The sequence below is a fragment of the Mytilus trossulus genome, chromosome 3 (genome assembly GCF_036588685.1).
Source record: "Mytilus trossulus isolate FHL-02 chromosome 3, PNRI_Mtr1.1.1.hap1, whole genome shotgun sequence".
NCBI lineage: Eukaryota > Metazoa > Mollusca > Bivalvia > Mytilida > Mytilidae > Mytilus > Mytilus trossulus.
The window spans coordinates 33,045,829-33,115,431 of NC_086375.1; the positions used below are offsets into that span (position 1 = coordinate 33,045,829).

A 69,603-nucleotide genomic window follows, 5' to 3' on the forward strand; every position below is an offset into this window, starting at 1 on the left:
CTTTTATGACTTTATTGTAGAGTAATTATTTATAAAAGGGGATAACATGAATTATAAAAAAAAATACCACACATTACAACTGAACACATCAAAAACAGCAACAGACCCTTTCGAGAAAACAGACATATATAAGCAAATACGACCAACAACGTATAACACAGGGTTCAGATAGCCCGACTCATATACTACACACTGATATTCTTAAACCCGTTTTACGTTGGGACAAATCACCCTCTTTTACCTTGCTAGACCATTTATCTTAAAACGAAAATATACAATAGGATAAAGGCACATTATTTCGAAACCGATTCAGAGCATGTGCTAGGTACTGGATGCTAGATAAGGAAATTAGATACCACCGCTCAAAATGCTTTTGCTTTAAATAATTCGTTGTGTATGTTTTTGTATACATGTTGATGGTATGACTCATGTCTACATAAATGTATAGGGTTGATATCTTCAACATATAGTTAAACCATACACATATACATATGCATGCCAGGATTTTTTTCAGAGGTTGTCTTGCTGTAATTCTTGACTTTTTTGCCGTTTTTGACATATGCAACTTTGATAGATAATCATCGATAGCTTTGAAAACTATAAATACTAGTAGCTTTTATGAATTCTGTATCATATAACAAACTACATCTTCTGACATCTGACTCGGACTTCTCTTGAACTGAATTTTAATGTACGTATTGTTATGCGTTTACTTTTCTACATTGGTTAGAGGTATAGGGGGAGGGTTGAGATCTCACAATCATGTTTAACCCCGCCGCATTTTTGCGCCTGTCCCAAGTCAGGAGCCTCTGGTCCTTGTTAGTCTTGTTTTATTTTAATTTTAGTTTCTTGTGTACAATTTGGAAATTAGTATGGCGTTCATTAATTATCACTGAACTAGTATATATTTGTTTAGGGGCCAGCTGAAGGACGCTTCCGGGTGCGGGAATTTCTCGCTACATTGAAGACCTGTTGGTGACCTTCTGCTGTTGTTTTTTTATTTGGTCGGGTTGTTGTCTCTTTGACACATTCCCCATTTCCATTCTCAATTTTATTTGATATACTGTGAAACCTGTTTAAACCGAACCTCTTACGGACTTAAGATTTTGTTCGGTTTAATCAGGTTCACAACCACGCATGCATTTGGTATGACTATGCTTAAAAACATGTTTGGTTTATTCAGGTTTTCGGTTTATGCAGGATTTTTTACATCCAGGTTTCACTGTATTATAGACACCTGTCTAAATTAGAGGAACTTAAGGTGTCTTTTATATTTATTTTTTGTCGATGGTTGTTGTTATATTGACCGTATGTAAGGAGTATCTGGTCAATTAGACACCTACCATTTAATATGAATAAAAAGAGATATGAAATATATAGAGTACATCTCATTTTTTTCAATTTAAAGAACACATTCAATGGCTAGAATTAAATCACTTGGAAATTATAGTTAATTTTTTTCAAGTTAAAAAAACATACATTGAAAATTTGTTTTAGTTACATTAAAATGTTTACTGTTTTGCTTGTGACTGTGTATCGAGTGTTTATATTTTTCGACTAGTATTTGTCAGACGACCCAAAATCGAAACACTTTATTGCATAAATATAAATATTTCATTTCTATTGAACACACACGTTTAGGTTTTCACAGCAAGCTGTTTATTAACAGAAAAATGAAAAGTAAATTTATTTAACTGTTTAAAGGCCCTTTATGAAACATGCGCCCATAGTATACTTATCCTTATGATATATCCGATCTACATGTTCATTTAATGCCATTTAAAATGTAAACATGACATTTATTTGTCAATTATCAATGCAGACATATAATTTACATTTTGATCAACAAAAAAACCTGTATTAAAATTGTCATTTACATATTATCGCATTTTGAAACGTATGTTTAAGATTATTTAGATACGGTATATGGAACACTGGGATTATATTTTTCACGATAAAACCAATCGATGTGCTTCAAAAATGACATTTGATTGATGAATTGATTGATTGTTGTTTAACGTGACGTCTGCACGGAACAGCATGTATCGCCACGAGAGTCTGCAATTTGACCGTCATCAATAATTTAGAATTCTATATAACTATGAAGAAATAAGTTTTTGATTACTGTAAGTGTCTCAGCAGATCGATCAGCTTGTTAGTAAGTTAACAAAATGTACTGCATGTGAGATGACAAAATGACACACAAGACATTGTTTAATATCAGCGACTTTGCAAATGACGTTTTGTCACTCAGCAACGTTTTTAATCAATATATACTCCACAAGTCAAATAATAATTAATGACATAATAAGAAAACTAATACTATTAAAAGTACTTTTAAAGTTTTATTTTCCGACAAATTTATTTGGATTAAACAGATCGTACTGAAGTCCTTTTCCCATTGACCCGGAAGATGATCCTGAATTTGTTCCACTCATGAACTGAGATGGGTTCATCATATTTGATTGAGACATCATCTGTTGATTCAGCTTATTTGGGTCAAAACTTCCTGTCGATCCACCACTGGAACTTCCACTCTGAGAGCTACTGCTTGACGATCCACCAGATCCGCCTGAACTTCCACTTTGAGAACTACTGCTTGATGAACCCCCAGATCCGCCTGAACTTCCACTTTGAGAGCTACTGCTTGATGAACCACCTGACGCTCCTGAACTCATCTGTAAACTTCCAGAACCCATTTGCGAACCCCCTGAACCCATCTGTGAACTACCAGATCCACCACCTGAACTCATTTGTGATCCTCCAGAGCCCATCTGTGAACTACCAGAACCCATCTGTGAACCACCTGAACTCGTTTGTGATCCACTGCTAGAACTTCCACTGGAGCCGCCATTCATAAACATCGACGGATCTATCTTATTTTTTTCTGGACTATTAAGTGCATTTGGATCAAACCCTCCTGACCCACCACTTGAACCACTACTCATAGAACTACCGCCACTGCCCATGGAGCTACTACCGCCACTGCCCATAGAACTACTACCACCACTACCAATAGAACTGCTAACGCCACTGCCCATAGAACTACTACCGCCACTACCCATAGAACTACTACCACCACTGCCAATAGAACTACCACCACTTCCCATAGAACTGCCAGTTGGTTTACTGTTGGCGATTTGTTTCAGATTCTGTTGTAACATTTGATTGTTCAAAGCTGAAGGATTGAATCCACCACTCATAGAACTGCTACCACTGCCCATGGAGCTACTACCGCCACTGCCCATAGAACTACTACCACCACTACCGCCACTGCCCATAGAACTACTACCGCCACTACTAATAGAACTACTACCACCACTGCCAATAGAACTACCACCACTTCCCATAGAACTGCCTGTTGGTTTACTGTTGGCGATTTGTTTCAGATTCTGTTGTAACATTTGATTGTTCAAAGCTGAAGGATCGAATCCACCACTACCCGAAGACTTTCCACCTCCACTACTACCCGAAGACATTCCACCTCCACCAGAACTTTGTGATTGTGCTCCCCCACTTCCAGCACTTTGCTGTTGCTGAGGCATCTGACTGTTCATGGCATTTGGATTAAATGTTCCTGTTGATCCGCCAGAACCTTGTGGTTGTGATCCACCAGAACTTTGTGATTGTGCCCCTCCACTTCCAGCACTTTGCTGTTGCTGAGGCATCTGACTGTTCAGGGCATTCGGATTAAATATTCCTGTTGAACCACTTCCTGACGACTGTTGTGATCCACCAGAACTTTGCGGTTGTGCTCCACCGCCACTAGCACTTTGCTGTTGCTGAGGAATATTACTGTTTAGGGCATTTGGGTCGAATGTTCCAGTTGCAGAACTACCAGACTTCTGTCCGTTCATGGTCTGTGGGGACTTTTGTTGTGATGTCATTGTATTTACAGCATTCGGGTCAAAAGTTGCACTTCCTCCACTTGACTGTTGTCCTGATGAACTACCAGATGACTGTTGTGAACTACTTGATAATGCCTGACTTGTTTGTTGTGATTGCTGTTTAAATAAAGCATTTGGATCAAAAGTACCCATAGATCCACTACTTGACCCTCCTGATTGTCCAGAACCACCAGTAGATGCTACACTTCCGGAACCACCAGACGATGCTACACTTCCGGTACCCTTCAGGTACGATTGTACCGACTGCGACTGTTGTTGATACAGAGCATTTGGGTCGAAATTTCCGAGATTAGTTGCTCGCCTTGCATTTTCTGAAAGAAAGATATCATTGAATATGTTGACTTGTAATAAAGGGAACGGTTACTTACTTCACTTATATTTACAATAGTCTTACAGAGTCTGAAAGGCACAGATTTTATAGTGTTACATAATCTGAAAACAAGTTTAATTCTATATAATATGAATCCCCCCCTCCCAAAAAACCCCCCGATCCATTACATCATTGTGGGTATCTAGCACCCATAAAGTGTTTATACCACATATATCATAAACCATAGTTCCAAATACACGTAGTTAAAAAAGCCGGTGTCTCGGTTTAGTGGAATGGTAACTACACCTGTGAGAAACTATATGTAAAACAACATCGGTTGTCTTTGTTTGGTTGGGTTTTTATCTCATTGACATTTACACTTATCCATCGTCTAAACTAGTAGACAATACAAGAAGCATTGGCTAATGGATCTCAAAGACATGACAAATTGACAAATCAGTGCTATTTTGTTTTGTCGAAGGCAAAAAAGTACAAAAACTTACCTCTATAAACTGGAGATCCATGAACGCAACATACTACCAGCAGTACAACTGTAGCCGTCTTCATGACGATAAAAGAGGGTGAACAATTTAAAATTTGGTCTTAAATTATATTGACGAAACACCTGTCATCCCACAGAACCTTAATCTTGGACGTATGACTTTAAACTAAAGATAACTGATAGATGACCTTTCAGGACATGAAGATATAATTTGGTTTACACAGCAACAATTTGATTCCAATTTTTCTTTTTACATTCATCAAAATCCAGTACAGATATTTATTTCAAAATCATGACTCGGAAAGGAATGACGTATTGTTTTCACATTTGTCTATTGTTGAAAACCGTAAGTTGCATCTCTCGTTGCTTTTTGTGACTCGCGTGTTTTTTTAACTTGCTTTCTCTTTCACATTTATTTTTTTGTAAATACGACCATATCTTATTGATATAAAAAAGACTAGTTGTAAAAAGATTGAAGACAACTATTTTTAATTTCATTGACAAAGGAGGAGCGAAAGATACCAGAGGGACAGTCAAACTCAAAGATCGAAAATAAACTGACAATGCCATGGCTTAAAAAGAAAAGACAAACAGACAAGTGTTTAAAAAACCCACTTTTATTAGATTAATTGTTTACTGAAAAGCTATAAAAGGAATAAGGGTTATACGTAGAGGAGGGAGCAACTCAACTACATCAAACATACATTTTATGCAGAATCGCAAAGAAAAACCACACAGTACAACAGAGCACATCAACCACCAGCACCCGACTCCCTCATTGAAATCAGATACTAATATACAAACCAAGACAAACACACGCATGTTATAGAATTGGCACAAGTACATTATATATGTGATTAGGTTAAAGCAGATTAACGGGTGCAAAAAACACCCTTTCACTTTCTATACCATCTGACATAAAATCAAAACACACAAATTAAAACCGTCACAATGCAGCTACCATCAGGATGTTCAGTAGCATGAACAAGAAAATAAAACACGGCACATAATTTGGAATTCTGGGTCAAAATGTACTCGCTACTACAGGCAATTAAGGTAGCTGCAGCTTTTGATATCTACTGAAGATACCAACTTGGGAGAGAATCTTACTTCTGAAATCAATCCATTAATTCAATATCCTTCAACTTCATACTTTATTTTGACTTTTATCGCTTTTGATTCGAGCGTCACTGAAGAGTCCTTTGCAGATAAAATACGCGCTGCATGGTGTGCTTAATCATAAACTTGTTTAGTGTGTCAATCGAAGCAGGTGAATATGTTCCTATACATCTGTGGTTTACAATGGCCACTTGAACGCGAGTCTTGTTTAGTCCCTATGTTTAATTCATTATGGTCTAATTTATGAATATTAGATATAAAATGTAGATATTGATCAATAATTAGACAAAATTTAGTATTTAGCTTTTTAATGACATACGATTGAACGATATCACTTAAATGTCCTTTTCCCGATAAACTTTCCGGGATCAATGAAGCTAAAACTGGAACTATTTCCACCAGAACTGAATGGATTGGTAAACTGTTGAGGAGTAAAATTTCCACCGGAAGTAGATGAACTGTTCCTAGATGAACCAGCACCACCGGTACCCCCGGTCCCTTTAAAGAACTGTGAAGGATCGATGAAACTTGGCATGAAGTTTGGGTTGGTGTTGTTGCCATTCTGTTGAAATGAAGGATTCATGAATTGCTGTGGTTGAAAATTGGTTCCACTGGATGTAAAGTTTGGATTTATAAACTGGTTTGGTGAAAGTTGTGGATTAGTGTTGGAAGTCTGTCTTTTTTCTGTAAATAAAACATGAAATACGTTGTTAGTTATTTTATTGGACCCTTTTTCCCTCTGATTATTTATAGCGATGTAAGGCATACAAAGTCGAAATCAACTGATTGACTATTATTATATCGCCTCTGTGCAGTCTTGTGCATGTATACGAATCTACAACCAGTGTATGCGAATCTACAACCAGTGTTTATTGTTGTCAGTATAAATTTGAAAGTGTTGTATATCCGTACTTGAGTTTTTATACACCACACATACAAAAGAAACATTTATCCATAGTATATAGCTAGAGTCTCAGAAAAGCTCTAAAATATATGAAATTACGTCTCTACAAAATCAATAGAAAGTAGGAGTAAAAAAAAAATCCACCTACCTACAGATGGTCTGCCAATAACCACAGAAACCAAAAGAAGGAACATTACATAAGACGACATCTTCCAAGTCTATCCAGGAACAATAGTAAAAACATGAAAATACTAGTATCTTAACAAGTTGTAAAATAATCTTTGCATCTGTCAAAACTGCTGCCCCAATGGTCTATAATATCATTCATTTATATTTCACCTGTTGGGTCATGCATTTAAAAAAAAACTAAGTTAAATTGGTTATCTAGGGCGACATTTTCTTTTTAATTTTAGAACAGAAAAGAAGGGTTTTGAGTTATATAATCATAGATCCATAATACACAATCGCTTAATAAACTAGCGTTATTGGCTTTGCTCATCGTTGACGGCCGTACTATGACCTACAGTTGTTAATGTCTGTGTCATTTGGTCTCATGTGGAGAGTTGTCTCATTAGCAATCATACAACATCTTCTTTTTTTATAGACAAGCTTTCATCGTTGTTTTTTTTTAATCATACACCGGACTGTTCAAAATGTAAAGATTATCCTTAAAACCAGTGGGCAGTAGTGCGGACCTTATTCCTTTTTTTCTCTCTCGATAAAGCTACACATTCTGACACATAGGCCGGGTAATAAGTGTAACTTTATCGACTTTTAGGTCGACATTCAGCAGAACCGGTGCTTGACAGTTACATTTTGGTTCATGATTGCCTGTTCAAATTGCTCTCCTTAGTCATAAGAATTGAGATCAGATTTCTGGTTCGCCGTAAAAAAAAACCAACCTGAATCATCCACTCTGATCCAAAAAAAAATCTCGCTTGATTATATTATCTTCTTTGAAAGAAATTCGCACACACCAAATCGAGAATATTAGTTACACAGTGTTAAATTGTTCCTATACATTTCGTGTTAGGACAATTGGACACTGTGTAATGAATTTATCCTGATTTTGTTATATTATCTATACTATTAAACGAGAAGACCTCATTTTGGGTGTCGCTTCTCTTCTTTCCACAATAAATTAATCATCATGCCTCTGTGTCCTATGGGTACAGTGCATAATCGCATTTGTCATCCATTCATATGATTATTCAGATTGTGTTATTTTGGGTGAAAAACGAGAAAAAAGACGTCCGGATATGTTTCCGTCATTGGGCGAAATTTTAAGTCAGATTATACTTCCGGTTTCCGTTTTTCTGTATACTTTTATTTAATAGAAAGGGTCTGAATAATATATCTATGACCGCTGTGGATCAATTATTAAACTGAGAATTGACTGTAAAACGAACGTCTGGAACGGGTGTTTTTTAAGATCAGATTGTCCATTTCGGGATCCGGGATTTCTCTTTCGGGATATCGAGATATCTAATTTGTATAATAAATTCAGAACGTAGGGATTTCATTTTTTTAAGCCCGGGATATTGGGATCAGGACCCCTCCGCAGTGGCGGATCCAGAAATTTTCATATGCAGGTGCCCGTTGACTGCCTAAGAGGGGCTGGCTCCGGTCATGCTTCAGTGATTCCCTATATAAACAACCAATTATTTTCCAGAAAAAGGGGGGTGGGCCCCCTAAATCCGCCTCTGCCCCGACCCCCTTTAATGAATGTTCATAATATACAGATAAGCGCTAAAATTATTCATCTGTCATTAAAATTAATAGAGAACAAACAAAAAAAAATATTTTTTTGTGGAAAAAGGAGGAGCCGGGCTAGAAAATAATTATCCTGTACCAAATTACCTATGACTTTTGATACCTTTTCTGAAATTCTCAAGACACTAAATGTTTTACAAAAAAAAGAAGATGTGGTATGAATGCCAATGAGACAGCTCTCCACAAGAGACCAAAATGACACCGAAATTAACATGTAAAGGTCACCTTACGGCCTTCGACAATAAGCAAAAGCTGATACTGCATAGTCTGATATAAAAGGCCCCGAAATGACAATGTAAAACAATTCAAATGAGAAAACTAACAGCCTTTTTTATGTACAAAAAAAAGAACGAAAAACAAATATCACTGAACCACTGAATTACAGGCTCCTGACTGGAATGTGCATAATACATGTGCACTAAATGTATGTTCATAATGAAATTAATAGAAAACAAAAAATGGGAATTTTGGAAATAAAGGAGGAGGGTTAAAAAAACATTTTCCTGTCCCCAAGTACCTATGACTTTTGATACTTTTCCTGAAATTCTCAAGTCATTAAATCTTTTACAAAATTCTTCCTACAACACTTTACATCCTTTCAAATACGCTCTGAATGCCCGCGATTTCGCGGGTGTGTTCTAGTATCTATAATACTAAAAAGACGAGGTCCAATTTGTCAGCCGTCATCACGTAAAATCGACGAATCAAAGAATTCGACTTTATACACAACTAATATAGTACAAAGGTGTAGATTAAAAATTACATCACTCCAGGTCCTTTTGTTTTCCACGTAATTAATATTGCCAATAATTAAGAAGTTCCGGGTCGAGTCCGATACCGATACCAATAGTATATTCACCTGTTACCTATTACCTTATCTGTACGTTCCCCGCATCTGACAGGCGCACCATCAAACGGTGTATTCAGGATTAATATGCCATATACACGGGTAATTGATAAGTTCCAGTTCGACGGGTTCAAACAGAAAGATTTGAAAGCAGAGAAAACTGTGTATCTTAAAATCGGCATGACTTTATCAGATGACAATACTAATACTAAAATAAGGCTTGCGCATAGTTATAGACTTTAATTCAGTCACGGACCCGCGATATCACGGGTGTGCTCTAGTATCATTATATTCAAATTCAATATTAGGACAATATCAGCCAATCAAATTGCGAGAAATTACACTAAATCAGGATAAATTGTCATATTCAATTTTAAATTTAATACTGTAAAAGAAGATTGATTGATTGATTGTTGGTTGCTTAACGTCCAGTGGCTGTAAAAGAAGATATCTATAGAATGTATAAATGGTATATATATGTATATACACTGTCATACAACAAATGACTTCTAAATACATAATAATTATTTGAATAATTGTAGGAGAATTTTAACCCAAATTACACCTTATTTATATTCAATTGTAATGAAACCTTTAATGTATAAACCTTTTATACTTTTAAATACTTCGTTTTAGGTAAAGAAAAATCATAATTGATCCAAAGTGCAATTTGAGTCATATTTAACATGCAATAGAAATTTTAAACTGACAACCTTTATACTCCACGTGATGAAAGTAGTGCATAATTGATGATGTTCTCGAACTTATTGATAACTCAAAATTTGTTGACTAGGTTGAACTAATCTATCCGATCGCACTCGATAAAGGATACAAAAGATACAGCAAAGTCAGCCTCCTATCTTGACCTAAATGTAAAAATTGTCAAGAGGGTCGGAGGAAAACAACGACAAATGAGATGATTTTAGCTTCCAACTGGTGTACTGTTATTTGTCTTTCTACCTTTTATTTGCCATGGCGTTGTCAGTTTATTTTGATTGATGAATTTGAATGTCCTTTTGCTAACTGTCACATCGCTTTTCCGTATAAAGAGTATACAATTTTACTAGATGAAGTACAGCTTCAAAGTGTTTCTGTTAGATACATTGCTAGAGATCAGGTTTCTGTGTGACGTAATTGCTTCCCTTTTTAGTAGATGCTTAGACAGTTTTGTTAGTGATTGAGCTTAGTAAGTACTTCTTTAGCTCATTTGGTTAAAGCACTGCCTTGTTACAACGACGTCACGGTGGAAAGAAAGTTGATTTTGTGTTTAGAATCATGCTCTCCGATTACACGTGTATGCCTACGCCTTGGCAATAAAAACGACAAATACAAACAGCAGTATACAAAACAGAACATATTTATCTGAAGACAAAGCAACAAAAACAACGCCCCGGAAGGGTAAGCAAAGGTCCTGCTCCACTTGTTTCACCCGTCGTGTTACTCCTATAACATAGATCAACAGTAGGCACCACATAATAGTGGATTGGTAATTGACTTGTGGATAGTTGTCTCATTGGCAATCATACCACATCTTCGTTTTTATATCTTATCGAGACATTGCCACTTTTATAAACCAGCGTTCAAGTAAATTTTCTAACTCTGAAGTTTTGCCAAATATGAAATTTTAAAATTAAAACACATTTTCCAAGACAATAAGATAGACTGGTTGATAACGGTATAAACAACAGGCATTCAAAAATAAAAAATAAACATAAAAGAACAACAATCATAACTAAAGCAAGAGTTGCAAAATACAATTAAAAAATACAAGCGGTGACGTCACGTGCTCCTAACGGATAAACATATCTTGCTTTACACGTGAAACCCATTGTGTTGCTCATGAAAGTACCCCTGCAAGGATATATTTACTAGTAATTTTGTTAAGATTTAGATGTTATGATTTTTTTTCTGGGTTCGTGACATACTATGTAAGTATAAGTGTTAAAGTGCACTTTGCCACTGGACACTAAGCAACCAACAAACAATCATATTACAGAACACGAAAAATACAATATTAAATAAACCAAACAAAGGTTTTATTATTTTATAATTTATATGAACAAAAGATACCAAAAAATCCTTCTTTGTGAACTTTTGTGAAAAAAAAGTGTCTCAATATTTTGGCCCTACCTCTCCTAATATTTGTAGATGTATAAACACAGCTTCGAAGGTATGTCTTTCTACTTTTATCACCGCGTTTCCACAGTCCTTATCAGTTGGAAATGATTACCCTTTACGGTCACCTATATTTAAGTGAACTTTTGTTTAAGGTTTTAATTCGAATTATAAAACTTTCAGGTTGTTTCCAGTTTCTTTATCATGCTTATATGAGAATGCAGATTATCAGCAATAATTTAGTTCCACCATGTTTCTATTGTAATCAATGCAGCGAAATGGTACCTTTACATGTATACGCTCTTGTTCCATTTCTAAATCGATTTTAGGTTTTGACTCTTTCCCAAGTGTGGTTTTATGCAGAAAATAGTTTATAAGGTCTACCTTTTAACATGTCCTGTAGTTTGGTGGTAGTCTTTAGTTCGTGTCTGACACACTCGTAAATTGTTTTGTTATAAATCGATTAATTTGTTCCATATCGGGACCATTTATAGCCGACTTTATATATTGTTTGCATTTTTCTCTTTGATGAAGGCCGCATGGTTGCTTATAATTGCCTACACCAACTTCATTTGATCTTTGATGGATAGTTGTCTCATCAGTTATCATATCACATCTTCTTATTTTTATATGACTGCTTTATTTAAAATACAATAATGACTGAAGGAACTAGACAACAGAATTAAAAATATTTAGAAATTAGTTACAGTATACAGTAGTCCTATAATATAAGACTCTGGAGGTTCATATCATTTACATTCAACGTTTTTTATCGGATTTTTTTTTTTACTATCAATGTTGAACCCCAGAGTCTTATAAAATTTGTAACTTTTTCTCGTAGCAAAAATTTAAATTAATAATCCACTGCCAAAACAAATAAAATTATTAGGAACAACCTAAATATGAATGAAAGTAACTTCTTACCGCATAAATAGTTTGAAATAATGTTACTAATCCATCACTTTTATCCTCAGTTGGCAAACAATTTTCTTCTCGCCATTTTATTTCAAATATTTGCGCCGATTCATAAATTTATGGATTTCGTGAATGAAACGAATTTGACGATATTATCTATAATCAGTATAGTACAACGTACGAAAACACGACCAATTACTGTAATAGTGTCATGCAATTGATCTATACATTAAAGGCGGTGAGAGAATACAATTGGGGTTTACAGAATAGAGAACAATTGGCCAAAACATAAGTAATAGAAAATATGGGTTCTATTTTTTTTTTAAACTTGATGAAATGCCCGCCCCAAGAAAAAAAAAGTATAAGTACATTGTTTACAGTTGAAAGGAATAATGTCCAAAATACAGTCATAATGTATCAACAGATTAGTTAAAAATATGTTTAAACATAAATTGTAGGTATAACTTATCATTAATAGTTCGTACCCAATAATTCTTGTAGGCTAGTCAGTCAATCGTCGGTGAAATCTAGTATGTTGTGAGAGCTGGTGATACATGTCCTTCAAAATACTAGTTCATACAACAGTGAGCGAGCCAATTCTCATTCACCGAAAGTTCTCTTGTCCAATTGTAAAGCATCAGCCGCAATAAATTTCTAGTTGTAAGAGCGGGGCGATAAATTTATTTCAGAATACGAGTTCATTCACCGGGGTGAGCGAGCCAATTCTCATTCACCAAACGTTATCGTGCATGTATCAATAGAAATAAATAATAGCTGGCGAAGCAACATTTGCATTGCAAAAATCGAGTTGTTACAAAGAATATAAGCAAGTTGTTAGAGAAGACAGTTGAGAAAAAATCGTCAATTTTAATCTCTCGGTGTTTGTAGAAACTCTTCAACACTAAATTTGCTCCTTTCTTGACAAGTACAGTTTTTTGAACACTCTGCACAACATTTACAGGCAGGACACCGGCACTGCTGCAAATCGCATCCTTCGCATTTCTTAGTATCTAATTTGTCTTCTTTGAAGTTGTCTACGGTCAATGAATTTACAATTTGACGTCTGATACAAGTGCTGGTGTTTTTTTATGATATCACGTATACATTTGCCGGTGGTTTTGAGCGACAAAGTAAAGTTATCATATAAAACAAAACTGAATCCATCTCTGCCATCCCTTGCGCATCTGCCAGCTTCTTGCCAATAGGACAACACTGATTTCGGACATCCTATATGAATAACAAGGTCTATGTCCCTGATGTCCAGTCCCATACCTAATGCGACAGTAGCAATTAAGCATCGGATTCTGCTATCTTCCCGTTTAAACTCTTTCAGGATGCGTTCTTTAGAGTCTTCCGATGTACTCTTATGGAACATTTCCACAAGCAGGTTACTTGCCTTTTTATCCTGATTTGCATAAGCATGTAATTGAAGGTTGTCTTTTAAACACAAGAATAAATCGGACACCCTATCAATTGACCTACAGTAAACCACGATTTTCTTGGAATTTACTCCGTTTTCCCTGATATAATCAATAAGCCATTTTAGTGAAATTTCAAAATCATTACTGTCGCTTTTCCTTATTTCAATGAAGATGTTTGGTCTATCCGGTGACTTGAAAATAATATCTGTGTCAGCATCTGTCAACTGCAACGTTTCCATGATGTCATCCTTAACTTTCTGTGTGGAGGTTGCTGTCAGTGCCATTACGGGTGCACTGAAAAAACTTCTAAGTTCATGCAATGATTGATAGTCTGTCCGAAAATCTTCCCCCCATTCAGAAATGCAGTGTGCTTCGTCCACACATATCATACACAAACGAGACTGCCAAATACTTCCAAGGAAGACCTTCTTCCAGAATGGTTTCAGTACAGATTCGGGTGAAGAGAATATTAAATTATATTCTCCATTAGAAATGCCCCTTATAACGTCTGTTTGCATGTCTGAGCGAGATGTAATTTTTGCACACTTGATGTTCCAATTTTCCAGGGTTGACATCTGATCGTCTATCAAAGACGATAACGGGGAAATAATAAGAGTTATAGGATTTTTGTCCATTTGTAAAATGACTGGCAACACCATGCACATTGTCTTTCCAAAACCTGTTGGAAGCAGACACACAACATTCCTCTTCTGTAAGGCTGCTACAGCCACCTCAATCTGCTCTTCTTTCAGCTCAAAATTTATATTGTAACTAGATTTAATCTCATTGAAGTTTGTGCGTACACTTTCGGCATCCATCTCGACTTTTTAGCGCGCTTTTTCACGTCACATGATTCTAGTACATGTACCACCATGGCCACGTGTTCTAACTGTGATCGAGAATTTGAAAAACGACATGACAATAAAGGATACTTTAGGTTTTCTTTGGAAAAGCCAACAACCTCTGGTGGGGTAGCAAGAGAAGAGTTGTCAGCATTAACGGGTGTTCCGTTTACTCCTGTATCTAACAAACGTCAAGGTCAATTTTTGTGTCCATCATGCTGGTCAAACCTTAATGACACTGTACGATATAAATCATCTTTACATGAACTTTGGGGAAATACTCAGGCCAATTCCTACATTGGAGGGAAGCGTGGCTCAGATGGAATAAAACAGTCTTCCACAGTAAAGAAACCAAGATTTACAAGTACCCCGTTGAAGGTATTTTTTTTATCCTTATATATATATGAAATTATCTCTCTCTCTATCTCTCTCTCTCTCTCTCTCTCTCTCTCTCTCTCTCTCTCTCTCTCTCTCTCTCCAATGAAATGTGTTTTATATTACAGCCGATTGCATTAAGTGTGTAGGTAAAGGTAATGGTATACTACCCTCTTTTCGAAGTAGATAGTCCTACAGACAAATAAACCGGTTATCTGTCGGACTAGTCTACTCTTAAAGGATGGTAGTTGACATACTAATTATCCAAATAATGACTTCACGTTTAAGGTAGAAAGCAAGAAACAAATATTACCTTTACCTACACACCTAATGTAATCGGCTGTAAAAGAATAAAAATTCATCTGAACTGATTTGTCTTTTTGCGTAAGATTTCTCAATGCCCAAAACTTTTTCTTTCTAGGCCAAAAAAGCCGGGAAATCATTGTTCCAGAAAAAAGCCACGAGGAGCTCAAAATGGGATTCCATAATAGGATTTGTGCGTGCGAGGCAGTATGGTAGAGCCATAAAAGGATTGTACGAGTCGACTAAGGGGGCGAAAAGACAATTTATGCGGTTTGTCAGTGGAGTTGTGCGTAAAGAAATAAAGAATGTTTTAAAACCTAAAACAACTTTCCCACTTTGTATGAAGGCAGATATTCCATCTATAACAGATTTCAGCTGGACCCAGACCTTGTCCGACTTTGAGAAATCAGCACCAATTACATACAACGTATTTAGAAGTGCTATAACACGGAAGTCTGAAGAAGCTACGTTGTGCAAAGGAAAAACAGTCAACTTAAAGCCAAAAATAGGAACAGCAGTTGCATATCTCCTTCATGCTAAGGCTCCAATAAAGGATTCCTTTATTCCTACGCTAGTATCTATCCAGTTTTGGCGGGGAAATCTCAAGCGAGATACTATCAAACAAATGTCAAAAATGGGGATCTGTAAGGGGTATGGGGCAACCCTTGCCGCTATAGATAATATCAGACGCGAGTTTGATTCGGCTGCAACATCTTGCAAAAGAGAAATTGAAGAACAGCTCACAAATGTCAATGACATATCAAACATGACCGTCATGGAGGAAGACATGGACGTGTCGAATGCTGTAGCAGTTACGGTGCCAAACATCGAAGACGAAATTAATGAACCATCTGACTCGGATGATACAATCTCTTATGAGTATAGAGAACCAAATGAGGATGGATCTGAAGAAAGTGAGAGCGATATTACAGAGGTTGAGGATAATGATGAAGATTCTAAAGAGGATGAAAATGATGATATTGCCGAAGCATCAGATAACGAATCCATACATGATGTGTCAATTCGATCAGAAACCAATCCTAAGTTGCAACCAGGTTTCTCAATGTGTTGGGATAACGTTGGTAAAAAAGTAACATCACGACACCCAACCCTTACTTCAACCAACAAGTATATCAATATGGCACTTGGCTACATGGCTGTAAATCGTGTTACGACTACAAATCTACCATGGCAGTTTGACGATACAGTAAAAAAAGCCATAGAATTGCCGCAAGAAATTTTCTTTCCCAGTCAAACAGATTTTAAAAACGTCAAAAACAGAATGGAAATTATTGTTGGTCGTATCATAGGTCGTCATTTAAAATGGTTTAGTGATAATATTAGCGATTGCATTATACCACACGTTGTTCATGGCCATTCTGCAGAGTCTGCTCATAGAAGTGTGCTCGTAAACTTGGGCGTGTTTGATGTTAACCCATCTTCAACACAAGGTGCCATAACTATATATGAAAATCTGCAACGATATGTTCCATCAATAGCCGGAAACCCTTACACGACAGCTGTTTTTGGTGATGGGCTTAGTTGCGAGAGGGGAAATGATGCCCACAGGGCGAGGGCTAACGGTCTTAATCCCTGGGATAGATTGGAAGGATGCGAACCTTCAGCACAAGAATTCCACAAGGAAATGCTGCTCCTTCAGGATTATTATGATTTATTGTTTAAAGGATCTAGTGCAGCAGATAGAGGCACGTTAGTCCATTTGAAAAAATTATTTAACTTCAGAACAGTAAAATCCGACGTTTCCGATAATTTTACTCATGCCTGGGAATTGATGTGTCTAGCCACGGAGGGTTTTGTTTGCTTATTAACAATGCAAATTACGGAAATGGAAGATGCAGATAGTGAGCCTGCAAATATTGAGACCACGCTTGTTAATGATGACTTTGAACAACGTAATCAGTACTTTACGGATGTATGCAGCACTGTCGTTCAAAGATTATGGCATACACTGAACACCAATGCTCTCACAGTGGACGATGGGACTGGACCACCCGTATTTTGTTGTGGAGAAGATTTGGACGACGACACAATTGCATGCTCTGCAGGAACAAACTGTACACATGGAGAAGTTTTCCATTACATGTGTGCAGATATCGATCCGAACAACCTACCCGAAAACTGGCACTGCACTGATGAATGTAGAAACCGTACTAATTTGTACGCGTTTTGCCATTGCAGACAAAACTTGGGAAATGACGAGCCGATGATAGATTGTACGGCTGGATCTGCTTGTACAAACAGAGAATGGTATCATATGAAATGTGTCCATATCAATCCTGAAAATGTTCCAAAACGCGACTGGTTTTGTCATGATGCCTGTAAAACAGCTAAGAGAGGCAAGAGAAAGCGAGGAAAGAAAAGTGTTGACAAACCAGAACAAGTTTCGGATCATATTTATAACTATAGTCGTTCAATGGCCTGGCTGGGTTTGAATTTATTGTGTAGACGAGATGCAGTACGGGAAGCAGATGGCAATGCAATGATTACACATTGGAAATTAGATCTTGTTCATTTCTTTGCCTCAAAACATCCAAAATATCTTATTCTGGCGCATAGGTTACTGGCATCAGTACATGGCTGGCTACCGGAGAAGTTACGGGAGGATATCATCCACAATCGGACAGTGAATTACGGTGGTGGCATAGGGCGGAATTTGCCGATGGATTTCATGAATGAGATATTGAATAGACTGTTTAAAGAATTGCTGAGTTGTGCAAAAGGGCAGTACACTAATGCAACCATACAACGTTGTAGTCAGATAATTGGGCCACTTGGAGAGGCTTTAGATACCGTGTTCGATTCACAAGTGGTGGAAAACGAATTGTACAGACATAGACGTAGGAGTGGTAACCGCGATGAAAATGTCAAACAATTAATTTCATTCCTACAAAATGATAAGTTGTTTGCATTTACAGTTGGTCGCAATCATAAGGCGTTTCCTGATTTTCAGTTCAGCGAAAATCCCCGCAATCCTGGACAGTTTCAGCCGAAAATGATTCAACTATCAAAAAAACTTGACAAAAGGAGACGAGTTATTTTAAATGATGATTAACAGCTAATTTTCAGTTGATAATATTTTTTTCAACGGTCAATTTTGACGAGGTGTATTATTTTACATTGTTACAGTTTATTGATTAAAGGCGGGAAACTTTATCACGTGGTATAGGAACATCGTGTACAAAAATGTCCCTCAGCAATTTACAGAAGCAATTGGATCGTTTTGAAGATGAAGTTTTCTTTGATCGTGTTCAAAGAAGGAAAGCTTTTCTGTTAACAGACAGTAAAGGTCGTTACTTAAAAGATGTTGTTCAGCCGCTGGAACGTATAGTGGATATTGTGTATAAGGGCGGGGCGAAAATTGATGATGCGGTTTTATACCAGGATCTAAGACAGAAAATTACAGGTCTAGACAACCCATTGATTTTAATTTGGCTGGGAACTTGTGAGTTAACAAGAAAGACCGGAAGATACATTTCCATCAATACAGAAATTTCAGTACCCGATGTGCTAAATAAACTAGGTAACTTGAAAGAAAAAATTCTAGCTGTGAACTCATCGGCTGAAATTATATTTTTAAAGTGTCCAGCTTATTCGATTAAGCATTATAATAAATATCATCACCATCCCGACAGTGAGTCGTTTCACGACGATGACTCCATTTTACAAGACAAAATTCAAGATTTAAACGACAAAATAGTTGATTTGAACACAAACTTTCCGGGACCTAATTTTTCATTGGATCTGTTAAAAAATACAAAAGTAAATAAAGGACGGCGTTCAAAATATGTCTTTATGTTTAAAGACTTGTATAAAGATGGAATACATCCATGTCCAACACTTGCAATGGTTTGGTTGAGAAAAATTCAAAAGATAGTCTGTACATTGTGTTTTTAGTTTTCAAGGGAAATATTTCTAATAACATTTCATACGGGTGAATGAGGATTGGCTCGCTCACCCCCGTTGTATGAACTCGTATTTTGAAATAAATTTATCGCCTCTCTTACAACTAGAAATTCACTGCTGCTGATGCTTAACAATGTAACAAGAGAACTTTTTGGTGAATGAGAATTGGCTCGCTCACCCCCGTTGTATGAACTCGTATTTTGAAATAAATGTATCGCCTCTCTTACAACTAGAAATTTATTTCTGCTGATGCTTAACAATATGACAAGAGAACTTTTTGGTGAATGAGAATTGGCTCGCTCATCCCCGTTGTATGAACTCGTATTTTGAAATAAATTTATCGCCTCTCTTACAACTAGAAATTTACTGCTGCTGATGCTTAACAATGTGACAAGAGAACTTTTTGGTGAATGAGAATTGGCTCGCTCACCCCCGTTTTATGAACTCGTATTTTGAAAGACATGTATCGCCTCGTACGCTCTCTCAACTAGAAATTCATTTGTGCTGATTCTTAATTTGGAGAAGAGAATTTTTGAATGAAAATTGGCTTGCTCAACCCATGCACTCGTATTCTGATTGACATTTGTCGGCTCGGCCGCTCTCACAGTAAGCAATTCATATCTGTAAATGGTGAACAACTTGGACAAAAAACTTTTGGTGAATGAGGATTGGCTCGCTCATCGTGAACTCTTGAAACGAATTTATATAGCTGTCATGACCCAACTGGATCTTAATTTCAATTTAATTAGAATAAAGAAAAGAGAAAAATCGGATTTCATAATTAAGGTTGGTATCTTTTAAATCATTTCTATTCAGGCGTTCTCCTTTTAAGATGTTTAATGGAATCAGATTTCGATTCGTTGTTTGTTTCTGTTACACATTCTTTGCATTTGTTTTGGTACGATTTGTTTATTTGTTTTTGTCGTTGGATTGTCTCCACATAAAAAAAAAACATTGAATATTTAAACTTTTCATGCAATTTTACCATTGTTTAGTTGCGATGTCTTATTGAAGGGATTAAACTATGAAATTAGCCGTAATCAAAAGGAGATGTGGTATGGAAGCCAATGAGACAAAAGCCGACCAAAGCTTTACTCTGCAAGCATTATGAAATTAGCCGTAATCAAAATTGTAAGGAGATGTTGAAAGGAAGCAAATAAGACAACATAATTTTTACATTAACAAGACTTAAAATGAAGTCGATGTAAGCAATTTATACCATATGGCTTTCCTCAACAGCTGAAAAATACAGCCGTTATGGCCATCATAAAAAAAAACTCGCTGTAATATGGCAAAGCATGGAAACAAAATATGTAAAGCAGGTAAATAAAGAAAGCCAACTACCTTAGGGACGACATCAAAAGTTCAATGTACGAAAAAAGAACTTAATTCACATAGTTTTTTCACTGACACCCCCCTCTTAACTTAATTTGGGAAAAAATTATTTACCGATAGGGATATATGTAAAAATCGATTTTACATATACAAAACTTGCAGAATTTTACCCCCCCCCCCCAAACTATTTGATTTAAGTTTTTTTTTATCCTACATCGATCTTTTGATGTCGTCCCTTATTGATACATGTATTGATTGTCACCATTTCCACATTTGACCATTATTTTCATGAGACAGCAAACTTATTTTCAATAACTCTTTGGAGAAATATTCACCGTATAATTCCTGTTGTTATCGGAAAATAATATTCATTTATACAATCATCCATTTCCTTTTTATGAATGCTATATGGTCGCCTCTTAAGTGTTAAGAAACATTTCATGATAAGCTTGCTTTTATTAGAATTAATTTACATCATTTCATCGTTCATTATCACCTGAAAGTCAATTCAGAATTCATTTTCCAAGGAATATTCTGAAAAATGTACAACTGATTAACATTCGGAAAGACCTGCGGAACTTCTCGTTCTTGACCCGCTTGACAATTTGAAATGAGGGGGGGACAGTTTGAAAAGTTGTTATAAAAAGGATATAAATCCATCACATGATAAGGTAAGACATTTTTTTTATTATTTGAGATGTTCATTTGTAAGGATAATGACATAAGTTAACTTAAAACTGTCGTAAACATTGTAAAATTGTTGTTCAAAGTTCCCACAAAAATTCGTTGGGAATTTGCTACGAGAAAAAGTTACAAATTTTATAAGACTCTGGGGTTCAACATTGATAGTAAAAAAAATCCGATAAAAAACGTTGAATGTAAATGATATGAACCTCCAGAGTCTTATATTATAGGACTACAGTATACAGATAATAACATAAGAAGTTTTATGTACATTTTAAATGCTTTTATTTCTTTCCAAAGCTATTTGGATCAAAGTTTGCAGATGGAGCCTTGTTCGGATCGAATGTGCCTGATCCCATACTATTTGGAGAGAATGATCCTGCACCCATAGAGTTTGGATTGAAACTCCCGGATGGGACACTGTTCGGATTAAAACTTCCAGCTCCAAGACTACTTGGTTTGAAGGATCCAGCTCCTAATTTATTTGGGTCAAATGTTCCAGCTCCAGAGTTTGGACTAAACTTGCCAGCTGCCATCTTATTAGGATCGAAACTTGCTGTGCCATTTGTATTGAACATGCTCAATGATGCTAAAACAGAAAAAAAAATTTGATTCAGTATATTATGGGTACTATAAAGTGATCAGTTTCGATTTATTTTGAGAAAAAAATAACATACGACAGCTACATGTAGTTAGGATATTTGTACTTCAATTTAAGCGAGTAAGAACTGATTGTCTCATATTGAGTTTCCTGGCGACAAATAACTTCGTAAGGTGCAGAATTTGTCGGATATATCTGAAATTGATGCCCTCAAATCTTTAAATGAAACATTGTATTTCAGTTATACACATCTGGCTTTCGTCTTTTCCAAATTTTGTCTTAGGAATTATGTTGATTTCAATAATAAGAAAAAACTTAAACGTCACACCAAATGATAAAACAAGTACTTAAAATTACTGAACTCCAAGATAAGTTCAAAAGAGTGATCGCTTTTCCGTTGATTGACGAATACCTCTACCTCTCGTTTTAGTCATAAGGGAGCCACCATTTGATTTTTATGGGGGGGGGGGGCTAGGATGAAATTTGAAAAAAATAGGCAGGACAGGAGTTTTGAGTTAAAAAAAAAGGCAGGATGAGACACTTGCAAAAGAAAAAAAGTCAGGATGACAATTAATTTAAAAAAAGTCAGGATAAACTAAAAAAAAAAAAAGCAGGACCGGATAGAGTGAAAAATAAAAAGGCAGGACAGAGATTACAACTAAAAAAAAATGCAGGACAAAATTTTTCATCCTAGCCCCCCCCCCCCCCCCCCCATAAAAATCAAATGGTAGCTCCCTAAGTGTAACCCATATCTTATGTTGAACAAACCACGATAATCGTTTCAGCAGTGTAAATGTTGGTTTGTTATACTAGTATTATTGAGTATTTTGCATTACTTGCAATTTTTTTTAACGATTAGAGACTCTTTTAAAATGGAAAGGTACTTATCTATCAAATGTTAAACAAATTTAGAAGAAATAAGTACTAAAAAAACTTATCAATGCATATAGCCTATTGTAAAACAACATACAGATAGACCACCTTATTATATATATTACTTGTAAAATAACCGAAATCAACCTTGTGCTTAAATTCCGTTATGAATTTTTCTCAGAGTTCAGTTTTTTTGCGATTTTACTCTTTTTACATTCGAAAAAATAAAAAATAACTTATGAATTTGAACCTATCAACATTTTCTATTGTTATATTTGTGAATAGAATAATAAAATAAGATATATTCTTACCACTATAGCATGTTGGAATTAAAACAGTTAAAAATATTAACAAATTCATTATAGCAAACTTGTGTCGTCGTTCTATTCCACCTGCTGATAGGATTGTCAGATAAGGCAGTGAGATTATCATCAGGTCGCAGCCAGACACGTGGTCAACACTTTACATTATTAGTTATTTTTGTCTTTTATCAGTTATTATTCAAGATTATCTGAAAAGTGGAGAACTTTTAGAATTTCATCTCATATGCAGAACTCAATTCCTACCACTTTAAAATGGCTGTTACAAAATGGTTTTGCAATAAAACGTCTGTTGTAAAAACATTGCCTGTCTTGGCATACAAAACAAAAGTTTCCGTAAATTAATCAATTGATTCAACTTCGTTTTATAGCTAGCTAAACCTCTCACTAGTATGACAGTCGTATAAAATTCCATTATATTGACAACGATGTGTGAAATAAACAAACAGGCTCAATAAGTAAACATGTTAATAATAGGGGTACAGGAGTCAACATTGTGTTATCATCTGAATCATTCTAGAAAAAAATAAGTATATTTACAATAATTAACCATGACAAAATAACTCAATGACGGGATGTATAAGTACAGAGCCACGTCATATGTAACAAAGAATCACAAAAAGTCATATAGACAAAACATATTAGCAAAAATGCAAGACAAAAATTATAGAACAATATAACGGGATGTATGAGTACAGAGCCACGTAAAATGAATACCAGCAAAAGCAGACTGAACAGTAAAAGAAAGATTCATAAAATCGAATAAAAGAATACTACAACACGTTTTTAAGATGATAAAAAACGTCAGTACCCAGTATCAAACTGCAAGACCATCGTGTATTAGTGAAGTTGATACCGAATATTTATCAACAAGGTCATGTTACATTCCAAAGGACTTTTTCTTTGACATACCCCGTGGTTCGTCAACCTTCTGATCAGACACCGGTGACGTTTTACAAAGTCTGAGTAGTTGCGGCATGCTCTTGATTATCGAATAAGTTGGGAAATGTATATCCGACATGCAGGAAAAGTTGACATGTTTCTACTTAGTTTGGTGAAATTGATAATTCAAAAATCAAAATCGTCTTTTTTCAGAGATTTTGGTACTGACATGACCGTGTATGTTTAATTCGAGGTATAGGTCTAACAATGAGGTAGTGGAAGCCGTGTCTGTTGTGTCTTTCATTTCTAGTTCTGGGGTTATATTAATGGAACCAATCAACAATAATTTAATTTTTAATGGGAAGAATATCATCAATATATTTGAATGTGAATTTTAATGACTTGGCTTTTTTGATATGTGTCTGAAGGAAATCAGATTCATATGAAAATAAGCAAGGACTGCAAGAAAAGGCGCAAAGTTCGTTTCTAATGGAATGCCAAAAATTTGTTGAAAAGTTGAAGAACCTGCAAAATTAAATGCTGAAGCCCAACTGGTTTTCATGAAAATAAATTGTACGTTGAAATATTATTACCGCATAATTTTCACATCCGACCGATATCATCTCTCGACCTAACAACAGATCTTTGAATGTAACCGGTATTGTTATGACGATAAGTGTCTGGCACTCAATATAATTAAGCTATTATGGTGGTATTTGAGCTTGAGATTCACTTTTTGTCCTTTCATAGCGTTTCCATACCCAAACTATACCCGTTTTAATTTTTATTTCATTTGTGGAGACTTGACCCTAAGACGAAGACCTTGTTTTAACTATTCAGAGCATGCAGCTGGTGTACTTCTTAATTCAAAAGATGCACCCACTCAAGTTAAATATTTGTCAAATGTAAATGTAACAACAATGAATATAATTTATTTATTTTCCAAAACTATTGAGCTTGTTTGGATCAAAGGTCCCACTTCCGGTACCACCATTAAGTTTATTCGGGTCAAAGGTTCCAGTTCCACTTCCACCACTACCAAAACCAGTTCCGGAACCAAAACCTCCTGTTCCACTTCCACTTCCTGTACCGAAACCACTTCCTCCAAATCCAGTTCCGCTTCCGAAATTGTTTACTTTATTAGGATCGAATGTTTCAGTTGTCCCAGATGGAGCAACAGTCGATGCAGCAAATGTGGTCATGGAGCCGGCAAATGTTGACATGGAGCCGAATCCAGCTCCTCCAAAGTTCTGGTTCAAAGCGTTTGGATTAAAACTACCACCTGTGCCAGATCCGAATCCACCACTGCCGGCCGCGAAACCACCAGTACCAAAGTCCTTGTTTAGAGCATTCGGGTCAAATGTTCCATCTGAAATGGAACATATTTATACATTAAATGATAAACCTTCTCAAAATCTTTTTCACATACCATATTAGTATTCCCATCTCAAAGTAGGAATATCAAGCCATAATTTTATATCATATATATTCATGTCATGTATTCCAAATAAATTTATGACCGGTAAGAAAATTGATGATGAATCAAGTATCTTTTGCTCCGTTGCACTGAATTATATTATATTCACTATAATATACCTGGTATATTATTACTTGAATTTCCAAATCTTATATTAATGACATTTATATCAAGTGTATAGTTAAATATGGATTTGCTTAATGACATAATGTTGTAGAAACTCAAGGCTAGTATTTTCACAAAAGTCTTATTCTATTCAAACTTTGAATTCTTTTCATAATTTTGATTTGATATGCTTACCAGATAGTGGAGCCGACAGACATGCTGGTAAGAGACAAAGAAGAGCTAAACAACCCTTCATTTTGACTTTCGATGATGATCTGACGAAAGCGTGTCTGGATAAGTCTTCTCCACTTCATTATCTTAAGTTACGATAAGACTTGACACAAATCCTATATACAGCTGACTGTAAAAGATGGGTCTTTCGTTGTACAAGATACCATATATTTCCATCATGGTTAAATATAAATTAAGACTTTTCAAATTTCTTAAAAGATGTCATAAAGATGCTGACTATAAAAAAGCAATAAAAGATGTTCAAATATTTTTTTATTATCCGTTTCATTATTTTCATAAATTTATGTACATACATAGTAAGAACACATCTAAAATACTGTATCAGCTATTATCGATTAAAAAAAACATTGACTATTCGAATAAAATCAACGGTACCAATTTTGTTGCACCAGATGCGCATTTCGACAAAACATGTCTCTTCAGTGATGCTCGTGGCCAAAATATTTGAAATCCAAAGCTTATATAAAAGATGAAGAGCTATAATCTAAAAGGTCCAAAAAGTATAGTCAAATTCGTGAAAGGAATCAGAGCTTTGCATGAGGGAGATACATTCCTTAATTTATAATAATTTCTAATATTTTGTAACAGCAAATTTTAATAACACAAAAAATCCGTATTTTCATGCCAGTACCGAAGTACTGGCTACTGGGCTGGTGATACCCTCGGGGACTAATAGTCCACCAGCAGAGGCATCGACCCAGTGGTAGTAATAAAATCAACGGTACCAATTTTGTTGCACCAGATGCGCATTTCGGCAAAACATGTCTCTTCAGTGATGCTCGTGGCCAAAATATTTGAAATCAAAAGCTTATATAAAAGATGAAGAGCTATAATCTAAAAGGTCCAAAAAGTATAGTCAAATTCGTGAAAGGAATCAGAGCTTTGCATGAGGGAGATACATTCCTTAGTTTATAATAATTTCTAATATTTTGTAACAGCAAATTTTAATAACACAAAAAATCCGTATTTTCATGCCAGTACCGAAGTACTGGCTACTGGGCTGGTGATACCCTCGGGGACTAATAGTCCACCAGCAGAGGCATCGACCCAGTGGTAGTAATAAAATCAACGGTACCATTTTGTTGCACCAGATGCGCATTTCGACAAAACATGTCTCTTCAGTGATGCTCGTGGCCAAAATATTTGAAATCCAAAGCTTATATAAAAGATGAAGAGCTATAATCCAAAAGGTCCAAAAAGTATAGTCAAATTCGTGAAAGGAATCAGAGCTTTGCATGAGGGAGATACATTCCTTAATTTATAATAATTTATAATATTTTGTAACAGCAAATTTTAATAACACAAAAAAATCCGTATTTTCATGCCAGTACCGAAGTACTGGCTACTGGGCTGGTGAAACCCTCGGGGACTAATAGTCCACCAGCAGAGGCATCGACCCAGTGGTAGTAATAAAATCAACGGTACCAATTTTGTTGCACCAGATGCGCATTTCGACAAAACATGTCTCTTCAGTGATGCTCGTGGCCAAAATATTTGAAATCCAAAGCTTATATAAAAGATGAAGAGCTATAATCTAAAAGATCCAAAAAGTATAGTCAAATTCATGAAAGGAATCAGAGCTTTGCATGAGGGAGATACATTCCTTAATTTATAATAATTTCTAATATTTTGTAACAGCAAATTTTAATAACACAAAAAAATCCGTATTTTCATGCCAGTACCGAAGTACTGGCTACTGGGCTGGTGATACCCTCGGGGACTAATAGTCAACCAGCAGAGGCATCGACCCAGTGGTAGTAATAAAATCAACGGTACCAATTTTGTTGCACCAGATGCGCATTTCGACAAAACAAATGGTTATTCAGGCATCCAATATATTGGTAGATGCACGAAGTTGTTTCATAATTTGAGTGGGCGTTGCATCTTTTGAATTAAGTAGTACATCAGTTGCATGCTCTGAATACTTAAAACAATTGCTCAAATTCATTGAACATTTTACGTTTTAAATATTTAGCTGTATCAAATGAAATTTTTAACATAGATGTGGAATTTTAGTATAGGATTTGAATTGTTGGACATAAGATTTTGATATGTTTACTTAACTTCTATTTACCATGCGGAAAAGTGTGGTTCAATAACTAGGAATCCGTTCTGATTTCTGCACGTGAAGCTGATCTAGACTTAACCAATAATCTTTAATTAGGATTCCTTTCTATTTACTTGAAATTAAGGTTAAAAAGATTAATATTTAAGTATTATTATTTGTGTAAATGCTGTTCAATACAACAAACAAGATTTCATTCATAATGTGATTAACAAGATTTAAACATGCTATTCATTGAATGGAAGCATTTTCAACAGGTCATGAACCTTTTTACAATATATATTTTTCATCGATCTGAACTTTGACATATGGTATATTTTCCCCTTTCAAATTGATGGATCATTTTAATCCAAATTCTGACTGTAAACCCGGAAAGTTCAAAATAAAAAAAGACCTAACAACATAACCAACAGATTTTTTTTCTTTTCTAAATGCATCAACAAGCATGTCCGTCGGCCAACAATAAGTTAAAATTATCTCCCTTCGTGCCTGTCGACCACTAATGCAGGACCTACTAGTTGTTTATTTGTTCTCGTTTTGACAATGAAATGAATTGAACGTACAGGGAACAGCAATAAATCGTTGTGTTATAATAATTTATCGAATTTAATTTACACCTGTTTTGTTTGGTAACTTTCTTAAAGTTCAATTTGAATAAAAGTGTAGAATTTGTGAATTCTGGATACCACAGCAATAAAAAATAATGTAAAGATAATAATGGAATAAGTCACGCAGAAGACAAATAACATATTTCATTTGTGCTTATCTGAAACCTGTTCCCCGTTCCCATTCTATGACATCACCAATTGTCCAGTACACACCCTTGACATCATCTAACTTTATTTTGTAATGACTCCTTTTAATATAAAGGAGATATATGTGACTGTCAACTTAATGAGAGGTTAAGCTAGCTATATAACCAGGTTTAATCCAACATTGTCTACTTAAGGAAATGGCTTATCAAATCAGGAATATGACAGCAGTTTTCCATTCGTTTGATATGTTTGAGCTTTTGATTTTGCCATTTCTAAAAAGTACCTTTTGTTTTGAATTTCCCTTGAAGTTTGGTATCTTTGTTATTTTCTTCTTTTCTTCTATATAGCAATATGGTACATAAAAACAGTGAATTCTCTCTGTCACGAAAAAAATAATCAAATTGTATATCTTTATCTGAATTTTTTATAAAAAGGTATATGGTATATTAACATGAAAATGCAAAATATACTGATAGTTCAAAATGATTCCATCAAACACTGATGATCTTAAATTGAAGATATACATGCATTTAACTCATTATTTCTCAATCTATTGGGATTTTAGACATCTTATAGCGAAATTCTATATATGACTATTTTCATCAAAGATGATGCAAGTGTACGAAATTGTGATGTCGTCAATATATATGAATATGAAAATATCTGAATAATTAAAGGCAACAGTAGTATACTGCTGTTCAAAAGTCATAAATGAATTGAGAAATAACAAATCCGGGTTACAAACTAAAACCGAGGGAAACAAATCACCTAAAAGAAGATAACGATGGAACATATATTGTTCAAACTAACAAAATGACAACCATAAATAAAAATATCCCAAATTAACAAAACAATAACGGCTAACAATTTTCTGAAAGCGTCTCGGCCTACACAAAATGAATTGTTATTGTCCTTATCATTTGAGATAGATTTTAAAGTTTTATATCAAAATAATTTCTACAAGACCATTTAGGACATTGCTTACATGTGTATTGCATTGCTTAAATGCTTACCCTTCCGGAGCACCTGAGATCACCCCTAGTTTTTGGTGGGGTTCGTGTTGTTTATTCTCTGGTTTTCTATGTTGTGTCATGTGTACTATTGTTTGTCTTTTTGTCTTTTTTCATTTTTAGCCATGACGTTGTAAGTTTGTTTTAGATTTACGAGTTTGACTGTCCCTTTGGTATCTTTCGTCCCTCCTTTAAAGCACACAAAGGCAGTCTCAGTTATGAGAAAAGGAAAATGCCTCACTTGTAAAAATAAACTGATTTTTTTTTATTCAAAAAGGTGCATCAATTCATAGAAATTTATTTGGGCTTAAAAATTATTATCTGAGCAAATGTCTTTTTTAACAATTTCAAATTCATCTCGGAATGGTATTATACAACAATTTTCTTAATCATTATTATGTATGCAAGGCTAAAAAAAAGTCATATTGGACGACAAGTTAAACGTCAGGATGCTCGCTCCTCAATTTCTTGACTGTCCCCCTGGTATCTTTCGTCCCTCTTTCAAAATAAAAAGGTTTTCAAAAGACGGTTAGTAATTCAATGTATTTGAACATATTTTTGTTCAACAAAACCTATGAAAAAAATAACAAGGGTTTCATAAGATTTAGGAATATGGCTATGTCATTAAATTGTAAAAAGTAAAGAAAGGGTTAGCCGTCAAAATTTTTATTTACACTACATGAATAAAACTAGAGGATTCGTTATATCTGACAAGAGTAGTGAACATCATTGATAGGCAACAATAACAAAAAAGATGTCATCTTTCCTTTATAACTCTCCTGGCCCAAATGGCTCTAGTGTAATTCTTAACACTTTGATGTTGATAGGGTTCAATAACTGTGATCCGTTCAACATTTGCATCAGTCTTATTCTACTAAATTTTAATTCAAGGTTGAAATGGTTTATATATTAAGTCTCTTTATTATTTTGTTTGTTATGTTTCATACAAGCATTAAGATTTCGTTAATAATGAGATGCATAAGATTTAAGCATGTTATTTTTTTCTCTCTTGACAATGAATGGAAGCATTTCTTACTGGTCATGAACTTTTTACAGTTTAAGTAGATACGTCAAGGATTATGTATGTAATCATTATAGTTCCAAATTTTACCCGTGTTTAAGCATTTTATTTTTTTGAATATGAGATATTCAGATAACTGGTATACAGTCCGGTGTCATTGAGTTCATCCTAGTTTTTAGTTTTTTAGTTTTTAGTTTTCTGTGTATTGCTGTAAGGGAGTAGGGCTTTTTATCTATCTTTCCGCTTTTTGTTTTTTGTCATGTCTCTCTTTCTTCGATTTAGTTTTTAATTTCCTTATTTGATCTAGTCATTCTTTTTCGGCAGCAGTTTCATTTTGAGACAACCAAGGAAAACGAAAAGTCCTAACTGTTTTTTTTCAAAATTTTGCATGCAAATTCCACAATTGTCGTTCACACTACATTTATATAGTTTTATCGATTGTGTAGAGAAGGCATATTCCATACCATAATACCATTATCTATAGTAAGCAAACTAGTATTGCATTGTGATGTGATCATTAACATATAAGCAAAACACCATGGCCAACAGAAAAAAAAACATTTTTTTCATAAAGAGTTATTCGCAAATTAAAGATTTTAATATCTTAACATTTATTATTTATGAATAAATTTAATAAGTAATATTTAAGCATATTAGTTTTCCGTGAATAGAAACATTTACACCAGGTCAATCACCTTTTCACAGTGCATTTAAACCAATCAAATTAACCACATGTGGTGTATCTTTTTTTCTACAATTTGTTTGGCGGAAAGTTTTTTAATCAAGACCAAATAGCAGAAGATAGTAAACAAGTAAATGTAATTTTTTAAATGTCATATTTTATTTGTTTGTATTGTTTGTTTTTGATTATACAGTTTTAGGGTGTTCTTTTTGAATGTATTATTTTTTTGTCAAGGTGACTCACAAAGTCAAATTGTTTTATTTAAGGTCATATGCATGAAGGTTAACTTGTTGGAAAATTCTTTTTGTGGGCCCAACAAAATTTATTTTTGTTGAAATGATATCACAAATAAGCCTTGTTTGTTTAAGAAAAACGTAAGTGTGTGATGATATCTGGCAGAGGTCCATTACAGGATAATGGAGTTACGTTACTAGTTTTTGAGAATATATAATATCGTAGCGGTTGTAGAGAAAGCAGATTTACACGAAGAAAACAAAAGAGTTCACGAAAGAGATCATGTTCTTATTAACCCGTTCTGCACCTCGTAAATCATACAATTGAAGAAAGACCAGGACGATGAAAATGTTTTAATTATAAAATAAGGAGATGGATATGATTGCAAATTATTTAAAAGGACGGGGATACAAACAATTTATGGTTACTGTTCGGTCTAAAACCTTTCTTAATATTGGCATTTATTCACCTCAGAAACTAACAAAACCTTTGAATAGACTTATTAAGAAGGGATATAGTTACGATACTGTTGTCAGGTCATTAAAGATTGCATATTTTGGCGTTAATATTGATTCACTTATAGGGTCTTCGGAACTAAACACATTTATTCAAAAAACCAGTTGTTGGCATGACACGGGTTACGTTCTTCTCATATATGTTATGATGGTATGATACTAAACCCCTAACGGGAAGGATTGTACCTGATGTTCATATGATGAAATCATAATCTTTCAGTCAGTTCATTTGAAGTCTGGAGCTGGCATGTCAGTTAACTGCTAGTAGTCTGTTGTTATTTATGTATTATAGTCATTTTGTTTATTTTCTTTGGTTACATCTTCTGACATCAGACTCGGACTTCTCTTGAACTGAATTTTAATGTGCGTATTGTTATGCGTTTACTTTTCTGCATTGGCTAGATGTATAGGGGAGGGTTGAGATCTCACAAACATGTTTAACCCCGCCGCATTTTTGCGCCTGTCCCAAGTCAGGAGCCTCTGGCCTTTGTTAGTCTTGTATTATTTTAATTTTAGTTTCTTGTGTACAATTTGGAAATTAGTATGGCGTTCATTATCACTGAACTAGTATATATTTGTTTAGGGGCCAGCTGAAGGACGCCTCCTTCTGCTGTTGTTTTTTCTATGGTCGGGTTGTTGTCTCTTTAACACATTCCCCATTTCCATTCTCAATTTTATTGTTTTTATGGCTGCGTTTAATGGACAACAAATGAATATTTATTAGATATATCCTGAGTGTAAAACAAAAATTCGGCCTCTCCTTTCGCTTGCATTGTTTTGTAAGATTTTCCGTATGTTATAATAAATCTTGAGTTCTGGAATTTTGAATGTAAATTTCAGACAAACTCATTAAGATTGTTTTGATACGATACCTTATTTAAATATTAATTTATAACCAAAATGTTTCGAATAGAAATAGATGTTTTCGCTGTTTTTGATGTTGATATTAATAGTTTTGTAATCTTTTTAATCGGTAATTAATAATATTATCCATGCTACCTGGTCATGTTTACAATTTAATGGCGGGGGTATAAGATAGTGATGGTTTTATCCAACGACAGGTGCCACGACCTCTTACATGGCGGAAGAAAGTTCAAGACATAAGTGAGAAAAATGACAGTTTTTACCATCTTTGTTGGAATTCTAGTATCAGGTATGCTTTCATTTTTTTCAACACAAGATAATTTTGATGAAACCACTGTGGTGTTTTCCTGAATTACCAGAACAATATTCATTATACTGGTAAATAATAATTTATAAAAACTTAAAACTCATTACCACTTTAAGGTTACTTTAATACAATACTGGTTTACGGCATTCGTAACGATCTATATTTTGTGTATTTATTATTGTTCCAAGAGAACAACTGTGTATACTTTCCGACCGAGCTGTGAGACCTCTCTGTTTGCAGAAGTTTTTGCTGATGAAATTGTGCTAGAAATATCGAATGCTGAACCGTTGTCGGAAGGGGCCACGCTCCCGACATTATCTCCAGCATCAGTCGTTAAAAAATAACATAAAGAGAAAATGCCGAATGTTTTACGAGATGTGGTATGATTGCAAATAGGACAACTACCTAACATAGTTCAAATGAAGGGTATTAAATCAACTACGGGTAGATCAATACGAGGCTTCAACAATGATCATAACCCATAAAACTTTGTAGTTCAAATGTGTCAGACATGACAAAACGTGAAACATTTTATTCGAGAAAAAAAGCATGGTCTGATTAACGACGACACAGCAATAGAAAAACAAATATTACAGACAACAACCAATGATACCCACTGTATAACTCGCAACATATTTTTCTGTTGCTGTCTCATCCAATCCTTTTTTGTGCTAATTTGATAGCAGAACTTCCAAGTCAATAGCATTGTTTTTTTTTACTTAAGGTTTAATTAACTGTCGATCAACCAATAGGCCATACGAATTAATGCAGTCATTTGATAAGTTTGATTTTAAATAAATTCAAATTGCAAAATCGATTGAGCAGTATAAACGCCTCACCAAACAATTCCTTTTAAAGGTTTAAAGAAAAGTAAACATGTCGGGCAACTCATTGGTTGTAACTAAAAAAAAAAAAATAGACAAAACGCCGTACGATTTTAAAAACTTTATTTTAATGTCTTTTGCAGGATGTTATTGTTTTTCACTACCAGGTCTGCAAAATGTCCAGACAGATGATAATTTCACTAAAACTTTTGGAATTATACCAGGAAAAAACATATATAAAAAGACAGATCCAAATCATTCAATCGACACAGAACAACTTGGGGAACATGTACTCTCGTCCCAGGAAAAAGTTCCCACTTCCGTCTCAAATCATGGTAGTCTTGCAACAACGCTGAATCAACTATCTGGTATGTCGGCACTTCAGTTGCTGAAGATTCTAGGAGTACAACTTGGAAGTAATGCACCTCTCAACATCAATACAAACGCCATTATCCATCGACAGCCACAAAACAATGTTCAAAAGCAGCAATATTATACAGGAGAACCATTGAAACCAACAATGAAAACACTTTCAAACTATGGACAAAAAACCGGAAGTTTTATGCCAATGCTGGACAAACAGATCAAAGGTTATGTTTCTACTGAAACTGATAACAACATTTTAAGTAAACCACAGCAAATGAGCAATGCTGGAAAGTCAAATACTCAGCAACAAGTGAGTCCAGTTTTCATGATGACGTCGGGAATGGGTGGAATAAGCTTCCCTGATACGTCTTCAATACAACAGCCATCTGGTTCTACTCATGAAGATAATAAAGCTAAATTGTTTGACCCTGATGCTCTGATGCAAGAAATGATGAGCTCCTCTTCATCCTCACTAGGTGCTGGGAAATATATGGTAAAACAGAATGTTTCTCCACAAAATTGGGCACCTAATCAACAGAACCATATGCAAACGAATACCAAAAACAGTCCAGGCACGTTTAATTCTATGCATGGACAAACATCTATCAACTTCAACCCCGATTCATTCAACAACGTAAAAATGAATTTTCAACCAGATGCACTCTTGCTATTTGTTAATAAAGAGACACCACATATAAGTAACAAACTTACATATAATCCTGATATACTTAACAACTACCATGGAAAGTTTAAACCTGGACAAATGTTCCAAGTTGAAGATATGAATACGCCGCTACCACCTGTACATCAAAGTTTATTCAATGCCGACACTTTAAACAAAAAGTTGATGAGCAGTGTCAAAAATTCAGAGGACCCAAATCCTAACAGTGAAAACACAGCAACTTCATTGGAGTCCAAAATTGTCCCGCAACCGTCATTGAAGAAAATGTCAGGCTTTGTACCTGGCTTACTTTTTCCTGGGTTTAAACCTGATAATGATGAGCGAGGGAATCACTTTTCGGAATATGACACCAACTTTGTAGAAAGAGCAGAGGACATTAAGAAAAGCACCAAGCCTAGATATGCTTTTGTAGATATGTTATCAGATTTACCAGCAGACCCTGACTATTCAGTTAATCAGGGAAACCAAACAAATCAAACTGCAGTTGCACCAACTGGCCAATCAGAGACAACAATTACAGGCAGTATGGACACAACAACTCAAGGGACTACTATAGTGCCCACAACTTCAACTGATATGCATGAAAACCATAGTGAGCCCGGTAAATTTATGCCTGCTCAGTCGAACAGCCCTCAAAATGGGTTTGTTCCTGGTTCTTTGACAGGAGATGGCCGAACATTACAAATGATGGTAAATAAAGGAATGTATAACCCTAACGTGGTCAATCAGCAGGCTTTCGTAATGAATAACAATCAGAATACAGGATCGTCAAATGTCAACAATAACACAACGCATCAGACGTCGAATAGTTTCGGGATGACGTTTAATTTTAATCCTTCGTCAGTTAACCAAGCAAAAATGAGTTTCAACACTAATCAGCAAATTGGAATGGATGGTTCGAGTGGGTCGACGTCAAACAACTACAATACATTTTATGATCCAAATAAAGTAAATCAAAATTCATATATCAACCCATTCGACAAGGCCCAGACGAATATGAACAACATGTCAACAGGGCAGTATGATAATTCACAGTTCTTAGGAAATTTTGACGCTAACCAGGTAAACAGGGGGATTATGGGAAATTCAAGAAATAGTACGCAAAATAGTATGCATTCTGGGTTTGGTGGACAATTTAACCCAACAGAAGTAAATAAAGCATATTTTAATCCAAATGTGGTAAATAAAGAGAGAATGAACTTTAACCCTTCTAAAATGTTGGAATCTAATGCTGGCTATGACAAGAAAACAGCCGAAAGTTATACATTTGATCCGAATAAAGTCAATGATATACATGTGAATTTTATTCCTCCTTTTCTTCAAGACAATAAAAACTCAAGTACAGGGAACAGTTCAGGTTCTGGATTTATCCCTGGTCTTCTGTCTGGAGGTAAAGATAATAGTGGTGTGTTTGATCCGAGTAAAATGGAGGCTGGCATGTTGTTTAATCCAAACGCAATGATGAATACGAACAAAAATACGACAGAAAATAGAGGCAACTCAGATAAAAGTCAAACGAATATGATGTTTAATCCTTCAGCTATGATCGGTAACATGAAGGGTTTGATCTCGGGAGCAAGTTTTGATCCAAATGCAGTAAACAAAATTAACATGAATTTCAGTCCTAATGAAATGATGAAACAAGTCGCTGGAAGCGACGAAGGGACAACCAGGACCAATAATTCTGTAATTGGTTATGGAAACGATGAAAAAGTTAAATAAAGACTGTTATCGAACAAACACAAGAATAGATTTTATGTTTTTTTCTTTCTCACTTAAACAATGTGTTTTTCTACGACGGCCAATACGGTTTATTGCAAGAGTATACAGTTGAGCTATTGTTGGTATCGTTTGTTCTTAAATATACTGATATCTTTTTTTGGGAATAAACTTGCATGCAAATCAGATTTGAAAGATTTTGACCCTTTATGTTCATGTCTATCTCTTAATGTTTATTAACTCTCTTTATATCAAGGTAAATATGATATGCAGATTGACAACTTCACTTTTGTTATGTTGAAGTTTTTGCTCCGTTTCGTGGTGGCAAATATGTCAAGCATATTTAAGGCGAGAAAAACATGTTATCAAACTTGCTTTGTGAGTCGACAAGTTTAAATGGGTTTTTTTAAGTTTAATTCATATATAAACATGCGATCTCTGTATTCCTAAAAGTTGTACACTTACATTGAAATATAATTGGTAAAACCAAGGTTGGATATTTTATTTAAATTTAGGAAGATGTGGTATGAGTGCCAATGAGACAACTCTCCATTTAAGTAACAATTTATAAAAGTAAACCATCATACCGGTAGGTCAAGGCACGCCATTCAACACAGAGTCTTTGCTCACACCGAACAGCAAGCTATAGAGGGTCCCAAAAATTACTAGAGTAAAACTATTCAAACTGGAAAATCAACGGTCCAATTTATTTAAAAACGAGAAACGAGAAACACGTATGAAGTACATAAATAGACAACAACTACTGTTCATCAGATATCTGACTTAGGACAGGTGCAAAAATTTGCAGCGGCATTATTTTTTTTTGCATTGCTGTCACTATTAATTAAGGAATGCACAACGTATTAGAATGCGATTGCAGGCAAAGAGATGCATTTAGTAAATATAGAATATAAACTTCGGCAACCTCCTTGAATGGTTTAATTGATCAAATTGTCAAACTGAATAAACGTAAAGGTATCCGCAATTTTATAAAAGTATCCCATTTTTGCAGACTCAAAATTGCCACACTTCTCCAAAAGGTCAGAACAAATTTAAAAGAGTCTATACAAGATCTGACATCAACCCTACGATTTCTTAAAATAAAAAAAATGAAAACATGACGACATGAATAAACCAGCGACTGGCGAGGTGTTTTGTTTGGGATAAGGCACATGGACTGCGGTCTAGTTATTTTTTTCTGAGCAATAAACTAGTTTTTGTTCGTTTCGAAGTTTTCGTCACTCGACGATGAGTATTAATAGGTGCAAAACTATTGCTAAGATCTGCTCTCACCCTACAACTGCTAATATAATGATAGATGATAGATGATGATAAAGATGCCTAAGAGAACGGCAACCTTAGTCTTTTTGTACAATAAGATGATTCTTGAACTTAAATTAAATGGTGTTACCGAATTATTTCTGGCTGCCAAAATCACGAGTTTGTAGAATAAACTTTGAAAAATGGCCCCCTCTCACCAAACCCAGACATCGTTTATTAAAGTGTACATTCTGGAGGAAAATGAAATAAAATACTTTCCTCGCTCTCTCTTTGAATATAAACAGTTTGGACAGAACATATTGGCAACACTTTTTGAACATCCGTAACTTTCTTTTGTAAATGTGTGAAATATTGGCTGATGCACAACAGGTATATAAGAGAGGGACGAAAGATACCAGAGGGAAAGTCAAACTCATAAATCGAAAATAAACTGACAACGACTGGCTAAAAATGAAAGAAGACAAACAGACAAACAATAGAACACATGACACAACATATACAACTAAAGAATAAGCAACACGATCCCCACCAAAAGCTAGGGGTGATCTCAAGTGCTCCGTAAAGGTAAGCAGATCCCGCTCAACATGTGGCACCCTTCGTGTTGTTTATGTTATATAAAGCACAACTGCATGGTATGTGCTTATCCAAAAACACAGTAAGTGGTTACTCAACGAATGTACAAAAAAAGTAATCACATACACACTCCCTATTACAAGGATTAACAGTGAAAATATCATGGACTTAGGGTGTGGCTATATAGCAAAGTATTCTTTAATTTTTTTTAAATCTTTTTTTACAATAACAAATATTTTATTCAATAATTTCCTGATATATAAGTACCTAAGTAGCCCAGGTCGCATACTTAAGGGCCCCTGTATTTTAACAGCCTCACTTGACCAGGGAAAATATCAAATGAGTTTATACAATAGTTTTACATACATAATTATATTTAAATAACCAATACAATTGATTTTCACACCTGATACATGTAAGATCACTGTATAAAATCATATTATTATAATTATATAATTTTGCTTTTTTTTTTAATTCACCACACACAATACTCTATGCTGCACATCAATAACAGCTTCCAGTATTTGCTGAAAAGTTGTTGGTCATTTTTCATTACGAACTTCATAGTCAATGACACCTGAAATTGACTTATAGTTAGAAATTTGATGAGATTTTTCATGCTGAATCTTATCAATGGAATGGTCAATCCTAGGAACAAGATAAAACCTTATTTTGAAACCGAATTAACTTGTCTGAGATCAGTTACAAACAGCGTTATCTCGTTTAGATACTAGGACAAAAGAACAGATCCAGTCACTGTTATCCCTCATTCTCATTCTGTAAAAGATGGACCAAATTTTCAAAATTTTAAATTACAAGCATTTTCATGAGATTAAAAAAAAACATCTTTACCATAAAATACTTTCGTATACTTAAGTAGAAAGTTGCAAAAAATAAGGCATAATAGCAAACAGCATTCAAGAAAATTAAGTTTGTATAAGTAGCAAGTTTATATTGTGATTTCATTATTTCCTAAATAAAAAAAAACAACAACAAATATCTTAATAAGACACGGGTTATGTTCTTCTCATATATTTGTATGATGGTATAATACTAAACCCATAACGAGAGGAATTTTGCTTGAAATTCATATGATGAAGACATAATCTTTCAATCAATTTAGTTGAGGTCTGGAGCTGGTATTTCAGTAACTGCTAGTAGTCCTTTCTTAATTTATGTATTATTGTCATTTTGTTTAGTTTCTTTTGTTACCTATTCTGCATGACATCAGACTCGGACGTCTCTTAGTCTAAGTTTTTTTATGCGTATTGTTGTGCGCTTGTTTTTTTTCTACATTGGCTAGAGGTAATGGGGGGAATTTCCATTTAGAGAATATAGTGATTTAGCAGTCTAAGAACAGACAACTGTTTTGTAAACAGTGAAAGCAGGAAACAAATTTTGATATCTGATATCACGATTTTGTGACATGAAAAAAATCTACAGTTTTTCACATAAATTTCTTTGTGAAGATAAGAAAGGGTTGAAGGATCTCATATCAATTCCACCTGCCGAAAGTATGTTATCAAAGACATGAACTTTTGATACGATGCCTCACCTGCTGCGACCTTCAAATATCAAAATAATCCTAAAATTTCATTCATAATTCACACCGAATATGGCGTGGACATCGGTGATATTAGCGACTTTATTGGTCAGCCATGCATTCGCCATTAGTGGTAAGTTTATATTTTTGGAAGGAAATTCATGTTGATCGTAAACTGAAGGGAATCCCAAAAAGTCTTTAAACAAATAATAAAAATAATAAAAACGGTTCATTGTTTCTAATAGATTTTTGTGACTATTCCCTTATCTTTGAAATTAATTCAATTTAATACGATTTCACATGTACATGATTTAACAAAAAATTCACATAACTTCTTTATTTCACAATCTATAAGTGAAGATTCATCACTATAAATGAAGTCGTAGTTGCATTTGCTTAGTTCTTAACTATATAATTTACTATTTTGAATTTTGAATTTTAATTGTTCTAATGAATTTTTATTCCTTTTTTCAATGAGAAATTTTCGTATATTTTTTTTTCTTTTTTTTCAAGTTTTAGATGAAAATAGGTTCAAATGACACATAAACAACAGAAACGGGTTCGGATAAAAGAACATTGTGACATATTGATCAGAATTCGGTTATTTCGGTTTTATAGATTCGAATTAGTTTATCAAAAGTTCAAATTATTGAATACGGAAATATGCCATAACAAATTAAATCCATAAGAACCGAATTAACAAAAATTGTAATACATAATTAATAAATTTATAATGAGACTCAGTGAGATTACATGGTAAAAGCAGTTTAAAAATGCAATAAACAATACATATATACGATATGTTGACGAATGACAAATGACAAATGCGTTTTTAAATAGCAAAATACAAAAATTATAAAACATGTATAGTACTAGACAAACTTTAACCATGGATGTATTATATTTCATTTTATTTTTATGCTTTTAATCACTATAATACTAGTACGAAAAGACTGATTTTGATTATCAAATAAATTATTTCTTAGAACATATCTATAAGTGTAAACATTGACCCTAAAATTCCCCGAAATCGCGTGATTTTTCACTTGTTTATACAAGTTTTTTGGTTTCTTCTAGTATTTTTTCAGGTGACGGAAGACAAAAAATATCTAGAAGATGGAAATTTGAATTAGAGTTAAAATGTCAGGTCAGGTGGTAATCTTGCAAATTCTAATTAAAGCTTTAAGTTTATGCCCTTCATTTTTATTTTGTACGTACCTTCAAAATGACTAGACCTTGCTAAAAAACATAGAAGGATACATTCTTTATTACAGAAATGTTATCAATATTTTCATTTCTTTTCAGTGCGACAAGCAAACAGCACATCCGGTGGGACATCAAGTGGGGGTTCTGGAGGAGTGACTCAAACTGGTGGAGGTTCTGGTGGGGTGACACCAAGCAGTGGAGGTTCCGGTGGAGTTACTCAGAGCGGTGGAGGTTCCGGTGGAGTTACCCAGAGCGGTGGCAGTTCTGGTGGTACATCAGGAGGTTCCAGTGGTAGCTCCAGTGGATCAGCATCACAGAATATACAACCTCCTCAGTTTTTGTTAAATCCATCACAGTTTCTTGGAGGCGGGAATCAGCAAAGGTATTTAGTTACGGAGATTTTCTTTACAGATTAGAAGTTGCAAGAACACATGAAAATAGTGCATTTGATGAAGAACATAATGACTTGCATGTTGTCATATTTTCTCAAATCAAAATGTATAGTCTAAACTTTTATGGTGCCACAATTGAAGCAGAATCTGCTTAACTCGCCGGAGCACAGGATTTAACCCCTGTATTTGGTGGGGTCGTGTTTCTCAGTCTTTAGTTTTCTGTGTTTTGTTTACTTTTTTTGTCTTTCTGTGTTTTTTCTCTTTTTGAAAAGCATAGTCAGTTTAGTTTTTACTAATGAGTTTGAATAACCCTTCGATATCTTTCGCCACTCATTAAAAGATTTGAAAGAACTGAATAAGAACGATCATTCATTTTACTATTGTATTTCAGTCCTAGTGGAGGAGGATCTAGCAGCAGTGGCAGTGGTTCTGGTGGTAGTTCCGGTGGAAGCAGTAGCAGTTCTGGTGGTGGTAGCAGCAGTGGTGGTGCCCAAATGCCAAATTTTGACCCAAACAAAGTCAACCAAATACATGCCAGTTTTCTAGATCCATCAAAGCTACAACTAGGATCTGGGGGAGGAGGGGGCAGTGGTTTTAATCCTGACCAAGTCAACAGCATGTTGTTCAATTTCCTCAACCCTAGTCAAATGACAGCAGGGAGACGTATGTATTCCATCTTTGTTAATGTTTTTGTAAATTTTATACCAAAATAATAACCAGTTACACATCCAATTTCTGATTCAATATTATACGGTAGCTGTTATGCGTAATTTACTGTGCTATTTGATTTTATCTATTAGGTAGACGACAGACAAGTCAAACTAGTTCCGGCGGAAGTAGTGGTGGAAGTTCAAGCAGCAGTGGAAGTCAGCCACCAAACTTTGACCCTAATAAGGTAAACCAGGTACAATCCAGTATGTTAGATCCATCAAAATCACAGCTTGGTTCCGGTGGTGGCGGCGGAGCTATGTTCAACCCGGACCAGTTCAACACCATGAAGTTTAATTTCTTTAACCCACAAGCACAGACTAGCGGTGGTGGTGGCGGCGGCGGCAGTGGAGGCAGTGGAAGCAGTAGCGGAGGTAGTCAGCCACCAAAGTTTGACGCTAATAAGGTTAATCAATTACAAGCCAACATGTTGGACCCATCCTCATCAAAATTGGGTCAAAGTGGAGGAAGCGCCGGTGGATTTGATCCAGACCAATTTAACTCCAAAACATTCAACTTCTTTAATCCACAAAACCAATTAGGAAAGAGAGGTATAATATGTGATTTATATAATCAATTAAATTTCATAGAAAGGAAAATGTTTCGAACATGTAAGTTAAAATCACAAGTAAATACATAACCAGAAGGAAGAAATTTAAATTCTTTATTATGAATAGTATGATTTGTTGCTATGCATTTCATTTCAATGCACTGCTTTTATATATATGAAAAAAAAGAACAGTACAGTTTAATTGTAACAGCAAGCCCATTGGGCTTCTTTTTGTTTCATTTTGAATAGAAATTTAGGTCTCGATAAAAGATCGTTTTGTATTTTCCTTTCAATCCATTCGTAACTTGTTTATACTCAAATAATTTTGAACCTGAGATATGATATTGATGCTTCCATCATTTAAAATATGAGGGAGGCTAGGGTTTCTCTCGTTTCTCTCGTTTACGTATATCTTATGTTGAATTGAATTGTATTCAGATTATATAGGAAAATGAACAAATTTACAGACATGGATTAGTAATTTTGCAACTTGAATCCCGCTTAATCAATACTTTATACTTCTCTATGATATGTAACTAACTTATTATCAGAATGCTCAAATTGAAAGATTTATCATTTGGAGAACGTTTACTTATTTCACAATTTTCTTGTTGGAAATCTGTTTCAGAATTTACAAAAAAGGTAGAAAATTTAAGAACGTGGATAGTGTTTAGCCCCTTTTCGCCCACATTTCACCGCCTGTTTTCAAATTGGATGTACCAATTGGCATGTCTTGGTTACCAAACGAATTAAAGTGCAAAATGAAAATTCGTTAATTATCCGATTAAAAATTTCAAAACAAATTTTAACCAATGTGGTTGGTCCTTATTGACTTGCTCGTCTAATTTATATACTTATGTTTATAATCTTTATATTAAGTACTTAATTTTTTAGTCCTTAATAGGATTGTAACTTTTACTTTCTGTCTTTAATAGGGTTATAATATTTACAAGTGTAAGTACTTTAAAAGGTCAATGAAACAAGGTTTTGCACGTGTTGGTAGAAGTTATTTGTGCATGCATCAAAGGAAGCAGGCGTGTACGTGTTGGGAATAAGTTATTTGAACATAATAACTAAGGGATAACTTATATGCACGTTTTGGCAATGACTGATTGATTTATTGTTGTGAAAGTCCAGCAGCAAATATTTCGTGCATCATTATGGACAACGTATTGGTAATGGGTGATAATATGCGCAAAGGGTAACTCATATGCGAATGTTGGTAAAGGGTAGCTTATTTGCACGTGATGGTGAAGGGTAATTTGTAGTGGCATCTTCAAATCATGTTTAATTTGATTTTTTTTAATTGTGGTGCTAAATCTATGTCTGCAACTTCCTAAGGTGTTGGCGGACTTCTATAGTTTTAAGTGATAATACCGACACATGTCTTACCTAGTCTACTAAAAGGCTATTTTGCTCTGAAGTCAAGAATAAATTTTGAAAAAAATGGCTGCTTTTGCATTGTATTGATATTATATGATACTTATTTCAGTGCACGCGACACTTGTTTCTGTTTTGAAAAAAACAAAAATGCATAACAAGTTTGAGAGCATCACAACCAGGGATGCTGTAACACACATGTCAACACTGTTTAAGGTCAATTGACTTTTGTTTGTACTTCAGTGGCTTAAGTAGATTATCCGTACTTTTTAAATCTGAACGAGACGCTTAAGCACATGAAAAGTTAAAGCTAGCAGATGTGCAGTATACGTCAACGAAACAACAAACAAACACCACAATAACGAAAACAATATACGTAACATACATTTTGACACCAGTAAGACTTTAATACCTTTCATAAGAACAGCGTTTTTCTTAAGTCGACAATAGGCGTTTCGCTTCAAAAACAATCAATTTAGAGAGGTGTGGCCAATGTTTGTTTCACTATTAAGAAGTTCAAAAACTGGAAGAAGATGGAGCCTAGAAGAATACAAAAAAGAAAAGAATTTATGATGCAATTTTAGAACGGTTTTGCATTATTTACTTCGGCTGTTTTCTGCTCTTTGGTCGGGTTTGTTGACTCTTTGACACATTCCCCTGTTCCATTCTCAATTTTAGTAGGATAAAAAGTCAAATGATGAAAAATCGTTTTATCTCAACAGCTGTGATGTGAAGTCGTGGTTACTATTAAACTGTTGAAATTGTAAAACCTTGTACATGTTGAACCTGAAATAAGTGTTTTAATAACTAGTATCACTGCAATATTATTAAGTAGCTAACTACTTTTTATAATGTTCTTACGTCATAAATTTTACTGTGACAATTTGTATAACATCCCCGCCACAAAAATACTAAAACAGACAAACTCTAGCAATTCAAAAGAAAACAAAATTCCCAGATAAGCAAATATCTCAACGCCCTTAAAAAATACTAATAAAACTTGCACTCACAACAATTTTTAAAGAATATAACTGAGTTTTTCGGATGTGAAGATTTTCATAAAGGCAACAGACGTCATGTGGTGGCAATGACTCATTCTGGTTCTCTTAATCAAGCGAGCTTAAACCTTTTCGTAAGCTTCAAACCACAGTGTACATGCGTTTTTGTTCAGTATCACTATCACGGCCCTCTTAGTACAAGCATATTTCAAAGTTATGTTATTTAAAAACTAGACATTTTCCATCATTCCCCTAAAGCTAATTAATATTTATTTATATGCAGACAGTTTGACAGGATTATCGATATAGATTTAAACAAAAAAATCGACATTGATACCGATCTGTGCATAGAAATAAATGGTTCCTCCCCCTATAACTTGCAATAGATAACAAAACGAGTGCATGGTAAACTAATTTAAATATTCTCTTTTATTTACTTACAGATGCAGTTAACTATGTTAAAGAAACCAACAAAGAGCTATCAAATGATATTAAACATAATTCAGGAATTATAAAATGTATTTTGTACAGAAATTTGTTTTTAATAAACACAAATCCTAATAATTTGTTCTGTCTTAGATGTGTCAACATTTTTTTTTATGGTTAACGTGATCTTTTTTTAATGATAGTTTTCTTTTAAACTAGATACTGCGTTATTATGCTAAGATTTTGCTATCTCTCATGAGCGGCGTTGGTCATGGTTTCGATCCTTTATAAATTATGATTGTAATTCTTTTTTTTGTCTTTATGCTCTTGTTTAAATAATGGAACATTTCCATCTTCTTAAATTTTGATTATATATTAAAAAAATGGTGGGTTTTTTTTGAGACCATATAATATAGTCATCATAAATACCAGGATTTGTATGCCAGAAGCACGTTTCGTCTACAAAAGACTCATGTTGAAGCTTGAGTGAAAAAAAAGTTAAAAAAAAAAAAGCCGAATTAAGAACGAAGTTGAAGAGCATTTAGGGCAAAAATTCCGAAATGTTTTGTCAAATACATCTAATGTAATCTATACCTGCGGTAGACAAACCTTAGGATATGAAAGATTCAAAGTGTTATAAACAGGTTGATTCATGTCAACACAGACTAGTAGGCTGGCTACCGTGAAACACTGGGAGAAGAAACTTCCACTAGCAGTGACATTGACGATGGAAACACTCATCATAGAGATTTGACAGTAATAAAATTTTGAACGTCAGGCGCATAAGGGACGTTATATTGTTAAGAGAGCTATCGTAAAAGTTTCCTTCTTATAGTTACGGTCTCGCTCAACCTTCTAATATGCGGGGGACGATGTATTCTGCAGAACCATATCATTAGATGATTCCTCATTTGGGTGAAGGTGCAATTCATCGATGATTCTTGACAAATTCAACTTCCGAGTGTCAAAACAAAAACAAATAAATGACCAATGCTAAGGCTCATAAAGTTGCTGCTGCTACTACAGCTCTTCCATAAAAGCATGCAAAAATAACTTTGATCAATTTGCTTGCTACATGTATGTTTGCTTAGATGTATGCAAACAATAGGTAGGCGGAGTTTTAGTCTGTTTTATATATACTGAGATTTGATTGGACAATAAAAATTGACATGAAGCCCGACAATACAATGGCATGAAAAAACCCCAAAAAACGAGAGAAGACAATAGCAATTTACATAACACTACACTGAGTAACACGAGCCTCCCTGAAACAAGGAATAATCCTTAGGTGTTCCGAAAGGGTCAATAGCAATTGCTTCAAATGCGACCGCTCATGACCCCAAAAATTGTATAAAAAGGACTTATATCATGTATTTTAAACAAAATATCGACTGGGCGACAACTGTTATACATTTCATTTGCTACTATAATTTCAACAAATGAAAATTAAACGTCTTGGTTAATTCCAAATTTTACAACAATTGTGTCCCAAGAAGATTCTTCAAACGTTTGGCGAATGTCAAAAGCGCAGTTGAAATTGTGCCTGGTAAAAGCTGTAAATATAATTTACATTGTATAGACTTGGTTATAATTCGAACGAGTATAGACCGATTCTTGTAGTTATTGTTGTGTGGAAATGTAGTTTTACATAGTAGCTAAGTAATATGAGTAGATTTCATGAAACATGGATTTTTCTCAAATCCAAGATGGGACTTTTTTGTTCTTTGCAGGAGACAATACCTCCATATTGTTCACTTGCGCAATTTGTTGACCTTCATTTTCAAATAAAATTGAGAATGGAAATGGGGAATGTGTCAAAGTGCCTTTGATTTATCCGATGATATTATTGATCGGATGTTCAACCATCGATATCACTTTACTCCTATCAACTTCTTTGTGCTTCCTATGTTCATTTTGGAAATCAAAGCCTTATTCTTGCTAAATTCTCTTAAAATATAAGCCATTTTCTTGGTTATAATCTAGTTCTTTATCTCGATCGAAACCTATATCAAGATTATGTGACTGGTATTTGAAATAGATTTGAAAATTCTTAACGCTAACAAATCGGGAATAATCAATTACACAAACTCATCAACAATAAAAATAGATTGAAAGGCATAACCTAAACATCATACATCATATCCCGCTTACTCCAGGGAGACATAAACGTGATTTTCGGGTAAATTGTGTAATAGGTAACTAACAAAATCTTTATTTGGGAAAGCAGCATTTAAGCATGAATTATGAACTGCAATATGTACACACCGAAGAAAGTTGATTGATGTTATGTTATAATAGTATCATTAACTTATCACTCAGAAATGGGATGTTGACAATGGGAAAATTATGACCACCGTTCATCAAAGTATTCTTGATTTTGAGTTTAATATAGGACATAACTGATTGAAAGACACATTTGATATACCAGAAAATAAAATTGAGGTGTTTTAATAGTATTTTTGTATGAATATTATCATTCAAAAAACATTACAGATTTTTTGATATATTGCGTTTTAAACGCTTTAGAAAAAGTTCTAAACTAACATGTATGCTGAATATTAGAAAAGTCAGTAAAACGATATATCAGTGAGAAACAACCATTATAAGCACAGATCACAAGCTTATTTTGCTAGAGGAGTCTTATTGTTTTATTATTATCAAACCATACAGAAGTCGGTTCATGATGGCTATTATTGTACAGTCACGCAGTGAAATACGTCTATCCTTATCTTATACTGATAAAATAATTATGTTTACCTTTATTTAGGACTAAATACATTTATCATGGCACCGTTAAATACAATATTTACATTTTTGTGTATGGTCAGTTTGACCAAAACTGACCGAAATGGTGAGTCTGAATTTGTCACCTTCAACAATTTCGCGATGAAATTCTAGACAAAAATCTTATTTTACGTATTTATAATTTATGTAAATTGGTTATCGAGAAAACAAGCGTCACGGATGATATACCAAAGCAAAACCACTATTCAGCTCCCCAACACTCTTATGAATAATCAGATCTCGAAGTTTTTGATTACGTGCTCACAAAGTGTATTAATTTAAGATTTATAATCTTTTTTATCACTTGTCAATATGATAAAGACAATATTCATATTATTTATAAAAAAAAGAAAAAAAAAAAAAAAAAAAAAGAAGAAGAAGAGAAGGGAGATGCCATACAATTGTAATCAACACCATAAGTCGACTTAAGACAGGAATCTCACCGTCAAATTAAAGAAAGAAAAAAAAACCGAACAGATAAACATTTCTACAAAAGACATAATCCATAGACCAATCATATTCTTATATGAATAAATCGTGTGAAACGTAGGTATTTTCTATTTGTTTATAGGGCTGCCTCCAAATTGTTTAAAAAAGTCAATACCTTGTAATTTTTTTTTTATAAATAACATACTTGTTGAAGAGAAGAAAACATTATTTTGGTTTTCCAAAAATGAATATTTAATTTACATGTTTTGGAAGTAGACAACTTTCACGCTTTGTAAACAAAGCTTTATAAAAGATTATACATATGTATAAATGGCGTAAGAACGATATAAATTCAACAAATTAGTGTTACAATTATATATTTTGTTCCTGATACATATATTGACATTTACATGAATATTATCTAGTCCATGTTATTCGATACTCTTATATATATATATTATTTGTTGATGTATTTTTTACAGTGCGACAAAGTTTCAACCCTAATTCAATGATGGGAAGTTTTCTTGGTGGATCATCGTCGTCATCTTCTTTGTATGGAAGCTTCAACCCAAATAAGATGATGTCACAATACACAGGCGGGGGTTCTAGTGGTAGCATGTTTAACCCTAATGCTATGATGGGAGGAGGTCAACAACCGCAGCAACCTGCAAACAGTGGTCAAAGTTCACAGAAAAGTCAATCATCCCAATCTACAAATAGTCCTCAACAATCAGGAGGTAGTCAGTCATCTGGAACTGGAACGTTTGACCCGAATGCTCAGATGTCATCGGGTGGTTCCGGTGGCACCTCTGGTGGAAATCAATTTGGAGGCATGTCTCAGTCATCAGGGGGATCCGGTGGCGCCTCTGGAGGAAGTCAATTTGGAGGCATGTCTCAGTCATCAGGTGGGTCTAGTGGAAGTATGTTCAATCCCAATGCCATGATGGGTGGTCAGCAACAACCAATGAACAGTGGGCAAAAATCACAACAGAGTCAATCTTCCCAGTCGACAAATAGTCCTGCACAATCAAGTCAGTCATCTGGAACTGGTATGTTTAACCCAAATGCGCAGATGTCATCGGGTGGATCTGGCGGAACTTCCGGTGGCGGTGGAATGTCGTTCAATCCGAATCAGATGACGTCTGGTGGAGCACAACAAATGAGTGGTAGTGGTGGTGGTGGTGGTGGTAGCAGTTCAAACACAATACCAAAGTACAACCCAAACAATGCTGTAAATACTGGCGCCAAATATGACCCTAATGCTGCAAACAGTGGAATGAGTGGTTCTTCTGGTGGAGCAAAACCATCTTTTGCCAACGGTATGGGGTTAAATGCAAAACAACAAACGCCTGGTGGACAACAGACTACGAGTCAACCAAGCCAACAACCCGGATCACAATCCGCGTCTAGTTTTGGTCAAGCATCTGGTCAGCAACAACAATCGGCAGCATCTAGCTTTGGACAAGCTTCAGGTCAACCATCACAGTCTTCAGCATCAAGTTTTGGTCAAGCTTCAGGTCAACAGCCACAATCGGGTTCTGGAAGTCAACAGCCTCAATCTGGCTCCGGAAGTCAACAGCCTCAATCTGGCTCTGGTAGTCAGCAGCCTCAATCAAATTGTGGACAGCAAGGCTCTTTTGACCCAGTAGCCGCCAATACAGGAGGAACTTCTGGTTTTAACCCTCTTAATCCACTTTTAGGTATGATTGGTGTCCATGAGCAGATAATTGTGCAAATTATAAAACTACTCCAAGATCAGTTAAATTAAAAAAAAAATATGCAAACTTTTCAGTAAATATTTGAAAATTTAATTCCTCTAAAGAAAAATTTGTATTTCAACACATTAAGCTGTAATTAATGCTGGAACACAAATGTATCTCATAAACGTTAACTTTCACTGAATAATATATAAAGATAGAAATATTTGTTCGATAAATGCATTGTTTTTTCATCTATTTACACTCATCTGATACATTTCGCAAACTTTAACTTATTTAGTTGCTTTTCTTATATTTTATAGGAGGAAATACTTTGAGTAAAATCATGGGACCGAACACAGGATGTGGTAAATATCTTCATTAACACTTGCTGATGATACATACTGGTAGTTCATCTTATTTCCACCTTATTTACCCACAACTCTAAATATTTTCAAAGTCATCTAAAATGTCAGTATTTGTCTGACTGTTTCCTCAGAATTTCACAGCAGGGCCATTTGCTAAATTCTTCCAGGCTGGAATAAAATGCAAAACCTTTTATATTCATAAATAACAGATCATTTTGAGATAATTGTATTATTTAAAAGATTTCGGTCTTCAGTATAAAGGTTCCGTGTTAAGGTATAACTGGTTAACTCAAGAATAGTAATACAGATACCAGTCAGAATTATCACTATTGTTGTTATTAGATTTAAACTATGAATGTTACAGGTAAAAGTAATGGTGGTTTTGATCCTGGATCTGTCAATATGCAACAAGCCCAACTGGGAACCAGCTTAAACATGTTTGGCGGAGCTAAAGGAGGAGACCCAAGTAAAATGGATGCAAGTTCGTTAATGGGTGGATCCTCTGGAATGATGAGTGGAGCTAATTCAGTGATGACTCCAGGTGGAAGCAGTGGCGGGAGTACTGGAGCCAGTAGTGGAGGGGGAATGAATTTGAATCCAATGAATATGATGAGCAGTATGACGGGAGGATCCGGAAGCGGAAGTGGGAGTGGTACAAATCCCATGAACGCAATGTTGGGAGGAACATCTGGTACATCCAGAGGCGGAAGTAAGAGTTTTGATCTCTTACATTTCTAATAGTTACAACTTCAAAAAAGAAAGTTTAAATGAAAAATGTTATGCTTTTTTTTCACCCAATGCTTTGCGCTTTGGTTGTTTGGGCATTTTTTATGTGGTTGATATTATGAAATGCTTGATGTAGCTTGGTGCTTAGTCTTATAATATATGCCTTCGAATTATTTTTCTCTTTTATGCGGATATTTTCTTTATTTGGTTTTGTTGCTACATTGATAGTAAAATAAATCGAAAAAAAATTCACAAATATCAAACTGAATGAAAAGAAAATATCAGAAATAAAATTAAAAAAAATAATGGCCCGAAGTCATGTGTTATAGGACTAGCTTTGTTTTGTGCTTTGCACACGCTTCTTTTAAGACTTTTAGACAATATTTATTTTAGACAGTGGCTCTGCAAGTCAAAGCGGAGGACAGACGGGTGGTAATCCGTTGGATCCTTTAGGGGCGATGATGGGTAGGTGGAATATTTATCTATATAATGTGATCATTATAGCCGGTATTTGGCCTATCAAATGGCAGAATATCAAAATTGTCAGTTTGTATATAGGTTTTAGGTAAAATTGTGAATACGAGCAACATTTATTTCATTCACATCAAATGTATTACAAGATTCAGTTGCGAAATAGTATATAGTTTGCTTATCTCTATGTTTTAAAATGGACCTTTTGATTATAAACAAATGTAAAGACCTAAATTCAAGTAATTTGTCAAAATAATGTCTTATTAACATTTGAAACACTTAAGTTGAAAAAAAATGAAAAAAAAGTATTTTCTAACTTAAAGGCCTACCATTGTTTTCCATCTATTAAACATACTTATTATTGCATCTCTGAACTTTTGAAACTTTCGATTTATCAAATGACAGTTGTTATAGCATGTCATTGAAGTACATACATTTGTTTTCTTAGAAACTTGTAATTCTGTTTTATTTTCATTACACCTTCACTTTTTATGACACTACTTTTGTTGTCTTTATTTTCATAACTCGAGGCTTGTTACGTATTAGAATCAACATCTTGTATATGTGTTTATCTTATTGTATTTATTTTGTAACAGGAGGTGCCCAGAGGTTTGCAGGAGGTAGTAATCTGATGGATCCCATGGGTTTTATGAATGGTAACTGAATGAAGTTTCGCTTTTCTCTGCTTGATTTTGTATCAATCTAAAATATATGCTAATTTGTTTACCAAAAAAATATTATTTAAAGTCTTGTTTTGTTAGAATTTCAGATCATTTATATCAAAGTATCATCATATGTTTACGTGTACTTGTTTACTATTAAACGTCTGCTGTATTGATACAAAATTATACCTTTGGCGCCATATCGTAAAACAATTAGACCCTGCATGCCTTGTTTGCCCCGAAAACTGATCTAAAAAATATAAAACATCGTGTTGGTAAGCAGTTTGAAAAACCATATGTGAGAAGACAATTTTGAAAATTTGTAGCAATCCTAAATCAGAGAAACAACTTATTGCTGTTCCTAATATACATATTTCACAAAATCATATCGGACCATTTTCAAAAATACGTAGCACATCCAATACAATTTTGTCCAACAAGTTATTCTTCATGCAAAACCTGGCGTAGATTTAATTTCTAATCAATGAATGTATTTCAGGAGGTGGACAAACTGGTAAATTTGGAAACCGGTTTTCTGTACCCTTAACAGGTACGTACAACTTAATAATATATGTTGACCATAGTTAAAAGCTGAAGATACAACATACTAAATAAATGCATCGATAGATATAATATAATAATTAATTTCATAAATTATAACTTTAAACATGAAGAAGACGTAGTTGTATGGATTGCAAAAAAAAAACAAAAAAAACGGTTGCTCAATGAATATGCCACAACAATCTTGTGAAGATTGGAAATAAATATTGTTTTTATAAAACTGATAATTTTCAAGATACAAGATATCTATATCTCGTTTCGCAGACGTTAACTTATCATTATCGGTTTGATACTATATCACCCGTGACGTAGCTCGGACAGGTGCATTTCGATTACCAAGATGTCAACCAAGTTATTGTTTTGTGTATATTTTGTAATTTCAGGGAGATCTTTGCAGATAGAAACGGGTAAGTAATCTATTTTTTATTCAAACATTTACAAATATATAGAATAAAAAAATTAAGAGTCTGCAGATACCAAGAGCCAATCAAAATCCATAAGTCGAAGTGAAACAGACACACGGCTAAACGTTAAAACGACGTCAAAAAGAAAATACATAGAAAATTGACTTAAGTAGATTTGGATCGTTTTTATAAAATGTTAACAAAATTATAAAAATTAATTTGAATGTAATTATTCAGAATGGAAAAGGGGAATGAACCACATAATTTACAGGATAATTTTATTTGACACATAACAGTTTGGCAAACACTAATTATGATCATTGAGAAACTTGTTTTTTCCTTAGGTGTATTAAGCCTTTTAAAACATACTACAGCCCACACAACATATCACAGACGTATTTGATTAAATTGAAAATAAACTCGTCATAGATACAAGTATTAAAATTCTATATTTGTGCAAGATGCGCTTTTCGTCTACAAAATACTCATCATTAAAAAGTCAATTACAGTTCGAAGTTGAAGAGCATTGAGAACTAAATGTTCCTTAATTTTTTTCCAAATACAGATAAGTTAATCCATTCCTGAGTTAAAAAAGCCGTTGTATTTCAAAAATTCGAAATTTCGTAAACAGTTAATTCATAATTATGACTATATCAATGACAATTCATTTCAACACATGAGTGCTGACTACTGGGCTGGTGATACCCTCGGGGAATAAAAAAAAATCCACCAGTAGTGGCTTCGACCCAGTGGTTGTAAATGAACTCCTCATAGATACAGGGATTAAAAAACGCGCGTTTCGTCTTCAAAAGAATCACCAGTGACACTCGAATAAAAAAATGTAAAAAAGCCAAATAAAATACGAAGTTGAAAAGCATTGAGGACCAAAAACGTTTTGCAAAATACAACTAAGATAATTCATTCACGAGTTAGAAAAGCCTTAGTATTTCAAAAATTCTAAGTTTTGTAAACAGTTAATGTTATTATGACCATACCAATGACAATTAATGTCAACACAGGAGTGCTGACTACTGGGCTGGTGAACCCCACGGGGAATCAGTTGATAAACAGACTTTGACTATCAATAAGAAAATACTGCTATACAAGAAGATGAATATACACTAAATTTACATTATGTGATAAACTGCAAACCCATAAATAGAATTACCTTAGAATATCTGAAACAATAAAATCAACTATCACCATAACCATTAATTTTCTTTCTAGGGAAGGATAGTTCCTTGTTGTTGGCTAGAATTTTACAACACTCAGTACCGTAACAACATTTGGTATACGTAACAGAAATGAAATGTTACTTATACATTAACATTTGCATATTGTAACACATAGTTGCAGCCAATTCAGGGAATGTTTTGTATGTTATGTACTGAAATGTAATTACTTCGATCTAAATAGTTCAACAAAAATAAAATGTTATTACACATTCTTTTTTGGGTATCATAAAACATAATTTGAAAATGCCTGTACCACGTCAGGAATATGACATTGTTGTCCATTCGTTTGGTGTGTTTTATTATTTGATTTTGCCATTTGATTAGGGACTTTCCGTTTTGAATTTCACTCCGAGTTCAGTATCTTTGTGATTTAATGTTTACTGCCAATTCGCTGAGTGTGTGTATGTTCTATTCTGAAATTCCAAATGTTCTGTATAAGAATCAAATGTATGTGTTGATACCGCCACACTTTTTCAATGGAAAATCAAATAAACTATGGCACATGAGTCTCTACCGAGGTTGTTAGTATGTGCGATTGTTTATATTACATGTAGTTTATTTAACTCACGTAAATGGAAATTTATGTACATAGAAATTAAGATGTTGATTTTTTTTTACTTGTTTGAATACCATTTATGAGTCATTTATGTGATAGCCATTTTACTTATCTTGTGAATATGTCATTTCCTATAACACTTATCTGAGGCGATCGGTGCGATTTGCTAGAATTACTTATTTTTCTGGCGTTTTTGATATTACCCTTCACTAACGCCACAAATTGAATGTTTATGTTTATTGTATCATTCAAGATCTGGATCTGGAAACATAACAAACCCAGAAGTTACTGCCTTGATACTAACTATAATTCTTATCATACAAAATACGCAATGCCTGCATGTACCAAGCAGGAATATGACAGTTCTTGTAAATTCGTTTCAGATTTGTTATTTGATTTTGCCATGTGATTATTGCCTTTCCGATTGGATTTTCCTGTGAGTTCAGTATTTTTGTGGTTTTACTTTTTACATCATGGTCTAAAATTTTGGCGGATTTATAACCAGAGGCCATCAACACTTAATTCTACAAATGAGAAAAATAAGTTGTAAAAAAAGAGACAACTGCAGACGAAGTTGAAGCACATGGAATGACGGCTTGGTTAAACTAGTTTATATCTCAATACACTCAATCTCGATTGGTGCTATACCAGCAGTTACGGAGAAACATACCAAAGAAAACTAATACAGGAAGAAAATTAAACTTGATAATAATGTTATGATTAGTAGAAAACCACAAGTACAAAAATAGAACAAAAACAAAAACTGAATAAACACCTCGCGATGTTTTTTCCCCACTCCATTGAATTATATAGGGGGGACTGGGGGGGGGTTCTGAACATGACCTAATCATTCTATTTATGCCGTTAGCTGTATGAAACCTACTCGAGTGTTAACCGACACCGAAAAAAGTGTATAAGATGATGTGGTTTATGCAGAGTGTTTATGTGCTGGTTTTAAACCATCGCGAGATATTTATTTACTTTTTATATTAATTTTGTTTTATTTATGTACATGTGGTTTTATGCAATTTGAGTTTTTATGCGCCGGTTTTAACTTTGTTCTTGTTAAACGCGAAACGTTTCATCTAAAAAAAAATGTAAGCCGTATTTAAAAATTGCTCTTGTAAATCGAAATCGAAAACACGTTTGTTCATATTCAAATATACTCCATTAAAGATATCTCTTGTGAGGGAAAACACGAATATATCGTATCAGTGATTCACTTTAAGAAAAACGATTGAAATAAAAATAAATATTTTTTACGCATTTATTGAGTAAGAAATTACCAATAGGTTACCCATGCTTGAATCAATATAGTTATGGTAATCGCATCGAAAATTTGGGATGGTTGCAGGGGCGGATCCCGCCATTTTAAAAGGGGGTTCCACCTATATGTCCCCATTCAAATGCATTGATCGTCCAAAAATAAGGGGGGTCCAACCCCGGGAACCCTCCACCTAGATCCGCCCCGGGATGATGTTACTTATTTTACAGATTTAAATTTACTGGCCTGGCGTTGTTGCCAGTTCAAAGATTTATTTATTAAGGTGAGCGATACAGACTCTAAGGTCTAATATTCGCATCACTTTGCATCCGTCGTCAAAATAAATGTAGAGAAAATTGGTTAAAGTACTTTTATTTATAATACTTTAAACAAGGTGAAATATTTTATTCAAATTTTCAAATACCAATAAAAAGTTACATATATGAGGAAAATAATATAAGAATTATATCATTTTGACTTATTTTTATATTTTAACATGTTCACAAATATTTTGATTTAATTGTTTTGAAAAAAAATTAGAAAGACTTCATTTTGCAGAATCAAGGACAATAACTCTATTAATCGCAAAAACAGATTCGTAAGTCCATTTTAAAGTACTTTTAGTAGTCCTGAACTGAGACTACTATTTATTTTTCAAGATCTGAATACATGTATTTTCCCTCAAAACGTGTTCGTTATTCCAAAACTTGCAGCTGCTACTCAGACTTTTTAAACGTTTCGTGTGTCTGAACAGGAAGTTGGTGAGCCAAGGTTATGTCAAAGAATGTCTCGTCCTTTTACTAAAAAAGAGTCCATCAGAAGATATATAGACCTTGTTGATACAGATTTTGTATCAATTTCATAAATAATACACGATCGTCTTGAATGAAATTGAAAATGGAAATGGGGAATGTATCAAAGAGACAACTACCCGACCATAGAACAGACAACAACAGAAGGTCTTCAACAGGTCTTCAATACAGCGAGTAATTCAGCACCCGGAGTCGTACGATTGAAGTATAAATTCTAGGTATTGATGTTGTTTATCATCTTAATGACGTGTAATATTACTTAATGTAAGTCTTGGTAATTTATTACATTGACTGTTTTAGTAAACTTTTGTTAATATCCATCGGACGAGACTCGTCCCGTCATTGTGTTATTGTGCTATGGTAATTTGTGTATTCTTGTCTTTCGATTTTGCTATTTCGCTTTGTCTATATGCCTTTTTTGTGTTCTTTTTTGATATTTTTGTTTGTTTTATAGTGATTACGATTATAACATAATGTTGACTGATGTACCCCTATTTATTAAAAATATTTACCTATTGTGTCCGTTTGATTTTTGTTTACACATTGTTGTCAATATAATATAAATAATTAGGTTTTTTAAAAATCCACCTTTTTTTTTTTTAATATTATCATAAATGTACCAAGTCAGGAGTATGACAGATAGCATCCATTCGTTTTATGTGTTTGCGCTTTTTGATTTTGCCATTTGATTAGGGACTTGCCGTTATGAATTTTCCTCAGAGTTCGGTATTTTGTTATTTTACTTTTTTAATGAGAATCGGAAAAAGTAAAATCACAAAAATACTGAACTCAGAGAAAAATCAATTTGGAAAGTCCATAATCACATGGCAAAATCAAAAAACAAAACGCATCAAAAACGAATGGACAAGAACTGTCATATTCCTGACTTGGTACAGGCATTTTCAAATGTAGAAAATGGTGGATTAAACCTGGTTCTATAGCGCTAACCCTCTCCAACAGTCACTATATCGCATTCAGAGTTACTTCCGATGCCATTAAAGGTAATACCATGTTTGACTACCTGTCGCTGCTTGCACTGCTATGCATTTGCGGCATGGATGTTATTTTACAATGTTTTAATGTTTATGCGTGGCATTGCTCGCCATTTGTCGTGCTGGTCAAGGGCATTGTATTGTTCTTCTGCAATAACTACCTCTGTTGGTCAGGTGAGATTTGAGAATTTCGTCTCTGACGGTACCTTTGAGCCGTTAAATTACCCGGAACATGTATCAAATCCGTTTTATAGTTATTAGAGATAGCCGCCCACATCATGACACGTCCCCCACTGAGGCTGTCCACTTCTTGGATACACGAGAGAGGAAAAGGTCCAAACATGCGCCGGTAGTCAAAAGTTCGTCTTTCACGTTTCAGAAGCATAATAAAGGAATCATCACTGAACAATATTCTGTGCCAGTTGCCCTGTCCCTTATTATGTTCCATCATTAGACTCTATTCTCTCTGTGTAACGGCCTCAAAACTGGTTCAAAATGTGACCTCCTGCGTCCAATGTCATGTTGTCGCAGTCGATTGCGAACTGTTTGTGAGCTGATTCTTCAATCCTGGTATCCTTACTGCCTGTTACGGCAACGGTTCAATTAAATAGATGAAATACCCGAAATTAGTGATTTTTCTTATAGTCGTTTTGCGAGGTCGTCCACACCTCGGGTGGTCATTGGTACAGCCAGTCTGTTGATATATGTTCCAACGTCACAACATTGTGCTCTAGTTAGCTTTTTTAGAATAGCAGGGCTCTACCTTGACATTGCAGCGTTTTAACGTTGTGATGACTTACTCGGGTTTTATATGCATACAAGTGTAACAAATGACAACAAACTTTTAGGAAAAACATTGGCAGAATTTCGCGGCGTAAAAGGTCCTATGCACTTTTAGCGAGTCGCAAATGTCATGTGGCAGAGAGCCAAATAATAAAAACCCGGACATTTAAAGTTTACAAATTACCTATTATAATTCGAAGATGCAATTGACCGTTCATTGTACCGTGTAAAATATATTATTTTCTATTTGAAAAATTCATCCAAAGTATGCGTTTCTTTTTTAACAGTTAATATCTTCAAATTATTTTGTAATACAGGCATTTTTCAATGCATATTAGTACTGTGACAGATTAAGTTGAATTCTTAGAATATTTCGTAATCTTAACTTTATTAACGTTCTAATATGATAAAGACACAAAACACATTGAGCACAACTGGTCGTGCGTGTTAAGGGAGAAATGCTGTCAGATCGTCAAACAGTTTTTAATTTGCCGAATGTTTTTCTTAAACTATGACATATTATCCCGTTGTCAGTTAACTGCTGTAATTCTAAAAAGCCATAATAAAAAATTGTGATTGTCAGAAAGAAAAGAATCTCTATATAAATTTTATGGAACGGGGTTTGTAACGTAAAAGACAGATTAACAAATGGTCAACCATTTAATTAAAAGTGCCTAAAGTAAATTTCTTTAACCATCGAAAGTCACATTCTATTAATTTAGGGTCCTTTTTTTATGACAGATTTAAAGCAAATATAAAATTGATTGTGTATTACCAGTGTATGTATTAATTACTGTGGATTCATTTAAATTCGTTTGATACGAGTTTTCTTTGATTTCGTGGATTCAGTTTAACGACCACCGGCAAAATTTTCTATGGACGTCAGAAAAAAACACGAAACTAAGTATCCACGAACATTTGTGTTTTTCTCACTAGAATTTGTACCCACTTAAAAATAATCTTAGCATCACTGAAGGTACATTGCTTGTTCAAATGCACATCTGGTGGAGAAAAATGGTACCGTTTATGTTATTAGTAAATGTGAAGCCTTGTCTTCCGGCTACTGTCTGCTGATGAATATACTCTCTGTTAATGGCGGTAATTCAATTGAGCTTTTATCTGTAAATATTGGATGAAGGCTTTTGAATTTGTTTTTGAGATACAAAAGAATTTATCTATTTAGCAAAGAACTTAAACGTTATGGCTATCTTTTGATATTGTCAAAACAAGTTATAACAATTAGAAAAAAAGGTCATGAGGTATAGATTGCATTTTTGAATCCAGATTTGCTTGATTGTATTTGCGAAAGATATTTTAAATAGAAATCCGTCGGAAAATGTATAGACGAAAATGTCAATAGACAACGAGATATATGTACAGTTGTATTCACCCGTATAATATATATCAGTAAAAGTTTTGTTTGTTAAAATAATGTGGTTCATAAACGATGAACTGACTATTTCAAATGGTAAATGAAATTGAGCGAAACTCAACGTAAAGGAAGATATATAGATTATTACCAATAGTAGTGTAGGGAGAACTGTGAAATCAAAGTTCAACTGATTGATCTAATCCTTCGGCTCCACCGTTTGAAATCATCCCTTTCCCCAAACCGTAAAAGGTGACCTTTTTAAATATTAGCTTTCTTTTCCTGTGTGTATATAATGGAAAAACATTGACAGAAACGACTATGCCATTAACAGGGTCTACCTTTCTAAATCTGTTAAAGAGAGACGAAAGAACCAAAAGAGACAGTGAACACAAACTGACGACGCCATGGCAAAAAAGAAGAAAAAGACCAAAAAGACAAACAACAACATAGAAAACTATCGAATGGGCCACACAAACCCCACTAAAAACTGGGGTGGTCTCAATTGTTTAAAAACTAGTACAGACTAAGACAAACGATTAGAAAGCTTTTTCCTAGATGAATATTTAGTTTTACTCATAGTTGATATATATTGGCTATCATTCGAGATAACCACAATTGAACGAATTTAAAGAAGTTCTAAAGATCTGAAAATATTTGATTTTTTATAAATATTTTGTCTTTTTGTAGCATTCGTTCCAGGAGATCTTGGATTTTTAGGAAAATTTGATCCAAACCAATACTTTCAAAACTGTAAGTAGTATTCATGTAATATTATTTTATCAATCTTTAGTCAGTCTGTTCAAATTTTAGTTGAATATTTCTGGTACTTTATATTTGCGATTTGCACATATGACTTTATTTTCATTCTTTATAGTAAGATTTCATATTAAAAAAATACATCTTCATTATATCAGAAAGGAGGTGCATTTAATGACAGCCTGTGTTTTGCTTTTTAAACTTGTATTTTTTTCCCATCTCAGCAATAAATAACAAGAAAGCTTGGAAACAGACCTGGGACGGTTCTTGGCCAAACAAAGGTAAGACAAAACTATAATAAAACATTTAAATGATGATATTTTTTCTATGATATTTTGTCATTTGTACGAGAAAACGTGTATGCTTAATCAATCTCTCTCAGCTAAAACAAAACCCTCATCAAATATACCAGACCTGTAATTTTGTGCCTTCTTCAAAGACACTTAAGTAACGCTCAAATGAAATAAATATAAAGGTTGAATAGAGTACACGTACAAAGATGAAGAACATTGGTGATCCAAAATTACAAAGGCTAAAAGATATTTTTCATGCCGACATTATCATAGACGATGATTCAAATCAGCAGCAGTTTATCGATGTTCAAATCTCATTATCGATTAAGAATCGACATTAATTTATCAGTTAATTGTGTTGGGAATAAAAAAAGGCTTATCAAAAATTGAAAACAACACGTTTAATAATTTCTTGCGTCCGAAGCGCTTTTTCTGGATTTACCTTCATCTGAAACGCTCAAAGCCAAACATTTGAAATCCGAAGATGTACCGAAACCGTTGAAGAGCTATATTTCAAAAATACCAAAAATAAATAGCCAAATCCATCTCAAGACAACTTTGCCTGAGTGAATTGAAACCTTAGTTTCTGAATAATTTCAAAATGTATAAACGGACAATTTTAGTGAAGTTTGTTAAATCATGTCAATACCGAAGTACTCGCTACTGAGCTGATGATACAATCGGGGACTGATACTACACCAGCAGAGTTATCGACCCAGTGGTGTAAACAATTGAAAGCAACACGTTTAATAATTTATTGCGTACGAATCAAATAAAATTTTACTTCTCTTATCATAATACTAATTATAATGATGATAATGATAATAACAGTGATAATAATAAATTTGATATCTGTTATTCTCTTTTATGCTGCTGCTTATGTATTCAATAAGTTCAAGACTGTTATAATTCGTCAATTTAATCATATCTTTGAGATTTCTCACACAAAGTATTATTCTCAGGTGGAAGCCAAAACGAACTGACGACGACTAAAGCAACGCCATCAGAAGTGGACAAAGAATCGCGTTTTGGGAATACAGATATTAAGGAAGAATTAGTTCAATCTGCTCAAGGGAACAATAACCACCATGGTATGTTCTTTTGTTGTCACTATGATGTATGTTCTTATGTTGAAATCATAATCTTTCAGTCAGTTTAATGGAAGTCTGGAGCTGGCATATCAGTTAACTGCTAGTAGTCTGTTGTTATTTGTGTATTATTGTCATTTTGTTTATTTTCTTTGGTTACATCTTCTTACATCAGACTCGAACTTCTCTTGAACTGAATTTTAATGTGCGCATTGTTATGCGTTTACTTTTCTACATTGTCTAGAGGTATAGGGGGAGGGTTGCGATCTCACAAACATGTTTAACCCCGCCGCATTTTTGTCAGGAGCTTCTGACCTTTGTTAGTCTTGTATTATTTTAATTTCAGTTTCTTGTGTACAATTTGGAAATTAGTATGGCGTTCACTATCACTGAACTAGTATATATTTGTTTAGGGGCCAGCTGAAGGACGCCTCCGGGGGGGAAATTCTCGCTACATTGAAGACCTGTTGGTGACCTTCTGCTGTTGTTTTTTCTATGGTCGGGTTGTTGTCTCTGAGACACATTTCCCATTTCCATTCTCAATTCTATATTGTAAAAATTTCATCGTTTGAGTCTAGATTGAACATCTATCAATACCGAGAAGATTTGCGTGTTTGCACCTTTCCCGTCAGAAAAAAATATGAGAACATGCACTTCAGGCCACTTCATAACTACTATTAGTTTAAAAAATATGTAGTGAAAATCAGTAAATTGTATATAATTTTAACACAGTACGATTTTAACACAGTGATGTATAAATCCACACTTGTGCAATGTCTGATGGATTTTCAAGCATATAAATATAATTGACATATACATGTCGAAAGGAATTTAAAGATTAAGAAACTCCATTAAATCTTATGCTACCCCTCATTATACATTCTAGAGGTGAAGGATAAAGTAAAGACATGGGACGGATCTTGGCCAGGTATTTATATGTTAATAAGATATGTTATCATAAATATAAACCACACACGAAAAAAAAAAGCCGAACAATAACTGTCCTAAAATTGTTACATAAGGTTGTTTACAAAAGGCACATATTTATACCATTATTTCGATAATCTATTGTGAAATTGAGATGATGACAGCCTCTTGGGATGGAAACTCTTTGCTTGAATAAACAAATTGAGCATATTGTTCATGTGTTAGACATTATTTTCTGTTAAAAAAAATATCTTATAAAAAAAAATCAGTGAAAGAAATCTAAACTACAATATCAAAGAAAATATTAAGAGTATTAGTTTAATTTTTGATATTATATATAAACTTGTACTTGTACAAACAATATAATTGTAGACTTATTTTTAAATGTTTATTTCTTTGTCCCAGGCGGTGATACAGCAAAGTCCTGGGCTGGAGCGTGGAAACAGGAAAAATCTGGTATATTGATTATTAACATTTTTTTGTTGAGTTTATAAAAATAGTATTGTAGGAATAAATTAACGAATATGAATTGAATATAAAAAGTGGAGGAAGATTACTAGAGACAATAAAAAAGAGCGAAAGTCGAACAAAAAAGACAACACGCGATCAAAGGCAATTAAGTAATTTACCATTGTCACAACCACAAGAAAGAGGACTGGACCATTGCTACAAGCAGAACTTCTAAATGAATATCTGTTCCGATTTGGATGAACCAAATCATTTTGACGTCCGTAAACTTCGAGCGAGTGCCTTATACTCGGCGTTACTTCAAACTTGTAAAGGCTTCCTTGTTTTAAAACAACATCCCTATACCAAGAAAATCATGATAAGAATTCAAGACACGATATTTCTATTAATTAGAACATTTATACTCCAAATGCAGGAGATGCTGGAATGGTGTTACAAACAAACGGAAAGTTTATAAACGGGTAAATGCAAAAAAAATATGACAAATAAGGTTACTAATCATTGTTTAAAGATAGGGGCATACTCATAACATAAGGTGATTTATAAATTTTAAAAAGGGCAGATGATGACGATTCCTTGGTAGAATCTCTTAGCTTGAATAAACAAATTGCTCGTGTGATAGAATTTTGCCGTATTTTTAGAAACATAGAGTGTAGTAGCATAAACAGTATGCATAACTTTTAAAATCAATTGATAGGATTTATTAATCAAAGAGTAAACAAAAAATGGAAAATTAAAATGGTAAAACGTATTCTCAAACAAAACAATGAATCACACTATAAAGTTAAGCATAATATTCTGTTTCGTTTATTAATTGCATGAAAAGAATGATATCGACAATTTTCAGGTAAATAGTAAAGTTTTAGTTTAATTTTTAAATTTGATATCAATAAATAAACAGAGTTTATTTATATTATTTCATTCTTTTTCACCAGACAGTGATACAGCAAAGTCTTGGGCTGGAGCATGGAAACAGGAAAAGCCTGGTATATTAATTTACATTTTATGAAGAATTTTAAGAATTTATGATAACGATGATACGAAATGAATTAACCGATTATGAACTGAAAAGTCAAAAGGGGAGACAATCACAAGGGAACACCACAAAGAGCTGAGGTCGAATAAAAAAGACAATATCATGATCAAAAGGGAAAAAGATCGATTAGTTATTCAAAATTGTCACAACTGCAACAAAGTGGATTTTAACACAATCAGTTGGTAACATGTTTTAATCAAGGCAATCAAATACATACACAAAATGAAAAAAAAATCGATAATATGTATTTTTTTAAATTGTACAATTAAGACTAATTATTCCGTCTTTGTCTCTAATATTTAATTAACTGTGCATTTGTATTCAGATATCGCAGATCAAATTTATTCGTTCTTTGTGTAATCATACGTTTTTTGATTGAGTTAAGTCTGCTAATTGATATTTTATCGTATGTTTTTATATGTTGTGATGTTATGCTATTGTTTCAGAAAAAGGGAGAAGGTTTGGGCCCATTAAAACTTTTAATCCCGCTGCAAATGTTTGCACCTGTCCTAAGTCAGGAATCTGATGTACAGTAGTTGTCGTTTGTTTATGTAATATATACGTGTTTCTCGTTTCTCGTTTTGTTTATATAGATTAGACCGTTGGTTTTCCCGTTTGAATGGTTTTACACTAGTAATTTTGGGGCCCTTTATAGCTTGTTGTTCGGTGTGAGCCAAGGCTCCGTGTTGAAGGCCGTACTTTAACCTATAATGGTTTAATTTTTAAATTGTTATTTGGATGGAGAGTTGTCTCATTGGCACTCACACCACATCTTCCTATATCTATTTGTAACGTTTGTAAGTACAGACAAATTGCAAAACAAAATAGAATGTTTAACGTTTTACAATTGTATGAAATAAATGCTATTAACCATTTCATATATTAATTTTTATCAGGGGGTGATATCGCAAAGTCTTGGGCTGAAGCATTGAAACAAGAAAGACCTGGTAACGTAATATTAAACATTGTGAAGAATTTCTTATGATAAACATTATTGTTATTTTTTTATTCTGTACAAATTTTGCCAAAAATATGTTTATCATAAACTGATAAATAAATAATGTAAAAATGAAAGGGACAAAAATAGAGAATAATTCCATGAAAAACTGACAACCTCATGGCCAAAAGCGAAAAACAACACAAAGACACACAACAGTGCAAAAGCAAAACAAACCCTCTAATCTTGTTTGGGATTAAGGGCTCCGGAAAATCAGCAATTAATGCCCTACTAGTGTCACCCATCATGCTGTAATGGCTAATTGCAAGGGACAATAAAAAAAGAATAAGTCGAAGAAAAACTGACAACATCATGAGCAAGAGCAAAAAAAAAACCAATCTTGAAGAAAATGGGTGCTACGGAAAACCAATCAGTTCATGCTCCATTAATTGAAACAGTTATGCTTTAATGGCAATATAAAGTGAATATACCCATGTTTATCTGAGACAGTCATCCAAATCAGTATTCGTCCGTAAAACAGTCTAAGAGATTACTGTTACTGGATGTATTCAAAAGAGGGACGAAAGATACCAAAGGGACAGTCAAAGTCATAAATCTAAAACAAACTGACAACGCCAAGGCTAAAAATGAAAAAGACAAACAGAAAAACAATAGTACACACGACACAACATAGAAAAGTAAAGAATAAACAACACGAACCCCACCAAAAACTAGGGGTGCTCTCAGGTGCTCCGGGAGGGTAAGCAGATCCTGTTCGACATGTGGCACCCGTCGTGTTGCTTATGTGATTACAAATCCGGTAAATAGTCTAATTCGGTAGGTCACATTCAAAGTCTGCCTTGTTACCAGCAACCCAATATCAAATATACCAGGATACAACATACACGACCTGAATTATCCTGTCAACTAGGAGATAATATACTCCCTCTGCAGGCGCTGCGGAATTGATGCTACAAAGAAATAAATAATTCACAAACTTACAAAAAAGCGCAAAGCAACCGACATATAGTAAAGATTCGTGGAATGGTAAATGGTCAGACGCCTTGTCAGGTATTTAATTTTGATTTTTTGTGTTTTAACGCCACTTTTAAGCACCGTATTTAGGCTTTCCTGTGGCGGCCAGGTTTTATTGGTGGAGGAAGCCGAAGTTCCCGGAAAAAAACCACCGACCTTCAATAAGGAAACTTAATAATCCTAGTCAATTATGATTATGGTCGTGTACCCACAGGAGCGCGGTTCGAACTTACAACCTCAGGGTTGACTGGTCGGTAGTTACAGTAGTACTTAGATCATTCGGCCACCGATGCACCTTTATAACTATTTAGATCTTATAGATTTTAATTGTTATAAGGGAATGATGTAAGAAAATATGGAGATAATACATGGAAAATGAAAATGAAACGGAAAATGCATCACTAATTATTGCTGATAGGATCTTGTTAATCGGTCACCTGAGTTAACGAATTCAAAACTGTAAGCATTAACAAAATGTCTAAATGCTACATTTTTCGATACATGTACATCGCAAAGCAATACAAAAAGATTCCTGGAAACTAGTTTTTATATTCTTTAACATTCGTTAAGAAAAATCTGTTGATTAAGAGCAGAACTTGTGAATTGGAAGTTGAAAATGGGATACATAAGTGAATTCATCGTATTTGCCATATGTCATTTTTTTAGTTGTCCATCTATGCCAACTTTTGCAAAACAATCAATTTTTGAGAATGTAAAGCGTTTAAACATCATTCATTTCAAATTCACTGGAATGATAAGGTGCTTAATCTAAAATGTGATTTTAAATTACCAATAAAAGTAACATCATAAATATTTCTAACAATGCATTCAAATAGGATATATGGTTATTGAATAATTTTGGTATTATTCTGTTTATCTTTTCCGCCCAAAAAAATGAATTCTTTAATTTTAACATTCAAAAGTATTTTTGTTATAACACAAGATTCCAGTATTTGTATTCTATGTTTATCATCTAAAGGTGTACCAGAAAGTAAAGCTTCCATCACCGACACAGAAGAGAAAGAAACACAAGAAACTGGTACGTTTATTCTATATACTAGTCTACATTAGATCTTAACAAGAATAATGTTCAAAGTTAGACATGTAATATTTGATACGTTTGGAAAGTATTTCTGTCTTAACCTCTAAACAAAACAAAAACTGAATAAAGATGGACGAGTCAATAAAACTTGGATTGCTTTGTAGCAATAAAAATGTACATCAAACTTGTGATTTTCCTTTTTGCCAAACTATAAGAGCTTTGAAGAAAATTTTGAATTACTTTGCAGTATATATCTTTGGGAATTTATAATTTTACTATATTTGCCTATATGATTTTTTTTCTCGTCAGTGCTTTTTAAGAATTGTTAAAAAAAAATGTTTTGGTCTTTGAGTATACATTTATTACAATCTTGTATTAAAAAACATGTTTATATTTACTTTGATCTATTCTTGTGTATTACAGAATCAATAATAATTCATTACTTGAGACACATATAAACAAGCGTAAATGTATCACACCTTATGTGACACAAATAAAAAAAAAATATGGGTATATTTACACCATATTTTATCAAACCGAAAACGAATGTCTTAAGATAAGATTAATCTATACTACCACTAAGATTCCGAGTTAAAAATTTTTAAGATAAAGTAAAATTTGATTTTCATAATAACCTAAGAATTAAGGCAACTGTAGTATGCCACTGTTCAACATTAATCACACCATCTTTTTCAACTTACAAAAATCACTGCACCAAATGGTCATTTAATTTCACGGAAATAAAAATAATACAACAAGCCGTCTTCAAATTTCTTGAACTACCTTCAAGGTTCAGAACCTGCTAAATCAATTTGACTTTTTTTAGTATGTATATGTTTCTGATATGATATTTTTAAAAGTTCTTATGTATTTTTAGATGAAAACAGCTTTTCTCACTCCTCTAGAGTTCTGTCAGAGATAATTGCAATGTTACAGAAGTTGAGGAAACCATAGATCAATAAATAAAGCTTCTTCGCTGACTAGTATTTCGTTATGGCCAAGAAGATTGTATGATAA

General features: G+C 34.2%; 7 protein-coding genes across 8 annotated transcripts in view; 3 read left to right on the forward strand and 4 right to left on the reverse strand.

Moving 5' to 3' along the window:
* Positions 1 to 2,325: 2,325 nt before the first annotated feature.
* On the reverse strand, positions 2,326 to 4,840 carry LOC134711286 (loricrin-like). Its single transcript, XM_063571811.1, has 2 exons — positions 4,722 to 4,840; positions 2,326 to 4,219 (listed from the first exon to the last, which is right to left on the reverse strand). The coding sequence occupies exons 1-2, from the start codon at positions 4,783 to 4,785 to the stop codon at positions 2,346 to 2,348; spliced, it is 1,938 nt and encodes a 645-aa protein (XP_063427881.1). The 5' UTR covers positions 4,786 to 4,840; the 3' UTR covers positions 2,326 to 2,345.
* Positions 4,841 to 6,170: 1,330 nt separating this feature from the next.
* LOC134710686 (uncharacterized) lies at positions 6,171 to 7,029 on the reverse strand. The gene is made up of 2 exons (XM_063571073.1): positions 6,892 to 7,029; positions 6,171 to 6,523 (listed from the first exon to the last, which is right to left on the reverse strand). Exons 1-2 carry the CDS (start codon positions 6,950 to 6,952, stop codon positions 6,171 to 6,173), a joined length of 414 nt encoding a protein of 137 aa, XP_063427143.1. The 5' UTR covers positions 6,953 to 7,029.
* A 6,367-nt stretch (positions 7,030 to 13,396) lies between these two features.
* LOC134710687 (ATP-dependent DNA helicase RecQ-like) lies at positions 13,397 to 14,632 on the reverse strand. Its single transcript, XM_063571074.1, has one exon. The coding sequence runs from the start codon at positions 14,630 to 14,632 to the stop codon at positions 13,397 to 13,399; it is 1,236 nt and encodes a 411-aa protein (XP_063427144.1).
* Positions 14,633 to 21,544: 6,912 nt separating this feature from the next.
* Positions 21,545 to 25,896, reverse strand: LOC134710688 (putative per-hexamer repeat protein 5). Its single transcript, XM_063571075.1, has 5 exons — positions 25,731 to 25,896; positions 24,903 to 25,322; positions 24,220 to 24,265; positions 23,063 to 23,211; positions 21,545 to 21,866 (listed from the first exon to the last, which is right to left on the reverse strand). The coding sequence occupies exons 1-5, from the start codon at positions 25,789 to 25,791 to the stop codon at positions 21,562 to 21,564; spliced, it is 981 nt and encodes a 326-aa protein (XP_063427145.1). The 5' UTR covers positions 25,792 to 25,896; the 3' UTR covers positions 21,545 to 21,561.
* Positions 25,897 to 33,120: 7,224 nt separating this feature from the next.
* On the forward strand, positions 33,121 to 36,901 carry LOC134711287 (homeobox protein 2-like). The gene is made up of 2 exons (XM_063571812.1): positions 33,121 to 33,222; positions 34,208 to 36,901. Exons 1-2 carry the CDS (start codon positions 33,183 to 33,185, stop codon positions 36,832 to 36,834), a joined length of 2,667 nt encoding a protein of 888 aa, XP_063427882.1. The 5' UTR covers positions 33,121 to 33,182; the 3' UTR covers positions 36,835 to 36,901.
* A 3,328-nt stretch (positions 36,902 to 40,229) lies between these two features.
* LOC134709369 (loricrin-like) lies at positions 40,230 to 46,026 on the forward strand. The gene is made up of 6 exons (XM_063569537.1): positions 40,230 to 40,361; positions 41,534 to 41,816; positions 42,218 to 42,489; positions 42,627 to 43,085; positions 44,020 to 44,038; positions 45,906 to 46,026. The coding sequence occupies exons 1-5, from the start codon at positions 40,301 to 40,303 to the stop codon at positions 44,025 to 44,027; spliced, it is 1,083 nt and encodes a 360-aa protein (XP_063425607.1). The 5' UTR covers positions 40,230 to 40,300; the 3' UTR covers positions 44,028 to 44,038; positions 45,906 to 46,026.
* Positions 46,027 to 48,635: 2,609 nt separating this feature from the next.
* The window catches only part of LOC134711288 (uncharacterized transmembrane protein DDB_G0289901-like), a 21,043-nt gene continuing 75 nt past the window's right edge, over positions 48,636 to 69,603 (forward strand). The window contains exons 1-17 of one of the 2 annotated variants that reach the window (XM_063571813.1): positions 48,636 to 48,739; positions 49,584 to 50,801; positions 51,122 to 51,166; positions 51,531 to 51,875; positions 52,286 to 52,357; positions 52,960 to 53,019; positions 53,525 to 53,575; positions 53,970 to 53,993; positions 61,692 to 61,754; positions 61,985 to 62,041; positions 63,016 to 63,144; positions 64,028 to 64,069; positions 64,474 to 64,524; positions 65,472 to 65,522; positions 66,469 to 66,519; positions 68,524 to 68,583; positions 69,464 to 69,603. The exon at positions 69,464 to 69,603 is cut by the window's right edge and continues 75 nt beyond it. In XM_063571813.1, coding sequence (XP_063427883.1) covers positions 48,673 to 48,739; positions 49,584 to 50,801; positions 51,122 to 51,166; positions 51,531 to 51,875; positions 52,286 to 52,357; positions 52,960 to 53,019; positions 53,525 to 53,575; positions 53,970 to 53,993; positions 61,692 to 61,754; positions 61,985 to 62,041; positions 63,016 to 63,144; positions 64,028 to 64,069; positions 64,474 to 64,524; positions 65,472 to 65,522; positions 66,469 to 66,519; positions 68,524 to 68,583; positions 69,464 to 69,540 — 2,463 coding nt within the window. In that variant the 5' untranslated portion in view covers positions 48,636 to 48,672 and the 3' untranslated portion in view covers positions 69,541 to 69,603. The remainder of the gene's footprint in view (positions 48,740 to 49,583; positions 50,802 to 51,121; positions 51,167 to 51,530; positions 51,876 to 52,285; positions 52,358 to 52,959; positions 53,020 to 53,524; positions 53,576 to 53,969; positions 53,994 to 61,691; positions 61,755 to 61,984; positions 62,042 to 63,015; positions 63,145 to 64,027; positions 64,070 to 64,473; positions 64,525 to 65,471; positions 65,523 to 66,468; positions 66,520 to 68,523; positions 68,584 to 69,463) is intronic. The other variant, XM_063571814.1, reaches the window with a different exon arrangement.

Bases quoted from the DNA above. Each gene is read 5' to 3' on its own strand.
- LOC134710688 (XM_063571075.1), bottom strand. From the start codon at position 25,791: ATGAAGGGTTGTTTAGCTCTTCTTTGTCTCTTACCAGCATGTCTGTCG. The intron at 25,323-25,730 runs GTAAGCATATCA...GTTCCATTTCAG, and splicing joins TCTGTCGGCTCCACTATCTG to ATGGAACATTTGACCCGAAT. The intron at 23,212-24,219 runs GTTAGACCTATA...AATAATGTAAAG, and splicing joins ACGGCTTCCACTACCTCATT to TGTTGACCACGTGTCTGGCT.
- LOC134711286 (XM_063571811.1), bottom strand. From the start codon at position 4,785: ATGAAGACGGCTACAGTTGTACTGCTGGTAGTATGTTGCGTTCATGGA. The intron at 4,220-4,721 runs GTAAGTTTTTGT...TCTTTCTTTCAG, and splicing joins TGGATCTCCAGTTTATAGAG to AAAATGCAAGGCGAGCAACT.
- LOC134710687 (XM_063571074.1), bottom strand. From the start codon at position 14,632: ATGGATGCCGAAAGTGTACGCACAAACTTCAATGAGATTAAATCTAGT.
- LOC134711287 (XM_063571812.1), top strand. From the start codon at position 33,183: ATGACAGTTTTTACCATCTTTGTTGGAATTCTAGTATCAG. The intron at 33,223-34,207 runs GTATGCTTTCAT...TGTCTTTTGCAG, and splicing joins TGTTGGAATTCTAGTATCAG to GATGTTATTGTTTTTCACTA.
- LOC134710686 (XM_063571073.1), bottom strand. From the start codon at position 6,952: ATGTCGTCTTATGTAATGTTCCTTCTTTTGGTTTCTGTGGTTATTGGC. The intron at 6,524-6,891 runs GTAGGTGGATTT...TTTTATTTACAG, and splicing joins TATTGGCAGACCATCTGTAG to AAAAAAGACAGACTTCCAAC.
- LOC134709369 (XM_063569537.1), top strand. From the start codon at position 40,301: ATGGCGTGGACATCGGTGATATTAGCGACTTTATTGGTCAGCCATGCA. The intron at 41,817-42,217 runs GTATTTAGTTAC...ATTGTATTTCAG, and splicing joins GGAGGCGGGAATCAGCAAAG to TCCTAGTGGAGGAGGATCTA. The intron at 42,490-42,626 runs GTATGTATTCCA...TTTATCTATTAG, and splicing joins TCAAATGACAGCAGGGAGAC to GTAGACGACAGACAAGTCAA.